The 60948-nt window shown below is 38.9% G+C and overlaps 1 protein-coding gene across 3 annotated transcripts; it reads right to left on the bottom strand.

Annotated features, from left to right (window-relative positions):
• Positions 1-3358: 3358 nt before the first annotated feature.
• Positions 3359-28620, bottom strand: NUDT4 (nudix hydrolase 4). Of its 3 annotated transcripts, XM_039358147.1 has the most exons (6): positions 28027-28618; positions 21330-21509; positions 15010-15120; positions 14366-14410; positions 9729-9816; positions 3359-6125 (listed from the first exon to the last, which is right to left on the bottom strand). In XM_039358147.1, exons 3-6 carry the CDS (start codon positions 15061-15063, stop codon positions 5920-5922), a joined length of 393 nt encoding a protein of 130 aa, XP_039214081.1. In that variant the 5' UTR covers positions 15064-15120; positions 21330-21509; positions 28027-28618; the 3' UTR covers positions 3359-5919. The 3 variants fall into 3 exon arrangements, with proteins under 3 accessions (XP_039214081.1, XP_039214080.1, XP_039214079.1); XM_039358146.1 differs by lacking the exon at positions 21330-21509 and having other exon boundaries at positions 9729-9813; positions 28027-28620; XM_039358145.1 differs by lacking the exon at positions 21330-21509 and having other exon boundaries at positions 28027-28619.
• Positions 28621-60948: the final 32328 nt, after the last annotated feature.

Genomic DNA, 60948 nt, shown 5'->3' with positions numbered 1-60948 from the left:
AAGTCTTATGATTTTAGTGTTGTTGATGTTGCAGGCTCTCAAGAGAATGGTGATATCTAGGCTTGTTTCTCTGTGTTAGCATGCTTATTGTGTAGTTAATAATGTGAAGCCAAATAATTCAGCTTTCTGGTTTTTAGAGTATACTTCAAGTATATTCTAAGTACCTTGTGCATTATTAGCTTGTGGTATATAAAAACTTCCAAGCTAACATGTTGAGGCCATGATCTCTGCAACAATCTCTTCTATAGATTGATGACATGATTTGTACTTTAGATTATTTTTGGAGATTATTTTTGGTAAGTTGGCAAGTTTCAGCCATTTGGCAAGTTTCAGCCATCAGCATAGCAGCTGCTTTACCTCCAGAATTTTCAGTCATATATGCATTGTTAGGTATGTACTTCTGGTATAGTAGTAGGAACTACTATAGCTGATGTGAATGAGGACAGACTCACGGCACTGTCTGCAGTTTTCACATTCAAGACATGAAGATGGCAGGCAAGACAAGATGCTGTGAATCTATTTTCATTTGCAACAATTACAGTATGTCCTATTGCCATTCTTCATGGTTTTTTTTTCATTCTTGTGACAAAGTTTTTATTTCTTTGTGCATCCAGACTACAGATATAGTTTAGGTCTCTGAAATCATCTTGTGAGGAAGAAGTCACAAAAAGAGTTTTTCTAATAGCATATGTTGTGTACTACCTATGTGTAGTAGTGATGGCCTACATAGCATTCCTTGGCATTTTTATTCCTAAATGATACACAGCTTTTTTTTTCTCTAGTACTCTAGGGCCGTTTGTCACCTGCATCCACCAATCGGTGATCTACTCTATAAAGTAGATCAAAATTGTTTTTTAAAGTTTACATTGTTAAGGCTAGAATTACAGGTTGTCTTGGGGTTGTTTGTTTGGAGCATCAGTGAAAGCTAATTTGTTAATTCCCTGGGGGAAACAAAGGTGCCAAAGGCTGGATAAGGATTTCTTCCTTGATCTGGATTTATATTTCTTTTGAACTCTGCAATGACTTGATTTCTACATTTGATCACTGTTAGTATCAAGGGATCACCAGCTTTCTTTACATTGTTTGCATACAAGGTTTTGTGAATTTGATCATATCCCAGTATTTGACCCATAACTTCCAACCTGTTTTTAACATCTTCAGCCATGTTGACTCTTGGCAACAAACTGGATGCTGGCTATGGATGAGGTTTAAGAATTTTGAGATGCTGACTAGCTTGTTTTAGTCCAGTGGTTCTCAACCTGTGGGTCGGGACCCCATTTGGGGTCGAACGATCATTTCACGGGGGTCGCCAAACAAGGCTGTCCGCCATTTTTTCCCCTTTTCTTTGGCCATGCCCCTGGCACCTGGTGATGTATAAGTGGTTGGGGGTCACCACAACATGGGGAACTGTATTATGGAGTCGCGGCATTAGAAAGGTTGAGAACCACTGTTTTAGTCCCTTTTCAAGTGTCTTGCTCCCAGTGGTACCTCTTGGAGTAAAGCTTAAGTCCAGAGCACTGAGATTTTGATATTTGAGTTTGCTGTTGTGCTTGCTCTGCTGCCTATTGGCCTGTTGGCTACCTGAATCTGAAGAAGACCACTTCCAGTACTTAGATGACACTGATCTAGGTTTGTCTATGATCAGCAGTTTTTTTTTTGTTTTTGCGCAAAGAGATTCAGCTTGCTGCGCAGAGCAAGTTCTTAGTTTTTCAGGATTCATCTACTCCTTAAGTCCAGATTAGTGAAGAATTTGGAAAAGGCTCCCGGTTCAGAAGCAAATACTTAAAGAGGTAGCATAGTAATAAGTGTGGCTGCCTTTTCAGCTTGAGGATATTGTTTCTTTGCCAGTGGTACTGATACAACATTAAAGAGACTTCTGTGAAAGGTTGGAGATGCTTCTAATCTACACCTCCATCTTCACTCAGATCCTATTAGTTTCTAGATGTCTCTTTCCAAAGAAAAGGTAAAAAAATCAAGGGAAATCCAAATTCACCAAAATAACTAGTTCTGGAATAACTTGGTTCTTTTCCTTAGAAGTCCAGAGGTTGAGGGAAACCAAATTAAGTTTGTTGCTGAGACTCTGCCCAATTCAGTTGTCATTGTAGAGATTGTTGCATGGTCTTTGCTGTTGCTTGAACTTACTGTCCTGTTCCCTTATTTTTGCATAGCAATTTTGACTTTATTTCCTCTTGCCATTTTGTGGTGGGGGTGAGGAGACAAGACTGTGGATGAATACTAGAAGTTCACAATGAGACAAATCAGCAACATGAGGCAGATAATCTGAATGGGTCTCGCCCTTTGTGCTGGTATAGGGCAAGTGTTTTTTTTTTAGGCTCCTGTGCACCCTTTTGTCTGAATGCAGATTGTCAAAAGGCCTCTTTTCAATCAAATTCTAAACATTACCTCATTGACCCTATAGATCAGGGGTGTCAAACTGCTGGCCCATGGGCCGGATGCGTCACGCAGAAGCCGCGTCCACCCCATTGCGGCAATGGCAAAACTGTCCCAAAATGTTGCGCAACATCATGTGATGTCGCGAATTTGACATGTCTGCTGTAGATTATTAATCAGCCTAGCTCTCCAGATCAATCTTCCTCTATCTGATCAAACTGCAAGTGCTGTATATGAAGCCTTGGACATTCTGTAAGCAATACAGAATATTAATGTGCGGTACATAACTAGAAGTATAGGATTTTTTTTTAGCTAAAATGGCAATAACAAAGTTTGGGTATCTAATCTGGTAGTAAATTTTCCAACTTTGAACAAGAAAATGGCATATTTTTAAGCAAGTGCAAACAACAGGGCATCGTTCCTAAAGGACAGAAAGCAAAGAATATTTTCTACATACTACACTACACAGGTTATTGTTATACGCCTTCTAAGGCAGTGGTTCTCAACCTGTGGGTCGGGACCCCATTTGGGGTCGAACGACCATTTCACGGGGGTCGCCAAACAAGGCTGTCTGCCATTTTTTTCCCTTTTCTTTGGCCACGCCCCTGGCACCCAGTGATGTATAAGTGGTTGGGGGTCACCACAACATGGGGAACTGTATTATGGGGTCGCGGCATTAGAAAGGTTGAGAACCAGTGTTCTAAGGGCACTTGGTGAGATGAACTGCAGCTCATGAAAATTTAAGCCTTTTAATAAAACATGCTAGTCATTGAAAAAGTGGTTACCAGGCGCCTGATACTTTGTATGCATAGACCAAACTTGGCTGTCCCTCTGCAAAGTTTACAATGAGAAGCACTTTCGGTAGATGAGAATTTGATTAGAACTTAGTATTTGTGGATTTTAGATCTAGTGAAGCACTGCTTAATCATGGCACTAAACTTTGTAAAAAGGAGCAGCAGTCTTTGGAAAGTGTTTTATTTTTTATTTGAGGTTTCTTTCAGATATAAAAAGTCAAAATTCTTACATCAGTCTTTAAAAGAAAGTCATGCTCAGCTCAAAAAGTTTACAACTTGTAGTGTTTTCTCTGTGTGTACGTACACTTTCAGGAGAACATTGAACAATTGTTTCAAACATTTTAATAGATTTGGTAGCTTGCAGTAAATACAAGATTTTAACTTTTTGATTCTTGTTGCTCTTACACTGCTTATAAGACCTGTTCCCAACTACTTGTTCTCTATAACAAACTTTTGTACATGAAAATCCAAATCAATTTCCATTCCTCTCTCTGGGAGACTAAATGCATGTCACTAAAGAACAAGTTTTGTTCCACATCTTAGATCTACAAGAATATTTCAATACTTTGACAATTTATAGAAAACACACTCTTTTTATTAGTTATAAAAGATTTTATCTTGGCAAGAGGTCTTTGCTATTATATCTGACATACCTATTGCCCTGCCTATACCTGCAAATTAGTACAGTTCAGTTAAGGGTTACTTTGGATTCAGTTTAGAAGAGGTGCTTTGGAACGTAAGCTGAACACTTGTCTGGCAACTATATATTTTTCATAAATCAATTTCAAAGCACTGCACAGCCTGCAAATTATAGATTTAAAGAATGTTAACTTTATTCAATGAACTTGTAAATTCAGGAAATTGAACAATGGAAATTTCTTATCCTGTGTATCATGTTACAAGAGAGATATCGGAAAACTGAGGAGGGTATAATTATTTTAAATTGCATAGGCTAAAGAGATCTGTACATCAGTGTAACTATGTGGCATGACAGCCTGAAGTATTTATAAGCAATCACCTTTGATTTAATTAGCATAAACTGTACATTTTTACATAGTATGTAACAACAGAAAGCAAAATAACCATGCATCACTAATGGGCGGTTTCTATTAGCTTAGATTATATTCCAAAAATGTTGAGATGAAGCTGTTAAGAATTACAGATTTGGCTTGCTATTCTGTTCATCATTATGATAATGTGAGACATTTTTTCACTTTTACAACCATATGGTCAATAAACTACTGGATAATAAATAAAAACGTGGGTCTGAACAGCCAGGTTAGGATTGTACATTACTTATAACTAATCACTTCCCCATTCCAGTTAACACAAGATTTTTATATTAAGTCTGCATTCTCATTTTGACTTTACATGGGGCTATTTGAAACTGATTGTGGCCTATTATTCCCATCATCACCTAAGTTACTAAAATTTCAAGGTTCTACCTATGGCAGAACTTCATATCAATCCTCTATTACTGCTATTTAGATTCTTCTTAAATGAAAACTCTCAACTGTTCTTATATTTTACAGATGTTCCTTATTTAAATTCATCCATATGGCACATTATTTTCATCTTACTAGATAAAGTTATATTTAAAAAAAAATTGCAATAGTAAGTGGTTATTTCATAGCAGCATTACATAGTGTGTAATCCCCACCTGTTGTTAGGCATAACTGTTATCCCTTTAACAGCTGTGTAATAAAATAACAGAAAAATCTGAAGATATATTAAAGAAATTGAGCTATTGAAATTCCTGCTTGCTATGTCACTATTAAGACATGAAAGTTACAGGTGGCAACCCAAATGGGTGAACAATAGTATTTACATTACATTTACTTTCCACTTTACACTTTACATCTGTTGAATTATTTACAGTTAATTTATGTTACATATAAAGAATGAGAAAAGAGAAATTTTTACAACGGAAGTAGTTGTTTACCTCAAACAAAACTCCAGAAAAATGGAAATTTAGTGTAGATGCTTTTAAAAAAAAATTATGAAATTACAACTTGTTACTGTTTAGAGTAAAAACATGCATGCTTTAGTGGCAGATATCAAAACATTTCAATGTTTTGATATGACCTGCTTGCCCCTTTAACCCTTCCAAATACTATGATTCATGTAATCTATAAAATGACTGAAAAAAGTTGGAATGGTCTCCGTAATTAATTAAACCTGCTGAAACTGCAAAGAAAGTTTGGCAATAAGTAGCAAAAGTGAAAAAAAAAAATGGCATTTTGTGATATCTGCCTATTTGACCAAAATCCTTAATGAGCAATATGAAGAACAGATAAAAGTTAAAACAGCATTAATATGCTGATTTTTCTATGAAACAATTTAAAGGAGGAAGCTTAACACTGAAGGCACTTTGTTGGTTTCATGCCTTAATTCCTCCAACTAATTTAATTTTGACCTTGAGAAACAATGATGAATGGGATAAAGCAATATAATTATTTGAGAAAATTTAAGAAACTGAATTAAGTCAAATGTCAAGTTTCAAATTCACTCTTTGAATAAGGTACTATGTTTAAAAATGAAAAAGGACCATTTAAGGCATCTTTAAAAATCCCTGTATGGCTTTGATTTGCCAAAATACATTGCTAAAAAGTAAAGAAAAAAGACTGAACATAAAGTATTCATGGACTCAAGATTTTGGTTACAATACACACAGCACAGGATCACTAATACATTTCCACTTGTGATGGAAGAACATGAAAAAGTAACTCAGAATTTATCTTATAGTAGTAGATGGTAGCCCAGAAGTTTGTGCTGAAGTAACATACAGAGAACTATTATCAGGGTGGGAAGAAACTACAGGATTTCCATTGGTGGATGGACACCCAAGTTTCAATTTTTCCAAATACTCTGCATGTACAGGCTTATGACACTGAAGGACCTTGATTGCATCCTCAACTTTAAACCATTCTCTCTTCCTTCCTGTGAGGATAGAAAGATAATATTTTAAGGTTCAACTTATTTGAAGCTTATCACTAGTATTATAACTTGAGTCATTTAGGTGAGATGAGTGGTGTAGAAATTCATTAAGTAAACAAACTTCTGAAGTTCCTTCATTTCATTATTTAACAAGTTGCATGTAAAAATATGAGTTAAAACACTCCAGAAATTTCAGATTTATTCTTAAAATACATTCTGGATAAGACCAAGATAACACAGTCTAATACAGGTAGTCCTCAGCTTGCAACAGTTCATTTAGTGATCAAAGTTATGACAACATTGAAAAAATGAGTGATGACTGTTTTTCACACTTAAGACTGTTGCAACATCCCCATGGTCACATGATCAAAATTCAGACACGGCAAATTGACTCATATTTATGGCCAATGCAGTGTCCCAGGCTCATGTGATTACCTTTTGCAACTCCTAATAAAAGTCAATGGGAAAACCAGATTCATTTAACAACTGTGTTACTAACTTAAGAATTGCAGTGATTCAATTAACTGAGAAAATCATAAATAGGGCAAAATTCACTTAAATGTCTTGTGTAGTAACAAAAATGTTGGGCTCAATTATGGTCGTAAGTTGAGGACTACCTGTATTCCACAGAACATGGCCCAAAAAAAAAAAAAGAAACTTTCAAAAAGTTATCAAACTTGCTTATGAGATACCTAGATCTTTCCGTATTCCTGAACAGGTTTATATTCTGTATGACTCTGGCTTCAAGATCCATAGCCATTGATCAGCCAATCCTATTTAGACTCTTTTAAAACTTGCTGATAGTCATGAAATGACTGGATATATACTTTAATAGTATGCTGTATAAATATGTGTTTATTATAATTAATTTTCCTACATTTAGGTTTAACAGATAATTAGTTCCAATATTGAGAAGAAAAACTTCAGTCCTTTTATTATTATTTTTATTTCTGTCTTTTGCCCTTTTATTCCCAAGTAATGTTCTAAATGGCTAATGTAATTTAATAAAGAAATGACCTAAGACAACAGTAAAAGGTAGAGCTGTTTGCCAAATGACTGGCCAGTATAGGTAGTCCTCAAGTTAGGACTATAATAGAGCCTGCCATCCTTCTCTCCCCAGTGCATTTGTTAAGTGTTAAACAAATGCACAGATCTTTAAGTGGAGTTCAGGGCTGGGGAAAATCCTGGGAGACCTAGACCTCAGACCTCCCCCATCCCGAGATACTCCATGCATATCTATGCTCCACTTCCCAACCCTTGGGCGTCTGACATCCTGGCCCACTGCATATCTGTCTTATGAAGGAGAAATGATAATGCTGGACATACTTGCATTTCCTAATTCTGCCCCTGCCATGCCAAGGTTCTCTTCCTTTCTGCGGCAAAAAAAGAACCAGCTCCCTAGCCTTTTGCAGCTTTCTGCCCCATCAGTTGACCACTGAAAAATTCAACTCCAAAAGTTTAGCTGACTACACAGACTTGTGCAACAAAATGGAGGATACTAGGCCTTTGCAAGTTTTAGCTGTTTGCCTGATTGCCTGCAGAGGCAGTCTATTGTCTAGCCCAGTGGTTCTCAACCTGTGGGTCGGGACCCCATTTGGGGTTGAAAGACCATTTCACGGGGGTCGCCAAACAACGCAGTCCGCCATTTTTTCCCCCTTTTCCTTAGCTGTGCTACTCCCTTTTATTCTATTGGCTTTCAATAGAATAGAGTCTAATTCTATTGGCTTTCAAAAGCCAATAGGAATTGTCCAGGCTGTCTCTGCCCTGCTGAGCCCGCCAAAAGTCCCATTCTGCAAATGGTGTTGCACCAGTTGAGTAGTCCTTGACTTACGACCAGTTGAGTAGTCCTCAACTTACAACCGGTTGGGGGTCGCGGCATTAAAAAGGTTGAGAACCACTGGTCTCGCCTTTACGAAGTCCTAGCTGAATTCTACAGGAGGACAAGCCTGCAAAGACCAGCATCCTCCGCTTTGTTGCACAAGTCTCTAGTTGTCTAAATTTTGGGGATTTTCCAGTTCCAGGGGAAAAGTTGCAGAAAGATTTTTTTCTTGCTTGCTTCTGTTCTCTATTCTTTACCATGGAGTTAAGATAAGGTTTTTTAAAAGGGATAGAGATTGGACAGCAGAGGCAGGGAGTTTAGTTTTGCAACTAATTTTGGGGAGGGGGGAAAGGAGAAGAAAGATCAACAACTGCTCCCTCCCAGTTTTTGTTTTCTTTATTGAAGAACTATGACTTTCTGGGGGAGGGAGGGGCTTAAACCAAGGGAAAGGTTTTGAGAAGCTCATCCAGAAGCTGCCTTTGTGCACACACAAGCTGGTTTCCTAAAACCTTGCAAAAGGCAGGAGAGGTATTGAATCTCCTACTGGCCAGCTGATGGGGCAGAAAGCTCTAAAGCAGCTGCCATTTGCACAAGGAATTGTTGGGGTGCTGAAAATGACAGCTGCTTCAAGGAGAGAGGCAGGGGAGCACTACAGCTTCCCCATGGTCTGTTATAAGGGCAAATGATGTGGAAGCACTGTAGCCCTTATCTTTGAAACAATGTTTTAAGTAGTTTTGGGGTGTTGGTCGTAATTCTGAATAGTCATTAAGTGGCTTGTCTTTCTCAAGGAATACCTATACAGTAAATAATAACCATATGGTTAGGATTTGCTATGTATTTACTATATATATTTATTATATTCTATTAAGAAACACCTAGCAATATATATATATATATATATATATATATATATATATATATATATATATATATATATATATATATATATACTGCTCACAGAAATAAAGGGAACACAAACGTATAGGATCCTATACGTTTGTGTTCCCTTTATTTTTTTGAGCAGTATATTTTATTTATACTTTACCCACCCACACACACACACACACACACAGCTCTTAAATGTATCATCATCAACAATAAGAAAAAGCCTGCAAAAATTATATAATCTACAAAATTCTAAGACAACCTGATCAGTTTGTTTTCAAGTTTTTTTTGACCGTGTCAAAACACACACTTTTCTCACTGAATTTTTCTAAACCTCTTTCAATGTTCTATTTTTTCCTTATGATTCTAGTGAATTTTTATGCCCATATTTTGTAAGTCAGCACACTTATCTATGTGAGACCCATTCACTACATTTGGAAAAATCCTTCAGAGTCCTACCGGTAACACAATGCCCCCTTTAAACGACTTAGTATCATCAGCAAATTTGGTCAATTTGTTTGCCTATAAACCTAGATAATTTGTAAGTAAGTTTTACAAAAAAGTAAACAAGAACTTTTTCACAGTATTTTGTTATACTTTTTAAATAGAAGTATTTTTTACTTTAAAATTTTAAATTTTAATATATTTAAGCTTAATTGTGAGAATCAAGGCTATTGCTTGCAAGCTGGCAAAATCTTCATCTCTGTATATGAAATGTTTGTGTATATCTTAGCATCTTAATGAATAAGGATTTATTTTATTTTATTTTATTTATTTATTTATATATAACATGGTATTGCAACTTGAGCGGACATTTCCTAAAAATAACATTTCTTAAATATAACATTCTAAAAACACTTTGTTTTAAAAGTTTAGCATATATAAGGCAAAAAAAGTCTTGCCTATATTTACTGAATCTTCCCAGTCTTCCAGGATTTCAGTCACTGTGAGAACATAAACATAAGTCCTATGCTTCCGGTCTTGATTCTGCTTTAGTATGAAAAAAGATAACAGACATACATTTAATTTACATTTGCAATATCAGAGATGTATTAACATTATTTACATCCCATTTTTTCATAGTAAACAGTATTCAGGGTGGTTGACATTCATGAATTAGCATAATTCCAAAAAAGCAACATTATTCTGAATTTGTATCAGGATACTGTATAATATGTAGCTTTTAGCTGGTAGGATGCAGTTTTGATATGATTAGGAATCCAAGCTTTCATAGAACAGTATGAGCATGCTTGGGATACAATTGGGGCTGAACTTGTTGCATATTACCAAATGTGCCAAAATTGTGTGATGTTTTTAATTTTAGTAATGAGTGCTGCATGTTGCACCAGTATGATTAAAGATAGGCCTAATAACTACAGCATTTATGAGCCCCTTTGGTGAAAGCCATAGAAGACTGTGACTGCAAGCATAAGAAATGTTAAACAGCATAAATTAACAAATGAAAAAAAAAATAGGTAGGCTGAATTTTTATGAGACTAAAAGAAATGGGAAGAATAAACCTGAATGATACTGACCCATCTCTGTATGGAACAGAGTTGATGAATATATGTTGGAAGGTGATGGCATAACTGTCATCATGAATGACAGGATTGTTAAGATGTTATATAGATTACCTGATGTATATACAGAAAAAGAAATCCACAGGTTGGTGATAATTACAAGTTAAGGCCCAGTGAGAAATCATAATGGAAGAGCAATGATAAGTTCTATGTAACATTCTGAGGAAATTATATAATGTTAGAACAGAACAGAGCTGGAAGGGACCTTGGAGGTAGAACAGAACAGAGCTGGAAGGGACCTTGGAGGTCTTCTAGTCCAGGGCTTTTCAACCTTTTCACCCATTGTACCACTCTTAGGATATGGCAACATCCGAGTATCACCAGCTGCCTAGCAAGGTGTCAAAAACTTGATGACCCCCCCCCCAAAAAAGGAAAAAAGTGATAAAGTACAGGTAGTCCTTGACTTACAACAGTTCGCTTAGTGACTGTTCGAAGTTACAATGGCACTGAAAAAAGTGCCCCCCAAGCCACAGCCAAGCAAGACACCTGCCTGCCCACCCATGGTGCTCTTCCTCTTGTCCAAGGTTTTCATTGTTGTGAGCATTTCTGTTGAGGATTGGCAGTGGGGGTGGGGTGGGGGGGTGTTTGGTTTTTATTCCCCCCCATTTGCTGGGTGGTTGCAGCAGGTTTTGGTCACTTCACATGACCCTAGGACACTGTGACCGTCATAAATATGAATCAGTTGCCAATCATCTGAATGTAAATCACAAGATCCTGGAGATGCTGCAACATTCCAGCTGATCAGCGCTTCTTCTGGGCTCAGCAGAAGTGCCAGGATCAGTGCTGCTTTCCAGCTGATTGGTGCTTCTTTAGGGCTCAGCAGAAACACCACGATCAGCGCCAAGCTCCAGCTGGAGCCTGGCACTGATCCTGGTGCTTCCACTGAGCCCTGACAGTGCTGCAGCTCCGCCATCTCTCGCTTAGGTTTGTGCTGTGCTGCCAACGGTTCAGCCCATTCCCCTCCTTTGCTACCACTTTTCTAGGATGGTCGTGTACCACCTGCCAGGTACCAATGTACCACAGGTGGTACCTGTACCACTGGTTGAAAAGCCCTGTTCTAGTCCAGCCCCCTGCTCAACAGGAGAACCTATACCATCTCAGACAAGTGACTGTCCAGTCTCTTCTTAAAAATCTCTAGTGATGGGGCACCATGATTTCTGAAGGCAAGCTGTTCCACTGGTTATTCACTGTTCTAAGTGAATATAATAGGGTGGTGGGCAGTTTAATTAGATGACTTAAGTGAGTGGATAAGAAGACAAAAGTATTAAAAACAGGCGATTTAGAGGCCTTACAAAAGAGAATGAGGATTTTTTTTTGGGGGGGTCAATATTTGCTTAGGGAAATGTGGCACAGGCATTTGAAAAAAAAAAACATAGGAAGAAATGAAAACAAAAAAAAAAAACTAAAGTGAAAGAATGACTATTGAAAGTATGTGTCCTGTATAAAGAAAACAAATTTTTATGTACAAAAAAATAAGAGATGAAATGTTAAGATAAAAAGGAACTGAGAAATATTGAAATGAATTATTTTATATATATAGGAAATGGTAGATATAATGGAATGGAAATAAATGCTATAAATGTTAATGTTCAGAAAAATAATTATGAAAAATATGTCAAACATATTGTAAGGTTGTAAATATAGTATAATATAAAAATGTTAAAATATGTAGTGGTTTTTGCTTATATAATAAGTGCGTTACTACTTTATTAGGTTGTGAAAAATATTCCTTGTCTGATAATTGTGTGATGAGAAAGAATGGCATTCTTTCAAAAAGAAAAGTAAAAAATCCGAATCCAAAAACTACATCAAAATTAGTTTGTCAAGTGTGCCTGACAGAATTCTGGCTGAAAGGGTAAAAGAAGGGAGACTAAACAAAATTGAACCAGTATACTGAAACTTTATATTGGGCATATGATGTGCATTCATTTATTTGTTCTTGAAAAGGTAACAAGAATTATATGAAAATGAGGATATAATAAAAAAAATAGGCATGGCAGGGAGTAAGACATGGATGTGTGATTAGAGCTTGACACTTTAATAAGTTAATAAAAATGCTTGTGAGGTTAGAAGTGCATCGGCTGAGTACATGAATACAGCATTTAACATAAATGTTGGTAGAAAGGTAGTGAATATTATGTGATTGGATGCAAGGAATGAATATTTATCAAAAGAAGCAGAAGTAGCAAAACTGGTATATATAAAACAGGATATTTTTGTCCACTTTGTTATCTGGAAGAGAAAACTGAGTGTAGCTAAAGAAACATAAAAGCTGAATACTGTGGAAATGAAGTACTTAAGCAGAATGTATAGTGAAACAAGGAAAACATAGGTCAAAAATGAGAGTGAAGTCAATACTCTAAATATAAAAGTGTGACCAGAATGAAAGAAGTATGTTGATATACAGGTAATCTTTGACTTACAACCACAATTGAGCCCAAATTGTGTTGTTAAGTGAGACATTTGTTAAGTGAATTTTGACCCTTTTTATGACCTTCCTTGCTACAATTAAGTTAATCACTGCAGTTGATAAATTAGTAACCCAGTTGTTAAGTAAATCTGGCTTCCCTATTGACTTTGCTTGTCAGAAGGTTGCAAAAGGGGATCATATGATCCCGGGATACTGCAACAGTCATAAATATAAACCAATAGCCAAACATCCAAATTTTGATCACATGATCATGGGGATGCTGCAAAGGTCGTAACTGAAAAATGGTCAATAGTCACATTTTTCAGTGCCATTGTAAATTTGAACAATCATTAAAGGAACTGTTGTAAGTCGAGGACTACCTGTAGTTTAATTACACAGAAGGAATTATTGAGAAGTGAAGGCCAAAGAAATCTATAATTGAGGGTGAAGGAATTGAGAAGAAAGGGACTGAGAAAGTCATGGTTACATGGAGTTTAATGAACAAAAAATAAATGTATGAAACATTGTAGGGATATGATAGAAACAAAGATAATTTGTAAAGATAAAAACATATGGAGAGGTGAATAATGTAAGTGCAATCTGGATTTAACTATATTTTGTGTTCTTTTATCTCAGATCTTCAATTTATTTTGCTATTTCTTCCTCCATTTTGCTCCTTTATGTAATACTGCTCACCCTAATCCCAAAGGAAATAATGTGATGAGAATGTACAAAATATTGTCAATATGACTGATGTTAATCGCTAACAGTCATTATAGAAACAAGGTAACAAACTAGAAAAAAGCAAAATTATAATATTATAAAAGAGTAGGATGAGTCTGCAATACTAAAAGTAATATTAGTTTTCCTTGTATACTTGGAAAGAGAAATATAAATGTTATAAATATGATTCTGCTTTATCTACTGGCTTTTATTGAATTTGCAAATAGTGGTCTACGGAATTTAACAGAACATGCTATGTCCAGGAATCACACAAAAGTTAATTATCTCTGTTGTTTTCACAGCAAAACTCTTCACAAATGCAAAAATCCCTTTCCCTGAGGTTTTAAAGCAACTTTATTCTGTTTTGAAAGCTGCCCTCTTTTGTGGGCGTGTATGTCTATATCAGACACTTCCACTGAGACTGCCAGCAAAGCAAAGCAGCCATGGATATATACAAGCATGGACAACCTTGGACTGCAAATCTTCTAATAGCGATGTCTACTTTACCCAAATGTTTATAGAAGTGCTTTCTCTAAATATTCTCATTGCTTTTCAGTGGAGGTAGTAATGATTTCAGCCTGAATGAATTTCAAAAATAACAACTTTGTAAACTGGAGAAAGCAGTATCCCATAAATACTAGATATCTTTTCATTTTTGTATTATGATATTGCTCCATTGCTAAATCTGATTTTTAAGAAGTCCAAATATTTAAATTATCAATTCTTCACTCAAGTAATGTTAGATGTGTTTCCTCCTGCCCCTAATAAATACAACTACGCACTAATTTTCTAGAATAAGTTCCCAAGAAAAATTTAAAAAGCTCACCTCAAATATTCCCAACAATCTGCCAAGTTTTCCTTTTACTCCAGCCTGCAAGAAGTAAGGCAATCAGACTTTTTCAAAAAATAAATAAATTATAGACAATCCTTGTATTCCTACAATATAACTTCTAGGAGCGATATAATTATGGGGAGGGAAACCACCTTCATTTCATAATTCTAGTAGTTAGGTTCAATTTAGATACAGAACTTTCCAACAAAGGTTCCTGTTTAATTATTTTCATAGGACTTGCATGCAGGAAAATGTACCGTAACTAATAAGGCAGATGAAAGTTTGGAGAAATTTAGCACACTTAAATAGCAATCAGTTTTGTTCTTCAAGAAAATACTTGATAAGAATCACATTATTGAGAAAAACATTTTGAGTTCTGTATCTTGCAAAATCCACTGGCACTATCATAAAGGAATATTATACATCTAGTAGTAATGTAGTATTTTCATTCAGATGAGTCTAGCATGTAACTATTTTACACTTATGGACTGGAAAAGAAATGTAAGAATGATTCTTTCTAGATGTATGTAAAACATGAGTTCTGTCTACCTTATATACCAGAAGAATGAATTAGTAATAAAGATCCTGAAAAAAACAGCCACAAATTATTTCAAATTGGGAATTCTGAATCATTTTACCTCTTCATAAACTTCTCTGACAGCAGCACCACCTGGTTCTTCTTCAGGTTCCATTCCTCCACCTGGAACAATCCACTGATCTGGGTACCGGCTACTGCTTACTAATAGCACCTATGAATAAAATCACTGTAATTAATGCATTTATGTCACATTTTTATTAAGAGACCATAGTAGTATGCAATAAATAATGCTATCAGAAAATAATAAAGTAAAGAAAGTAATTTAAAGGCCAAGTTAAAGAGACATGTTTTGATACTTCTTGGGAAAAAAACCTAGCAAAAACTAATTGTAACTCTGAATACATTCCAATTTTAGAAATAATGATGAAATTCCCCACTTGGCAATAAGTAGGTGTTGCAACGATAGCCACCTCAAACAGACTATAGTTTATCTTAATACTAAGATAGACAGTACCTATGGTAGCTAGGTATAATTTTCAACAACTGAAGACTTTAATGGCTGCAACCAACAACTTGAATTAGCCCAACGTCATTGACAAATTAAAGATTTCTGTTAGAAGATATTAGAAAATGAGACAACTAAACCTGTGAACTTCTGTTGCTTTGAGACTTAAATGCTAGAATGGAGCTTCGATAGTTTTTAATCTCTTGCAGCTCTTCCATTCAGATTTCTAATCCTAAAGCAATTCCATGAATGTGCTCCCGCAAAAAACTCCCCACACAGAGAGCTAGAAATTTGAAAGAACATTAGAGCTTAATTGTCCAGACCAAAAGCAATCACACTGGAAATTAGCCAAGTTATTTAAAATTACACCAGATTAATTTAATACATGATATCCTGAAGCAGTTTGCCTAGACTCCTTTACCGTACACTCTGACATCTTGTTAGACTCAGGTCTTCAATCTATGTGCTGGGCTTGATTATTTCTTGTGGATTGAATATCATGGTCATGGAACATTCTTGTCACTGACTACCTAAAAAAAATTCTTTGGTTTGTTCTGAAGCTATGGGACTAGACAGAAAATCAGTACAAATATTCAGTTAGGGATATGCTAAGTTTTGTAATTAAGCTTTAAAACATATTTCAACTTGGACATGGCTATATACAACTTAATGAAGACGTTTTTAAAAAAGAAAACCTGTATTTTTTTTCCTGGGCTTACATGGTAGAGCAGTGATTCTCAACCTTACTAATGCCGCGACCCTTTAATACAGTTCCTCATGTTGTGGTGATCCCCAACCCCCCATCCAGCTGGCCGGGGGGGGGGGGGATCAAAAACTTGACAAAAAAGAGGAAAAAATGGGAAAGTATAGGTAGTCCTTGACTTACAACAATTTGCTTAGTGACTGTTTGAAGTTACAACAGCACTGAAAAAACGAATTATGATCATTTTTCACACTTATGATTGTTGCAGCATCCCCAGAGTCATGTGATTTACATTCGGATGCTTGACAACTGATTCATACTTACGATGTTCAATGTCCCAGGGTCACGTGATCAATGGCCAGGGGCGTGGCCAGCTGATACACAGGTTGCAGTGTGCCTGTGGGGGGGAATCTGTGGGTCTCTGGGATGGGACTGGGGTGGGTGCCTGCCTTCCTTCCCTCCCTTCTCTCCCCTTGTCCCTTCCTTCCTTCTTTTCTTCCTTTCCTTCACCTCCCTCTTAGTCTCTTCCTCCTTCCCTCCCTCTCCCATTGTCTTCCTTCTTTCCTTCCTTTCCTTCACCTCCTTCTTAGTCTCTTCCTCCTTCCCTTCCTCTCCCATTGTCCTTCCCCTCTCCCTCCCTCCCTTCCTTCCCCACCCTCTTCCCTTGTCCCTTCCTTTCTTCTTTCCTTCCTTTCCCTCACCTCCTTTAGTCTCTTCCTTCCCTCCCTCTTTCCCATTGTCCCTTCCTTCTTTCCTTCCTTTCCTTCACCTCCTTCTTAGTCTCTTCCTCCTTCCCTCTCTCTCTCCCATTGTTCCTTCCTTCCTTCCTTCCTTCCTTCCTTCCTTCCTTCCTTCCTTCCTTCCTTCCTTCCTTCCTTCCTTCCTTCCTTCCTTTCTTTCCTCTTTGTCCCTTCCTCCCTTCCCTCCCTTCCATTGTTCCTCCCTTCTTTCCCTCTCTCATTGTTCCTTATTTCCCTCCCTCTTCGTCCCTTCCTTCCTCCCTCCCTCCGTGCCCAGGACGGGACAAGGGGAGGGGGATAGGCTGCCAGCGTGGCTGGGGGCTTTACTGCCGGCAAACCTGCCTGTGCACAGGCAGAGACAGAGGAGAGCTCGCCCAGTTCACTTGCTCAGCTTCGCCAAAAGGCATGCCGCTTGCTAAGTTAGCAGAAGCTCCAGGATCAGCGCCGGGCTACAGCTGATTCATGCTTCTGCTAAATTAGCAAGCGCATGTTTTCTAGCGAGCAAGTTTGCTGGGCAGGAGCCAAGGCAAGCAGCTACAGCTGCAGAAGTGCGGATCAGCTGTAGAGGCTCATCCCGATCCTGCACAAGAGGGAAGAAAGGAAAGACGGAAGGGACAAGGGGGAGAGGGAGGGAAGGAGAGACAAAGAGGGAGGTGAAGGAAAGGAAGGAAGGGACAAGGGGGAGAGGGAGGGAAGGAGGGACAAAGAGGGAGGTGAAGGGAAGGAAGGAAGGGACAATGGCAGAGGGAGGGAAGGAAGAGACCAAGAGGGAGGGAAGGAAAGGAAGTTCCAGCCAGGAGAGGCTTGCCAGCCCGGCTGCCGAGAAACAGAAGAGCGCAAAGCCAAGGAGAAGAAGGTGGCTGTTTCCTCCCAAAGGGGGCTCCTTTTCTCCACCCTTCCCTGGGTTTGTGGGGAATTTCTCGTCACCAACACTGGCAGATGCTGCTTCGAGCCCGCTGCGAGCTTTCTCGCCCCCTTTGCTTCTCCCCTCCCCCGCTTTCATGAGGATTGTGGCTCCCTTGGGAAGCCAATCGTGCTTTGAAGCTTAGGAGAGGAAGAAGAGTCCCTTCCTCCTTCCCTCCCTCTTGTGTCAGCTGGCGCAAGTTTGGGGGTCGCCAGCTGACGGGCGCAGGAGTTGGGTGCTGCAGCGGCCTCTCCTTCACTGCAGTGGCCTTCCCTTCACGAGAAGAAGTCAATCCGGTTGCTGCACAATGAGTCTCTGGGGAGGGCGGGGTCTTGCTCTGCGCCTACGCTCTTCAGGTGCCCCTGCAGGGCACATTTGGTAGAGTTCATGCAGATTGCCACCAAGCAGCATATTTTCCACAAACAAGTGAGGTGGAGCGGAGGGGGGAGGGAGAGAAGGCGGTTGACAAGCCCTGCCTAAGACCATCAGAAATATGTGTTTTCCGAAGGTCTTAGGCGACCCCTGTGAAAGGCTCATGTGACCCCCAAAAGGATCGCGACCCACAGGTTGAGAACCGCTGTGGTAGAGCATCCCCTCTCATCTAATCTGAGTAAAGGAAGTGCCAACAGGGTATGATGAAGTGCCTTGGAATAAGCGGAAGTACGTTGTTAAGACTCCTTAACTCATATTCATATTTTTATAAGTTAAAGTAGCTACACTGTGTGAGCCAAGAAAAAAAGTACTTTCTTTAACGAGATGATTGACAGGTATAATATGCACACTCATGCCTTTTTTGCTTTTAATACAAAGAAGCGCATACCCCTATTTTCACTACTAGATAAGATTTTGATACCAGTTAATGTTAGTCTAACAGTGAGATTATGCAATTATGTAAACTTTGGATGTCGTTTAAGAGTAGCACTTCATATAAGTGCACTGCAATAGGCACACTATAAGCTTGCATATTTGTTTCCAACTCTAATGCATTAAAATATAATTAAGCAGATAAATTTCATGGTATCATTTTCACCTAAAAAATTAGGGAACAGTATCAGATGTATTCCTAAACTATGAATTCAGTTTTTTTTAAAAAAAGTCAACTATATTTTCCAGTACGAAACAAAGTCCTATCTTCAAGCAAGAGTTAGAATGATATATACTAGTATATATCATATTTCTGCTTTGCAATATTTTCATTATTCACACTACTTTGTCTTATGTGAAAAGCAAAGAAATGATTAGTTCTTACAGAGAAAAATCTATGGAGCACTACTGACCACAGTGTTTGTTGTCCCCTAACTCCATTTTGTGAACATAAGTAAAACTATTGTTAATACAGCATTCCAAGCCTAAATTGGATAGTCTGCAAGGACATCAATGCTAGTGAATCAAAAGCTGATAGGGCTAAATAAACTAAGTCCCACTCATCCAATTCCCAAGAACTAAGGGAACCAAATCTGTGTTAATTTCAAGTATCAGAGGAAATCCTCTTGAGTAATTGGTTCTCCATCATATCCATCAAACAAAGGGCATATGTGTTGAAGATCCCTGCCTTGGGCAGAAAGCTGGATTAGAATGTTCCTTATAATTCCATGATTCTAATTTTGTATTTTACATGCAATTTAAGTTTCTTCTTCTCACATTAGTTATGATTCTTACATTATATTCTCTTACACCTTATAATTTTAACCACCTTAACAAATTATATCCATGGAAATCTTTTAACTATTGTTAGATAGATCTTGCATAAAACCAATGGGAAATAAAGGTAGCAAGTATCAACTAATGTAAATGAATTGAGCCATATTTCAATACTGTATATGATTTGCACTGGATCTTTAAAAAAATAATCAGTATATATTTATTTTCTATTTCTTCTCAAATAGCAGCACAAATTAAACATTTTTCTTAGTAGAGTGAAGTAGCTTTTAGATATATAGCTAAACATGGTTTTAGAATAAACTGGTTAATCTGTTGAAAAAACTTTGTTCATAGTATATTTTCTTCATGATTATAAATGTTAGTGCTTATGAAGGACACTCACCACATTTAGATACTGTGGTCACAGCCAGGTATACTTTATGGTTTTTAGACTTCTACTGCCTTATTTCTTCAATTTTAGATACATTATTTTAAGTTTATTTTTCTCCCATCCAACAGAATTTTTATAGTTATATCAGAAAACAAGGTTTTTTCATCAGATGACATTTTTCCCCTCCCCCCCACATGAAGGAAAGCATGTTTTTATATTCATCTGAGTAACCACCAACAATAATGAATCTGATTATTTTTCTGGATGAAATAATTCAGCTTAATGAAAACGTTTCATTCAGCATTTATATTGTTCAACTTGTGATCAGAGATCCCAATTACTAATACAAGGAAGGAGTCATTGTTTGGCTTGCCTGAAGCTTGAAAATACAACTTTGTACTATTATATAAGAGTCAAATCCATGAACTACCAATACATGGCACTGTTTTCAGTAATTGCCGCTAGCTTAATGGAAAAAAATGTAGGCAGTGAAAGAATTTACTTGTATTATGATTTTTATATAAAATTAATTTGCATTCCTATAGTCAAAATTAGTTTTCAAAACATAAGCAGCCTTAAAGAACAAAGCATTAATTTATCATGGAATTTTTATAAATTAAGAATTGAAAGGAACCTTTTAAACTACTGAAGCTTTTTTGCTCAGTGTAGAAACCCAATTTAAAGCATATACAATAAATGATTATCCAGCTTCTCTTGAACCTATCTAATACAGGAGAATTCCTTACTTTCTTTGAGAACTGGTCCTATTTCTGAACTGTTTTTATTGTGAATAAAAAGCATCAATATGGTGCCCTTTTACATGCCTTGGATTGTGTACACTTGAATACATACTGTTGAAGTTTTCTTTTCTCAAGAAAAAACATACTCCATTTTCTTAGTCTCTCCTCACAAAATTTAGTTACTAGACCTTTATTATTCATGTTGTTTTTCCTTGAACCTATTCCAGTTTTTAAAAATCTTTCTTAAAATGAATATTCAGAACACCTGAGGTAGGGTTTGCTAATGCAAACATGTTATAACTATAACTACCTGTAATTTGGAATATAATTGTCTTGTTATGCCAAATAAGACAGCAGGTTTTTTTGTTTAGACCACAGGTGTCAAACTTGCCACGTCATGTGACATGTCGCGACATATCGCAACTCTTTTTGCATTGCCGGCAATGGGGTGGGCGCAGCTTCGGTATGTTGAAACCAGCCTGTGGGCTGGCAGTTTGACACCCCTGGTTTACACTATACTTTTAATCAAAATAGTTTGAATAGTGAATTACATATCTTTCAAAAGATGCTTTGGCTATCTTAGAACTACATAAAACTGGATATGTCAAAACTACAAGCAAAAAAGGTGCCTAAATTGATTCCACATGTATGTAGGACTAATCCTATTTGAATGAATGTCTTGGAACACATTTAAGCAACTTGCTGGTTATTTATAATCTTTTGATATATATTCATGTTTAAATGTCTGGTGGTAACAAAGCACAGTGTGCATATGTAATATTAAAAAGTTACTCACAGTCCCACTGGAGTCAAGTCTAATGAAAACTTTTGTCAAAATTTTACTCCTCAGCAAACTAAAGTTTCTTCTAAGAGCGAATAATCACCACAACCCTGGATTCAAGTCACTCATTTGTTGCTCTTCCACAGCAAATTATTTGCACACTACTTTTCAAAGTTTGAGGGAGAAATCACAGCACTGTAAAACACAAAAGAAGCTATGTTCAGTCCATAGTTCTGGACATGCCTATTTTTGTGGGAAGGGGAAATGTCTAAGTATTCAATTTTTTTGTTCTCAAACATCTTTTTCATTTAAAATATTTTTTCTCAAGTTATTTTATAACAGAATAGACAAATGAAGCAAATATTACAGATTAGAACCACACAGTATGATAAGCCATAATGTGGTATCTTGTGATTTTGTGCAATGCATGAAGCCCTATGGTAACATACACTATCTTTAGATTCTGAAAAGAATTCAGTATTAAACATGCTTATTTCAATTAACTCTAGAAATCCAGAACAAAGTTTTAGCAGTCCACAGAATCTGATAAAAATGGTTCCTTTGGCTACTATGAGGTTTATACAGTACAACCTCCAAACATAATATTCTCATTTTATTTATAATTATTGATCATCTAAATAGTTTATAGGCATTCATACATATTGAAGTGAAAATGAAAAATTTTAATCTGGACATTTGCAGCCTAGGCAAAAATGTTTTTAAGCGCACAACTATTGCAACTATTTCCAGTTCCATGGATCAACTACTAAAGTATTTCATATTTCAATCCAAGCAAGAAAGGCACAAAAAACAAGGTGGCTTAGCATAGCATTATGTTATTACTTGGCAAAATCATATTCAAATATAACGATGCCCATATATTAGGAGAAAAATGACAACATTCCACATAGGTCAGACAATATTCAAAAGTGCATTAAATAATCTAGAGTTTTCACAAGATAAGAGGCAAGGCTTTTTCCCACTACTACAGAAATTCATAGCATTTCCTGAAAAGAATTATAATTTAATCTAAATGATGTTCAAAGAATCATAACAAGCTGTTTTGTCATAATATGGTTTCAGTCACAAGTTAAATTTAAAATGTTAAGAAGTGCATCTCTATACAAAGATATCCTACAATATGGACAAGGGCAATACAATAGGGATTTTCATATTGTGAGAAAGCACACTTGTCAACTAGAATACCCTTACTATATAAAATATATATTATTTTAATCCTGTTGGAGATTCAGAAATAATCTTCTACATTACTGGGAACAGTTAAGTTTTAGCACTTCTGAAGAAGTCAAATGAAAATCACAAGGAGTTTCTTACAACAAACAGGCACAATACTGTCATGCTATAACTGCTATATAGAAAGTCAAAATGTAACAGTTACTTAAAAAGGATTCAAATTTTTCTAATTTGTTTTATAATAAAACAGTTTGATTTATATTTTTCTTAGCACCTACACATTTTTTGCTTTCATTATGACTATTTAGACTTATTTTGCAGAACTGAAAAAGAACACAGGATTTGGCATACATTTAATAAACAGTCCCTAATGAAGTTTTTTGAGATAGAACATCCTTTTAAAGAGAAGTGAATTGCTTAAGAATTACTAGGCTTATTCTAATGTAACATTAGACATAAGATGTTTTTCCTACTTATCCCCAGATCTTTATCTTTACTAAATACTTAAGTCTCTTGTTTCTTTCTTTGAATTTTATGAAGTGGATCTGCCAAAATACTCAGAAAAGTAAAACTAGTTAGTTGTAAGGTATGCCTTATAGTTAGGGTGTTTTTTTTTCTTGAAAGTGAATTATTGAAACTTATACATGCTAAAACTTGCTGAGTAGTTCACTTTTAATACAACAGCTCCCTCTACAGATTTAAAATTGTCTGAGAAGTTTAATTGTGCAAGATCATATTGTCAAGATAATACAGGTATGCTAGTTTCTAACAGTATTTTTCTTCCTGTCTTCTTCAATGGCTTCACAGATGAACTCTATCACTCAATGTTTTGTGAATTTCATGGTTATACTTCCAAATTAAACACAAGTAGCTGCAGCCATTCTTAATTTTTAGGTTCTGGGAATAATTTTAGCTGCAGCCATTCTTAATTTTTCAGGGGGAGGAATAATTTTGAAGCAAGTTCCACTCGTTCAGGGGGAGGAGAGGAATGATGCTGGCATTTTGTTATGTAGCATATTCAGTTGAATAGGTAGGAGTGATGCATGGATCACTGACCCACGTACAGCCACACTGCAGACTAAACTACACAAGATTATTTTAATTAAGAACATACTGAGCTCCTTAGGCAACCTAATAAAATGTTTTTATGAGAAGGCTTGTATCTATTAGTGGAAACTAATCAAGGAGATAAGCAACCTAGAACTAAGGAGAAACTTCCTGACAGTTAGAACAATTAATCAGTGGAACAGCTTGCCTCCAGAAGCAGTAAATGCTCCAACACTGGAAGTTTTTAAGAAGAGACTGGACAGCCATTTGTCCGAAATGGTGTAGGGTTTCCTGCCCGAGCAGGGGGTTGGACTAGATGACCTCCAAGGTCCCTTCCAACTTTACTATTATTATTATTATTATTATTATTATTATTATTATTATTATTATTATTATTATTATTATTATTCTCTTTCGATGGCAAAGTTCTAAATATTCAAAATATAATATGAATAGGATTTCATGATCATCCTTAGTAGATTGTTTGGTAATAAATATAAAATATCTAATATATCCAGGTCCTTTTTAGATTCAAGACTCCTGCAATAATTATTATGTGAATATATCTCTAAGTGAGCCCCACAGTCATTTCTCTAACACTGTAACTGAATTTCTTCAATGTATTGTAAATGTTAATTTTTAAAAGCTACTTTTTAATAAACTCTATATTAATGTTAGGAAAGGTGTTCAAATGGTTCTGAACAGATACATTATAACTACCATTAATATTAACATGCTATAAGATTGGTGTGGAGAAAAGAGGAAAAACATACAAGAAAAGCTATAATAACCCTATAAACAGTTATATAACCAAGGCTTTTTTTCTCATAGAACGCCCAGAACGGAGTTCCGGCACCTTTTTTGGATGGAACCTTGTAGGGTGGGCAAGGCAGGTTGCATGACGTGTGTGAGTTCCGGCACCTTTTTTTTTTTTTTTAAAAAAAAGCACTGTATATAACTATAATCATACAACTTTAAATTCTTGCTATTTTATACAAGTAAAGTCTAGCAATATTAAGTTCTTCACCAGTAAGACATAACAGTACTGGAGGGCTACGCAAGTGCATTATGGAATTATAGTAAACTGATACAGTTAGGCCTGTTTTTGTAGATTTGCTTATAGTTTATATGACAAGAATACTATGTGACTGCTATATTATATAGTAGTAGTATATCTTTTCTTCCCTCATCAACTTCAAATAACACCTGCTACACATCAACTTCAAATAACACCTGCTACTCATCAAAGATGCAGAGAAAATATTTATTCATATGCTGTACTTTAGAAATAGCAGAGAGTCAAATATTTATAAGAAAATTATCTGAAATTGTTTCTTATACATAATGTAGATCAATGGCCCCCAACCTTTTCAGCACTAGGGATCGGTTCCATGGAGAGAGGTTTTTCTGAGGACTGGAAAGGGCTGCCTGCATCCCGTGGATAGGGCTTCACTTGTTTGGTCGGCCCAGTTTCTGGCATGCCGCAGACCAGTGCCGGTCCATGGACCGGTGGATGGAAAACCCTGGCTTAGATAAAATAAGGGACACACAATATACTACCTTGTATTTAAATGTATCCTCAGTAGACTTTTGTGTCACTTTGAATAAACCCGAGAAGTGACAGCTAAATGTTTTAATGGAATGGAGCTGAATTTTTAAAATATAATTAGCTTTAAAAAAACAAAGGTTAATTCAACAACAATTAATCAAGTATTGAGACTTTAATGATGTTTTAAAAGTTCCGTCAGGTATCAATACTAACAATACCTTTTTTTGTCAATGATGGTAGTTTTTGGAACTGCTAAAACCTTTCTAGTAGTTTGATACATTGTCAAGAATGATTACCATCTCTGGAATGCAAAAATCCTGACATCCAGTAGGTCAGGGCTTTTCAACCAGTGATATGTACCACTTGTGGTACATTAACAAGCAGCAGGTGGTACACAGCCCTGCCTAGCCAAGTATAGTGGGGGAGGGAAAGAGCCAGTGCAGGCAAGGACTTACTGTGAGAGAGTCCTCTGCAGCAGCAGAGTTGCTGGGGCGAGGCAAAGGCCCCATGGGAGAGGAGGAGGAGGAGGAGGGGGACGTAGGCAGGAGAGGCTATAAAAGGAGGCAGTTTGGGTGGGAGAGGGAGAGGAAAAAAAACAGCAGCCTTGGGAGGAGGTAGAGTCAGCTTTAGCTGCACTAAAGGGAAAGAAGGAGGAAGAGAAGGGTGGGAGGAGAGATCAAGCAGGCTGGCCATGAGCTGATCTACAACTGCTGTGGCAGCCACCTGTGCTGGCAGCAGCAAACAGGCAAGAAATGCAATGGGGGAGGGGTCACCCTCCAAGAGGAGTGAAAAAAGGCAGCAATGGCTGGAGGTGAGGCAGGGAGATGGAGAGCGGAAGGATTCTTATGTGCTTTTGTGACTTTGAAGTCCTGGGATTTATGCAATGTGGGCTTTCTGTTCTTAAGGAGTATTTGGCAATTTCTATTTGGCTGATGGCTCGTGTTAGCCTCTACTGCTCTGCTATTGTTAGCTGTAAGTTTTGCTGCAAGGGATTTTGAAGTATTTTTTTCCTGAATGGATTTTGCCTGTAGCATTCCTTTACTTAAGAATGGAGCCATAGCCGGCAGCCAGTACTTACATTTTTTTTTCTTCCTTAAGTGCTGGCAGCTTAACTTTCCTTTCTAGCCAGTAGCTAATTCTTAAAAGGGAATGTACCTTTTTAAGCTAGTTCACTTAGCAGCTTGTCTTTTCTGTCTCTGGAGGCTGATGAATATGTTTGATGAATATATGGAAGAGATAAAATATGGGTTGTTTTTTTTCAAATTCTTCCTTCAGAAGGAGATGGGAATGAGAAAGAGGGAGGGAAGTCCCGCCTTAGCACTTGGCCACCAGCAGCCCTGCCATTGACTTTGCTTGTCAAAAGGTTGCAAAAGGGGATCACATGACCCTGGAACACTGTGACCATCATAAATATGAATCAATTGCCAAGCATCCAAATATAAATCACATGACCCTGGGCATGCTGCAAAGGTCATAAGTGTGAAAAATGGTCATAAGTCATTTCAGTGCAATTGCAACTTTCAACAGGTTTTTTGTTTTTTTTGGTCAAGTTTTTGACACCTTGCTAGGTGGTACTCGAATATTGCCATATCCTAAAAGTGGTACAATTGGTGAAAAGATTGAAAAGCCCTGCAGTAGATGACATCAAAGTAATATGGAAAAGCCTGATTCTGCAGCCATCTAATGGTCATCCATATTTCTGCAACCAGTTACGGTATATCTAAACTAGACTAGTCAAAGCAATTTTGTGCATGCATTTGTGCTTTTCAAGCAAAATATAGCTTTTTTTCAAAATTTAGTAAAATTACACTGCATAATGTATTATTTAGTTTCAAATAGTACTTGGATGTATATGAAAACAAATCTATCCATAGATTTTAACCCAGATATTTTATTTAAGCACTTAATATATAATCATGCTTCAAGTCAGTTTCTTATCTTTGAACTACCTGGTTTAATAGGAAATAATGGAATCCTTGGTGCTCTTTGGGCTTGGCTGTTTGCTTGCAGATGTTTCATCACCCACTAGTACATTGATGTTACCTAATTGGCTAATGAAAATGTGCCAACAAACTATAAAATTCAGAGATCACCAAGGTCTCCACAGTTCAACCCTAAGTTACAGTTATTTTTTTCTATTGGTAATAGAAAATCGTTACTCAGGTAATACAGGCCATTCAGAACATATCGCAAAACGACAAAAATGGGGCAGGAAAATCGTCAGGAGCAAGTTTCATAGATTACAGTTACATAAATAGGAACTACTGCCGCCTACCTGTCTGCTTTAGAAGTCAGGGGAGGAGGGAAGGGGCTTTGCTATAAAAACGGTGACGGTCTCAAAAGCAACTTGATCGCCCGACTCTAAAGAGGTCGTTGAACTCGGCTCTTGCCGATGTCGGAGACAGCCAGATCAGTCCGGCTAGCAAGTGCTGAAAGCACATTGGTTCTAACCTCACCCACGGGCTGGTTGACCTGCAGCAATCTCTCACACACGTGGAGCCTTCCTAGCGCTCTCCCCTGTCCGGCCCTCGCTGCAGCCCCCGAGTCCTCTAGTTAACGCTGCCCGCGGAGAGCTTCTGCCGACGCCCACTGGCGACCCGCAGTCCCTGCATTCCAGAACCGCGAGTTGGGCTGGTCTCGGGAAAAGATTATTTTCCACGCAGCCAGATCTTGGCTCCCCGTCAGCCACGCCGGCGAAGGAGCTGGGCAGGGACCGACGGGGCTCGCAAGGGGGCGACAAGCCAAATCCTTCCGGCAGACACCGCACACAAAGGAGCCGAATGGATTGATGGCCGGCGGCGAAGGAGGAAAGGAAGGAAGGAGCGAGCGGGTCTGGGCGCGGCAGCCCCGACTCCGATAACCCCGATTGCTTTCGTTCTCCTCCAAGCCACACGCCGCAGCCTTCCAGAACCCGGCTCTCACCTCATCCTCCCTCTCGCTGCGGAAGCACAAGCATGCCGCCCGTTTCTTGAAACCCTCCCGGTCGTAGGTCCGCGTCTGGTTTGGCTTGAATTTCATCATAGAGGCAGGAACGCCGCCGCCGCCGCCTACTCCAGCCCACGGCACGCCCGCCCGTGTGGGAGGGAAGCGAACGACGAGGGAGGCCCCGGTAGGCTCCCCTTCTCTCTTCGGTCCAACCCGAAGACCCCGATGGGGTGAGCGAACCCTTTTTCCTCGTCAGGAGGCAAAGTGAGCGCTCCTCAGGGGAACAGAGCGCCGTGCACAGCTGTGACAGTGGAGCTGGCGACACCGCGGTCACTCAGGAACCCACGCCGCGCCATGGAGCCTCGCCGTCTGTTGTCTCTACTGGCCGCCTCGGTCTCCTCAGCACTGCAGCTGCGACCCGGCCCGAGCGCTCCCTCTGGCCGCAGCTCCTCCCGCTTCACTCAGTCCCTGTCCTTCATCCGGTCCCCAGAAAGCGCCGCTTCTGCGGCGCTGTATCCACTATTTAACTGTAACGCACATTCCTCCACCCGCCCGCAACCTCCCGGCCTCTCGGACTCAATGCGCAGGCGCCGAACCCGCCTCTGAGGGGCGACGCGAGGGAGGAAAGGGGCTGGATCGAGGTTGAATTAATTCAGGGAAGCTGAGGGAGGAGGGAGAGGGGGCCGGGGAAAGGGCGTGGCTAACAGCCATAGCCCACCCTCCCTTCCTCGGCCGGGCTCAGACCGCTATGTCGCTTGGCTCCGAAAGAGCGAGAATGATACGAGTGAATAGAGGGCGTGGCTTTGTGGAAGTGGGCCCGCTACCGCTCCTTTCTCTCTGATTCCGGCTTTTCCTAATGAAAAGATATCCACGATTTAAGATCCGTTATCCGCTTCTGCCAGGGTTGTTCTTTAGGGTGGAAAAGATCGACCGGGATAGTGCTACTGCGCCCCGAACTAGATTAACCAATATAAGACTATTTAGTAATCTTAATGCACGCTGTGGTTTCATCGCACCTAATTTTCTGCCGCGTAAAAAGGTGAATGAGCAGGAAGAAATTGCTCTCTGCCAAAGCTTTTTTGCTAGTAGCTGGGCTCATCTTTCGTTGGCTATATTTGCACAGCGTGCGAATCCCGGATTGTTTACTGAAATACCCCATTGCTTGGATTTGCACAACACACTGACCAATTATCTATGCCAATCTAACTGCTTATGCTCAATGCTGTAAATTACCCACAAGTTGTGAAACAATGTTTAAACATCCTTTTGAGATTATCAATTTTATATTTTGAATCTTGGCGCATGGGTTTTCAGCTTCTGGAATGTCAGATCTTTTGTGTTCCTGTAACTTTGATTCAAGCAGAATAGGTTGAAGAGAGGTGTAAGGTCCATGATTCAATTTAGGATGCAAGGTTAGAAAAGAATGACTCTGCATTTATTTCCTCTTTAGGAGAAATGATTCTAAATTAGAGAAATTTCAGACAGCATGGTTTTGTACTGTTAGTGGATACATTGAAGTAATTATTAAATAAGAATTATTACTTATAAAATTTATTATTACACATAATTACTTATTACTTGCTTATTACAAAATAAAATGAAATCAGATAATCTAATGAGGATAAACAAAATATTGTGTTGGGAATTTTAGGTGGCTTATATTTTTGATAACACGTCCCTTGATCAAGATCTATTTATAGTTATTACTGGTTCCACCATGACCTTTTCCCAACTTGGAACAATGAAAAGTTTTTGTATTCAAAATGCTGCAGTGAGGTCTGTATTTACTGTTGCTTTTGTTTTTGTTTTTTAATCTACTGCAAAGGATCTAACACAGCAGGTATTTGGAAAGGAAGTCAGTTCTAAGCAGAGCAGAATCATTAGTATGCACAGTCACACAAGCTGGCATATGCTTTTTTTGGGTTACAATATGGAGTCAGACATTGTTAATTTATAGTATAACTTGCATGCAAACCCAGCCAATGGTTTTCAGTAAACCTTTGATAAATCATAATATAGTATGTAGAAACCTGTCAGTGGCTAGATTCACTCATCAGAGTAGATAAAATTATAGTTGGCTATCTTGTAGAGCACTTTGTGCTATGAATTCAAATAGTGGGGTTAATTCATTAAGCCATCAGCTAGTACAGTGATGGCGAACCTTTTAGAGACCGAGTGCCCAAAAACTGCCCCCCACCCTATCCCTGCTCTGCCGTGCCCACTGGGCCACCCACCACCTCCACGGCCCATCACAGATCATCCAGGCAGCCCAGCAGCGCCATGGCAGCCATGCCCTCTGCCCCTGTCCCGCAGCATCATCTGCGTGCGACGGGGCACAAGGGCAGAGTCTTGTCCCTGCTGCCTGGCTACCATGTCCTTGGCTGTGCTGCTTCACGTGGGCCATGTCTGGAAGCGAGGGGTCCGTGGGAGGAGGCAGGGCTGGGGCAATGGTGCATGTGCCCACAGAGAGGGCTTTGAGTGCCGCCTCTGGCACATGTGCCATAGATTCGCCACCACTGAGCTAGTATGTGGTGTGAATATAGCAGTGTGAACTACTTCAAAAAACAAACCTTAACAAGGTATCTTGTTGTGGAATCATTTCTTATATATGTCATTTAGGTTAAGATTATGTGCAAAAACATACTTGGTTAAAAATATAGTGCAGAAAGCATCATGGACAGAATCCACCTGTATAATCAGCTACCTATATATGTGGTTTAGAAATTGCTTTTATCCTACCTTTTCTTAGAGCAGTAGATATCCCACATGCAGTTTCCCCTCATTTGTCTTACACAAAAAAGTTGCAGTGTAGGTTAGGCTGCTAAGTAGGATTTGAGGGACACATATTTCTAAGCAACAATACGGTGTTTACTTTTGTTTTGGTTACTGTGCGAACACAACTTAATTCCATATATGTTGGCTTTATGTTATGCGTGAACCAATTTGTTATCGCATACAGAGTCAACCACTGAGTCCAAGGTTCAGTAGGGACTTAAATCTGTATCTCTTCAGTCATAGTCCAAACTCTTAACTACTTCTTACTGAGTCACTTCATTCTCTGACAAAGAAATTAGTCTCTTACTAGAAGAATAATTGACAGCAAGATACCTAAGACTATCTTCATTGCTGCAATAAATGCCTTTCATATATGTGTAATAAAAATCTAACTACATTACATTCCTGTTAAGCTTGAGATATTTACATGATTATAGGAGGTGAATTATGAATCAAAATCTGAATGTATTTTAATGCATGATAGGCCACCCTATAGTGTTACAAAATCTTTAATAGGTCGTTTATTATTTAGCACGATTATCATTAAAAAGAGCAGTCAAAAATTGTATAGAGTAATCTATACAATGCAAATGCTTAGATATTACTAATTATTTGCATCATGATTCTGTACTTGGAATACTTAATCTGTAAAACTATTAGTGTATTTTATAAAATATTTCTACAATAGCTTTGGAAGATAAATATTCTCTTCAAATCTATGTTTATGCAGAGCAATATTTTAGAATCTCCTTGCTGGATCATCTGTTTGGTTCAATTTTCTATTGGTTCCTGGGCTAGTCCAATGTCCACATGTAGGATATGGATGTCATCACGTCTCTGTCTTGTTCTACCATAGTTTGAGGTAATTCATAGCTATCATGCCTAATGTATATTGCAACTGCATCTGGATAGCCATCTATGAATTGCCCTTTCTCAAACTGAAGCAACTACAGTATTTTTATGCCAATTAGTCTGTGTGTAAGCAACATGGGGTGCAGTCTTGTCTAGTAAAGCCTAGTGATGAATATTTATGATATTTCTGGAATGTCATCAGGCTGTTGTAGCTTGTAAAAAATCCCTGTACATCACCCATATGAATAATGTCAATGAATGTAATGTAATTTGAATGGTTATGGAAAGCATCCCAGACTTCCCACTGCTAAGCACCTGATATAAATAAATGAAAAAAGTCAGATGTCATGCCCTGTAAATATTCTTTTGGATTAGTGTACTGAATCCAAGTAGCCAAAATTTTTCCCTAAGTTGACAGCATGACATGACATGGCTGGAAACTGCATGATTGAACAGTAACTTGCAATTAGGATATAATTTGTACAAAAGGTTCACCCAAAGTTCATATGGAAAAGAGGAATACATGAACAAGAATGTTTACTTTGTAAATTCTAGTAACAATTCACAAAAAATACTGAGTGCAGGTCCAATATTTAAATGTAATAGAATCTAGTATAAAATAATGATATAATGAAGGTTCAAAAGCTTTCCTAGTCAGACAAAAGTTTAAAGCTTTCAAGCTTTAGTTAAGATTATAGATGAAGCAACATTTATTCAAAGTTTACTGAGGCTGTTGCCTCTGTCCTGTGTCTGAAAGTACATAGTTTAAATATTTATGGATGAATGTCTGTTTTTAAAAGGATTCATTACAGTAATGGAGTCATGTAAAGAAATCTAGCATTTGCCTTTTTTAAAAATTTAATTGCTGCATCACAGTTAACTGGGACATTAAATATCTGTACAATACATTTATTGTTCACTTCCTATGGCAGAGGTTATCTGTGCTTTAATACTTCCATGATCTGTTCTGGTTAAAAGTAGAACATAAAGCAGTTGAGATGAAATATTAGTTTGCTATAAGTTTTGTTTGTTTGCTATGATTTATTTGCTATTATTGATCATATTTGTTTGTATATTACCTCATCAAAAGCTGTGATCAACTTACATTTAATAAAAACAATAAAATATAATAAAATATGCAGTTTTTCATTAATTGTTCCAAATATTCCAAAATGCTCAATACATGTCTAAGATTATCCTTGAATTGCCTTTTAGATAAAAAAAACCACATTGATCTCATGAATACATTCTTGCAAAAATAATTTAAAATTAGCTGGAATTGTGAACAACTTGTAGTCATTGTAGTCTGGAGAGAGTGGGATTAGGTAGTACATCCATTGCTCTCCTTGATGGCTTTCAATATCATTAAGCATGGTATCCTTTTGGGCCAGCTGCAGGGCTGGGTGGAGTAGTATTGTGCTAGTTCAGCTCCTTTCTCCAAGGCTGGTGCCAATCTTCCTCCTTTTATAAATCTTTAAAACTCCCTCCCCCTTTGTATTTCATTAAGAATGATGGCTCACAAAGTTGATTTTTTTCATCCTGCTACTCAGAAAATTTCTTTTTAGCTGTCAATTAATTACATCTCAATGTGTTTAAGAAATGAGGCTCTTGCAAACAGTATCTCCACACAGTCTATATTGTAGCTTTATGCTTGATTGAAATTCCTTGACTCTTAAGCCGGTCAATTTATGAGCCAATCACAAAAACATCAGTGCCTGCAATTTAGTTAGAAGGAACAGCTGTCTTGGGGGCTGGTGTCATGGTTCTGATAGATGAAACCAGTAAAAGGAACTTCAAGGCAAGAATTCTTCCTTAAAGAACATTTTATTTAGGAAACAAAGTATCTGCACTTACATACTTGAACCCAAGAATGAGATTCCTTCCTCCCAGAAACAAAGTAACAAATTGCAATTCCCACCCCACAAGAGCTGTCATAAATCACATTCCCCAATTAGCACAAAATGCGGGCTTTCCTCTCCTGCCCCTTAGCCCGCCAAAACCTTATCAGAACACTCCTTGAGTTTCCACATTTCTACATTGTTATGGCTAGCTAAATCCTCAGGCATTTACCCCACCCCCCCTTCTATATCTGAACTCTAAAAGAATAGAAAGGCACATTAAAAGCGAAAGTTTGCTGGTTCTCGTCAGAGTGATGACATCCATTGTCACACCGTTGACAGCTGGTCAAAATTCATCATCTCACTACCAATCTCTGCTTACGGTCTCTCCTCCTTCAGGGGTATATAGTTCACCTGTAAGGACCCACCCCACTTTGCATCTTAAGAAGACAGAACTCTTGGAATAATTCTTCCAACAGAAATCCTTTATTAAGAGAAAATGGTTGCAGGCGTTCTAGACAGGACTTGGGGTCCAAGCTCTCCAATTCAAGGTTTTAAGGGTTTCCCCAGTAGCCCCACCCAATCAACCCCCTCTTTCAGCGACAGTCTCAGGCATTACACTTCCACCCCCTTTTCATTATTGCCCGGCTGGATGGAGACTTCAAAGAAACTACATGAAAGGAAAACGGCCCCATTCTTATGGTTAGTTCTTTTGCAATACACACATTCAGTTCCTTAGAAGTATACTGAAGGAAGTGAGGGCCATAAAGCCCCTTTGTTCTCCCCCTTCTCTCCCTCTTATGGCAGAATCCAGAGAAGGCAGAATTGGGGTTTTCTATATTTGATAACTAAAGATGAAATATAATTGGATTCTGACATCCGGCCCCCTCAAAAATAAGAGAGATCCACCTGGAAGAAACAAAACAGGTATAAAAGTTAGTCAGGCTTGTTAGGGTACTCTGTGTGAAACTTCTTCAATAGCTTCGGGGCTCTGACATGACGTTTATGGACCCACTCGTTTTGTGAGGCAGGGAGGTGTTTCCAGGCAACTAGGTACTGAGTTGCTCCATGATATCTCCTAGAATCAAGGATTTCCTTTATTTCGAAGTGTTGTTCGCCCTCTACCATGATTGGAGGTGGTGGTGGGGGGATTTTTGGCCGTAACGCTGACTGATGCTCTCTTTTCAGCAAGCTGCAATGAAAAATTGGGTGTATTTGCCTGAGATTTTTGGGTAATTCTAATTCTACTGTTACTGGGTTTATGATTCTTTAATTGGAAAAGGCCCTATATATTTTGGTCCAAGTTTTTTACAGGGCTGTAGGGACTTTAGGTATTTTGTAGATAGGTACACCATTTCACCTATAATGAATGGTGTAGGCTCAATCCTTTTTTTATCGGCTTGTGCTTTGTATGCCTGCCTAGCTTCATCTCGTGCTTTTCTAACTATTGGCCAGGTGTTTTGTAGTTTTTCCATCCATTCTTTCAGTGATGGGATCATTGGTTTGTTTGGGGTTAATTCTGGCATGGGGCTGAAACTTTGACTGTTGGCTATTTGAAAAGGAGTGTAGCCTGTGCTGGAGTGGACTGCATTATTGTAGGCAACTTCTGCAAAAGGGAGTAAGTCCGTCCAATCACTCTGTTGGAAATTTAAAAAACATCTCAAATATTGCTCAAGTACTGAATGACAACGTTCTGTTTGTCCATCTGTCTGAGGGTGATGGCTAGATGTCAGTCCCTGAGTGGTCCCTAAGCGGGATAAAAATTCCTTCCAAAATGCAGACGTAAATTGCACTCCCCTATCAGAGATGATGCGTTGGAGTGCCCCATGCAATCTGTAAATGTGCTGGATGAAAAGTTTTGCTAAGGCCTTTGCAGTGGGAATCTTTTGGCAAGGGATAAAGTGCACCTGTTTGGAAAACAAGTCCGTGACTGTCCAGATAACAGTATTCCCATTTTTTCAACCATTCCATCCCTAGAATCATTGGGCATTCCATGCCTGGGGTCACCACAAACGTTATGTCCTCTTCATGTTTGCCCAGGGAGAGGTGTATTGGTAGAGTGGCTAGGGTAGCTGGCACCCCCCCCGCTATGGATCCATCTAACTGGCCAAATGAGATTGGTTGTTCCAGTCTCCTCGATGGGATGCCCAGATTCTCGACTAGTGTTGGGCTAATGAGGCAGCGGGTGCAGCCAGAGTCTATTAAGGCTTTCACCTTCACAGCTTCGGGCATGGAGGGGATTAATATAGTCACTGTCTTGAGGACGGGTGTGATGTGTCCACTTACCAGGGGTTCGCCCTCCGTGCTATCATCTGAGGCATCCACCGGCCCTGTGGTGTAGGCTGGAGTTCTTTCCCCTTGGTGAACAGAAGTGGGGGGTTCCACAATTTCCATCATTCTCATGGCAGTTTCTTTTGGCTTAGCTGAAGACTTTCCGGATTTGTTGATTGGGGATCTGTCTGGGTTGTGCTGGGGGGCTTTGGAGTGGCATTCTACAGCTCGATGCCTTTCTCTTCCGCACTTGAAACACCCCATTTGCTTCTTGGCTGTAGCCTATGATTTCACCGGTTCGTGTGTCAGCTCAGGCGGGGGGCGGCTCCATTGTTTTCCTCGGTGGTGTCTTTTCACTATGTTGATCTCTGCTTCCTCTGCCAAGATGTACCATTCCTCAAGTTGGTGTGGGTCCCCTCGGGGCAGGCAAGTGTCATATAGATCATAATTTAGTCCATCTTTGAAATGGCTAAGGAGGATGTCTTCTGGCCAATTCAGTTTGCTGGCAATGGCCCGGAATTCTTGTGTATAGTCAGCCACCGGGCGTTTGCCTTGCCTCATCATTTTTATCCTTTCACAGGCTTTGCGATCAGCCAGGGGGTCTTCAAATCGTCTTCTCAGAGAGGACATGAAACGGTTGAAGTTACTGAGTTCTGGGGCATTGGAGTCATGCAAGTTCACCACCCAATCTGCAGCCGGTACATCCAGGGCAGATTGCACGATCCGGATGCAGGCTTTGTCGCTGGGAATGTCCTGCCCGTATTCCTCCATGTAGCTGAGGACTTGGGTTAGGAAAAACCCCAAGCGTGTTGGCTCCCCTTTGAATTTCACCTTTAACGGTGGATGTCTTGGAATAGATCGGTGCCTCCGTTGTTGGTGGTAGTGTCTTCCATCCAGATTGCCATCTGTGGTCCGGTAGGGGGTGGGGACTACTGGATCAGCAGATGTCCCCGGGGTTGCAGGTTCCACATCCCCCTCAGTGTCTCTCCCTTTGCGGCTCCAGGAACTGGGGTGGCCGTAGGGCTCAGGATTCTCCTCTCCTAGGGAGCTGAGAGTTCTCTTCATCAGGTCAATAGCTTTCTCTAGGATCCAGTCTGAGTACGGTGCCCAGCTTCCTCCCTCTTCACTTGCGTGCAGGGATTTCTCCATCTCCTGCTTCCATTATGGTTGCTTGGTCCCCCGTCTCAGGGTCACCTTTCTTGATTCCTTTCCCCACTCACTTTTCTTTCCAACGCCCATCGACCAGCGAGGCTTGTGGTCCTGTGTCTCCACCACTTCTTCTCCTGAGGAATCTGGCCTCTCGGATCCCAACATATGGCAAGGTTCCAGCTGGGTCAGCGGCTCTCTTTCCAGGGAGTTTTCCCCCTCTCTTGCTCCATTGTCTGACATGGTAAATTTTTGCAAAATCCCCCGGCAAGGGTCTACCTTCCAGGTGGATTAATTTTGCAAGTCCTGTCTAATGTAAGGACCCACCCCAATTTGCATCTTAAGAAGACAGAACTCTTGGAATAGTTCTTCCAACAGGAATCCTTTATTAAGAGAAAATGGTTGCAGGCATTCTAGACAGGACTTGGGGTCCAAGCTCTCCAATTCAAGGTTTTAAGGGGTTCCCCAGTAGCCCACCCAATCAACCCCCTCTTTCAGTGACAGTCTCAGGCATTACACTTCCACCCCCTTTTCATTACTGCCCGGCTGGATGGAGACTTCAAAGAAACTACATGAAAGGAAAACGGCCCCATTCTTATGGTTAGTTCTTTTGCAATACACACATTCAGTTCCTTAGAGGTATACTGAAGGAAGTGAGGGCAATAAAGCCCCTTTGTTCTCCCCCTTCTCTCCCCCTTATGGCAGAATCCAGATGAATGGTTCCTGAAAAACAAAAATGTGTGCACAATGAGAGACGGGTTGCCTTGGGTAGGGGAAAAGTTATATATACCAACAACTCAAAGAGTCACTTTCATGCACCTTTGCCATGACACAAAATCAGCAGGGCATTTTGGATTTGTAAAAACTTTACATTTAATTAAACGGCAATTTTGGTGGCCATCCATGAAAAAGGACATAGAAAGTTATATTGCCAGTTGCCCAACATGTGCATCTGCAAAGAGGTTGCAAGGGAAATCGCCAGGACTATTACAACCAGTGGCAAATCCCTCAGCCCCCTGGAGGGAAATAGCCATGGATTTTATAGTGGAATTGTCAGAAAGCAATGGGAATACTGTTATCTGGACAGTCACGGACTTGTTTTCCAAACAAGTGCACTTTATCCCTTGCCAAAAGATTCCCACTGCAAAGGCCTTAGCAAAACTTTTCATCCAGCACATTTACAGATTGCACGGGGCACCCCAACGCATCATCTCTGATCGTGGAGTGCAATTTACGTCTGCATTTGGGAAGGAAGTGAGGGCCATAAAGCCCCTTTGTTCTCCCCCTTCTCTCCCTCTTATGGCAGAATCCAGAGAAGGCAGAATTGGGGTTTTCTATATTTGATAACTAAAGATGAAATATAATTGGATTCTGACATCCGGCCCCCTCAAAAATAAGAGAGATCCACCTGGAAGAAACAAAACAGGTATAAAAGTTAGTCAGGCTTGTTAGGATACTCTGTGTGAAACTTCTTCAATAGCTTCGGGGCTCTGACATGACGTTTATGGACCCACTCGTTTTGTGAGGCAGGGAGGTGTTTCCAGGCAGCTAGATACTGAGTTGCTCCATGATATCTCCTAGAATCAAGGATTTCCTTTATTTCGAAATGTTGTTCGCCCTCTACCATGATTGGAGGTGGTGGTGGTGGGATTTTTGGCTGTAACGCTGACTGATGCTCTCTTGCCAGCAAACTGAATTGGCCAGAAGACATCCTCCTTAGCCATTTCAAAGACGGACTAAATTATGATCTATGTGACACTTGCCTGCCCCGAGGGGACCCACACCAACTTGAGGAATGGTACGTCTTGGCAGAGGAAGCAGAGATCGACATATTGAAGAGACACCACCGAGGAAAACAATGGAGCCGCCCCCCGCCTGAGCTGACACATGAACCGGTGAAATCATCGGCTACAGCCAAGAAGCAAATGGGGTGTTTCAAGTGCGGAAGAGAAGGGCATCGAGCTGTAGAATGCCGCTCAAAGGCCCCCCAGCACAACCCAAACAGATCCCCAATCAACAAATCCGGAAAGTCTTCAGCTAAGCCAAAAGAAACTGCCATGAGAATGATGGAAATTGCGGAACCCCCCACTTCTGTTCACCAAGGGGAAAGAACTCCAGCCTACACCACAGGGCCGGTGGATGCCTCAGATGATAGCTCGGAGGGCGAACCCCTGGTAAGTGGACACATCACACCCATCCTCAAGACAGTGACTATATTAATCCCCTCCATGCCCGAAGCTGTGAAGGTAAAAGCCTTAATAGACTCTGGCTGCACCTGCTGCCTCATTAGCCCAACACTAGTGGGTAATCTGGGCATCCCATCGAGGAGACTGGAACAACCAATCTCATTTGGCCAGTTAGATGGATCCACAGCAGGGGGGGTGCCAGCTACCCTAGCCCTCTACCAATACACCTCTCCCTGGGCAAACATGAAGAGGACATAACATTTGTGGTGACCCCAGGCATGGAATGCCCAATGATTCTAGGGATGGAATGGTTGAAAAAATGGAACCCCTGGGTAAATTGGAGGACGACAGAAATCAAATTCCCGAAGGGGGACCCTATGGACTTAAAACCCCAAGGGAGGCTACCAGAATCAAGAATAGAAAAAGCATCCATAGGAGAGGAAAAAAGATTAACAGAAATACCAGAGGAATATAGAGACCTTGCTGAAGTTTTCAGTGAGGAGAGGGCGAATGAGCTCTCCCCCCACCAGCCCACAGACTGTACCATTGAATTCAAACCTGGGGCAAAACTCCCGAAGCCCAGATTATACTCCATGAGCCCAAAGGAGAAGGAGGAAATGGAAAGATTCATTAAAAAAAAACTAGGAGAGGTTTCATTGAGCCAGCCAAGCCTAAAGTGGCTGCCCCGGTCCTTTTTAGAGAGAAGAAGGATGGCTCTTTACGTTTATGCGTGGATTATAGGGCCCTGAATACAATCAGTGAAAGCAACCTATACCCTCTGCCTCTCATGAAAGACATGCTGTCACACCTATCGAAAGGGAAAATTTTTTCTAAACTAGACCTAAGGGAAGCTTACTATCGCGTGAGAATTAAGGAAGGGGACGAATGGAAGACTGCATTTAACTGCCCCATGGGGTGCTATCAATTCAAAGTCTTGCCATTTGGATTACAAGGGGGCCCTGCAGTCTTTATGCAATTAATCAATGACGTTCTAAGGGAGCACCTGTTTAAGGGGGTCCTTGTTTACTGGGACGACATTCTTATCTTCACTGAAACAAAAGAGGAACATGTCAACCTTGTCAGAGCGGTTTTAAAGAAGCTGCGAGCTGCCCACCTATATGCCAAATTCTCAAAATGCGAATTCCACCAGGAAAGGATAGACTACCTAGGTTATCGCATATCCCCCCCAGGGCATTGAAATGGACCCAGAGAAGGTCAAAGCAGTATTAGATTGGGCAGCACCCCGCACAAGAAAGCAACTACAAAGTTTCCTGGGCTTTGCAAACTTTTACCGCCAATTCATCCTCTCATTTGCCCAGATAGCCTTGCCCCTCACTAACTTACTAAAAACAAAGGGAGCATCCTCAGTAAAACCTAGCCATCACCCTCAGACAGATGGACAAACGGAACGTTGTCATTCAGTACTTGAGCAATATTTGAGATGTTTTTTAAATTTCCAACAGAGTGATTGGACGGACTTACTCCCTTTTGCAGAAGTTGCCTACAATAATGCAGTCAACTCCAGCACAGGCTACACTCCTTTTCAAATAGCCAACGGTCAAAGTTTCAGCCCCATGCCAGAATTAACCCCAAACGAACCAATGATCCCATCACTGAAAGAATGGATGGAAAAACTACAAAACACCTGGCCAATAGTTAGAAAAGCACTAGATGAAGCTAGGCAGGCATACAAAGCACAAGCCGATAACCTTCCTCCCAGAAACAAAGTAACAAATTGCAATTCCCACCCCACAAGAGCTGTCATAAATCACATTCCCCAATTAGCACAAAATGCGGGCTTTCCTCTCCTGCCCCTTAGCCCGCCAAAACCTTATCAGAACACTCCTTGAGTTTCCACACTTCTACATTGTTATGGCTAGCTAAATCCTCAGGCATTCACCACATCCCCCCTTCTATATCTGAACTCTAAAAGAATAGAAAGGCACATTACAAGTGAAAGTTTGCTGGTTCTCGTCAGAGCGATGACATCCATTGTCACACCGTTGACAGCTGGTCAAAATTCATCATCTGACCACCAATCTCTGCTTACGGTCTCTCCTCCTTCAGGGGTATATAGTTCACCATGAAATTTAACAGGAAGCCAAGATTTCTGTAAGGCTTCCATTTTAATTGTAAGTATCCACTAAAGCAGTGGTTCTCAACCTGTGGGTCGGGACCCCATTTCGGGTCGAACGACCATTTCACGGGGGTCGCCAAACAATGCAGTCCGCCATTTTTCCCCCCCTTTTCCTTAGCTGTGCTACTCCCTTTTATTCTATTGGCTTTTGAAAGCCAATAGAATAGACTCTCTTGAATAGAGTCTAATTCTATTGGCTTTCAAAAGCCAATAGGAATTGTCCAGGCTGTCTCTGCCTGCTGAGCCCGCCAAAAGTCCCATTCTGCAAATGGTGCTGCACCAGTTGAGTAGTCCTCAACTTACGACCGGTTGAGTAGTCCTCGACTTACGACCGGTTGGGGGTCACGGCATTAAAAAGGTTGAGAACCACTGCACTAAAGGCATTATACCTGGACATGTAGCCAAGGCAGTGTTGAAGGAAAAGTCTTCATCGTGGTTCAGTCCAAGCCAGGAATAAACAAGATGGCGACTGCTTTAGAAAGAAGGTTGCAGTTTATTGAAGAGAGCCAGACAGAAAGATGGCTCTGGAAGAAAAGAGAGAGAGAGTGGGTTTTTATACCCTCTGGGGCTCTTGAGGTTGTTTCCTGTTCCTGTTGGAGGCTTTGTATTTCCTGTGTCATGTATTTTGACCTGAGTCTGAATGTGCCCATTTGGCATCTGTGGGTTAATCCTATTATGTCCTGTCTTAGAGTTTGGGTGGGGTATGTAGATTTTTGGTGTCTTTGTCTTCCTAAGCTTCTAGCTTCAACCTTCCTGAATGGATTTTTAATCTGCATTTCTACAGAACTGGTTTCTGCTTGGGGGAGGGAGACTTGGGGCTATTAAGAAAAACTGGGCATCTTTTTAAGATCCTTTGAAGAAATATATTTTTCTGCCCTTTTAATATTTCCTTCTCTGGGGGGCTGCATTGGTTATTCCAGCTGATTACTTTTGTTAGGACCCGAATGAAGTTATTGTATTTCTCCTTTTGAATCTTTTTCATAGTTTCCAGTAGTATCAATAGTTTAACATTCTGAACCACTGCAGGAATTAGAAGTTAGTGTCTGTGTTCCTCAGTGGGTGGTTTTGTCATTGGAAAAGTCAGCTTTGTGGCATGTCCTGTATGATGTACTAAAGGGATTGGTCCTCCCCCACTTCTTCTTTAGCTTTTGCACAAAGTCATGGGAGAGATCATCTTCTATGGCAGGCATGTCAAACTGCTGGCCTGTGTGCTGGGTGCGTCACGCTGAAACAGCACCCACCCCATTGCTGGCAATGGGGAAAAAGTCACGATACATCACCCGACATCATGTGACATCGTGAGTTTGACATGCCTGTTTTAGGGCAACATTTGGCAACATCAGCAAACATTTAAGTTTGTCATTTAACATTTGAAAAATTTAAGATGTGTTGACTTCAACTGGACAAGCTATACGATCTATTAATCCGAAATGGCTTTTCTCCTCTAGAGTTTAGTGATGTTGATAGCATTTATGGTGAGCAGAAATGTATTTATTTATTACATCTATTTAGCCATCTATTTCATAATCTCTAACTGTAATCTGACTGACAAAGGACCGAAGGTGATGTTCTCCATTTTCATATTCACTCTACTCCAAAGTGAATGGAGATCAAGAACATGACCCACGATGACTTGGAACAGTGACATTTAAGATTATGACCTATAAAGTGCCATGCAAGAGTGGAAACTGATGTTCCCCTTCAAGATCAGCGAACTCCCATCTGTGTTGATTGCTTCATTATGTCATACTTTGTGATACACTTATGGTACAACATTCTTATAGTGTTTTTGTTATATTTTACTGATGATGTTACCTAGCTTGAGTAATGAAATATCTGCCAGAAAACAACCAAGCTCAGAGAGCATAACGATCCCCCGATTTGAATATTGTGGATAAATATTAGCATCTATTTTCTATTAAACTGTTATTTTACATCAGTGTTTCTCTGAGGAAAATTTGTCCTTGAGCCAAGATTTACCCTACATAATTAAGTTTGCTATCAGTGGAGAATAAGAATGAACCACTCTTTTGGTGTCTTAGCCAAGCCATTAAATGTGTACAATTCTATACAAGAGATAAAAGACAATATAAGAAATTTCATTACTGTATCTATTAAAAGTTTTAGCTTGCACAGTTTTTCAGAGTTAGTGTAAGAAAAATAGTATGACTTTATTTTAAAGCTCTGTGGGCCTTTTTTTGAGGATGACAATGTATTGACAAAAATGTTTTCTTTATATTTTTAGCAGAATAATCAGTGAACATAGCAAGTAATGAAGTAACACAGGCAGCAACTATTTTCAAGTATTCTGGATTGAGGCATTGGTATCTTTCATAATATTGAAAAACTGCAATAATCTAGCACTATTCAAACATCTGTTGATGCAATGATATTTTCATGATCCTATAGACAAAAGATTCTAGATCACGGGTATCAAACTCATCACGTTACGTGATGTGTTGTAATGTATCTTGGCTTTTTTTGCCTTGCCGGAGCTGGGGTGGGTGAAGCCTCTGGATGATGCTGGCAGTTTGACACCCCTGTTCTAGATGATTGTATTTCATCAATCAATAATTCAGAAAAAAGTCCCCAGAAATTGCAAAATTAGCTAAAAACATCCTGATAAGCCCTTCATGAAGATCCTACTCCCAAAACTGCAGTAAAATGTGGAAAAGAAAGTTCTTAATTCTCTGGTTATGAACTCAAGAGAAAGAGATCTTCTTTAGCTGATATCTATCAAAAGAACAGATGGTTTTAATCCACAGAATTCCAGAGCAAAGAGAGTTGAAATACTTTTAAAATATACAACTATGGAACACTACCCAGGAAGTGTTCAATCATTCTTAGTTGTATTTTATTTATTTAGTATTTAAATTTATTTCCCACCTCACTTCTATACATAGCACTTCCTCTTCCAGTTTTTTCCTATAACAAGTATTTTTTCAGATTTCCTAAGAATAATAGAATAGAATAGAATAGAATAGAATAGAATAGAATGGAATGGAATGGAACTGGAAGGGACCTTGGAAGTCTTCTAGTCCAGCCCCCTGCTCAAGCAGGAGAACCTATGCCATTTCAGATTAGTGTCTGTCCAGTATCTTCTTTAAAATCTCCAGTGATGGAGCACCCATGATTTCTGAAGGTAAGCTGTTCCACTGGTTAATTGTCCTCACTGTTAGGAAGTTTTTCCTTAATTCCAGGTTGCTTCTCTCTTTGATTAGTTTCCAACCATTGTTTCTTGTCTTGCCCTCTGGTGCTTTGGAGAATAGTTTGACCCCATCTTCTTTGTGGCAGTCCCTCAAATATTGGAATACTGTTATCATGTCACCCCTATTTCTTCTTTTCTTTAGACTAGCCAAACTAGCCAAAGAGATAGTGACTGGTCCTAGGCCACCCAGAAAAAACTTGATGGGTGAAAATGGACTTAGACCTGGGTGTCTATAATTCTAGTCAAACACTTTATAGTGCAAAAAGGCATACTGTATTGGCTCTTCCAGGCTTCTTTTCATTTGTCTACTATCACTTAATTTGGTTCCCAATTTTGACTTATGGTCAGATCAAAAAATTGTAGTTCATATTTATAAATGAAACAAAATACTATCAAACAAACATTTACTAGTGTTGATTCTGTGTATGATTCTGTATGATTGTCTGCCTTATGTTTTCTTGAGTCTCTATGGCAAGTCCTGAGGTTTTAAATGCTGCATCTAAGACTGCAAAGAATTCTGATTCTATGTCTTATAGCTGATGCCTTTCTGGAATATATTGTATCATGTGGTGGACAGTAGGTGATTGAACATGTTGACTACCCATTTGGATGCAGATACCTCTTTGTTTCTGGGGTTTAGCTTGAGCAGTTTGCTTTGGAGTTTTATTTTTCTTTTTAGCTTGTCTTAGAGATGTATGGTGATGGTCAGCATTTTTGTGTATTCTGGGGTCATCATTTGTTCCAGTTGCTACCTGAGGTTATCTATAGTGTGCTGGTATTTGCTGAGCTGAGGTGAGCATCCATGATCATTAACCATATCATTTTTCAGCCACTTGTTGAGTATTTTCTATCCAGCTAGGTGGTTTGAAATGTATGCTTTACAAATATATTTGAAACATTTATTCAAGACAAATATGTGCAACAAAATTAATTGACAATACAAGGGAAATTTCAATAAGCTAATAAAATATTTTTTTTCATTTAGCTCTTTATTTCATCAATATGTTCTAAAAAGAACCCTTTCTTACATATGCATGATGAAGGGTAAACCATCATCATGATACTGTAAGTTAAAAGGAAAAGGAATTTTAATGCCATTTTGTTTCTTGTTGATTCTCTTTTTCTTTTCTTTTTCTTTATTTGTTGGGTTCCGGGTTTTATTACTTTGGGCAAACAAAATTTGCTGCAAATGAATTTTTAGTTGAGTAGTCTTTTTCAAGTAATAAATTTTGCATCTGTTTGCATAATCTGTTTCAGATGATGCCTGAATCTATTCCAGCAGGCATCATCTTGAAAAGGGTCTCTCTTTGGCAGTGCCGGTCTACCTGCAGGGTTCAGAGAGGTCTTGTACTGGAGTCCTACTGTGAGTCTGGCAAGATAGAAGAGTTTTCTCCCTTACCCTTCTTCCTATCAGAAAGAAAAATTCCTTTGGCCAGATATTTGTTTTGTTATGAATAATCAATTGTGTGCTAGTAAACTGATAAGTATTTTAGTGCTTTGTTCCATTATATAGTCTGTTTAAGACTAGCTGTACTTAATTTATAGTATATCTATGAATTGTAAGATTGCACTTTATTCTGCTCTTTTTCCAAGCTTGACAAAAAAAATCTATTTTTCAATAAAATTTTACATATTTAAATTAAGATAGTTTATGGGTTATATCATAGAAATATTTATTTTCAGGCTCTTAGCAGTATTCTCTAATTGATGAAAGTAGTTTTTTTTTAAATTATCAGCAATTACTATTTGAACGAGTTTAACCTATTTACAATTATTTCTAGAAGTTATCTAATAAGAAATAAATCATGAGTCATACCCTGGGAGCAAAACTCTAAATGCTAGAAAATAAATGCTCTAAGAACATCATGCATAAGATTTATTACAAAATTTGTATATTCATCTGAGACTAGACAGTTTATAACAAATGAAATCATAATCCAACTATCAGTTAAAATGCTATAATAAAACAGTCATCAATTAAACTAAGCTAAATACTGAACTGACATTAATAACCAAAACAAATAAACTTTGATAGCAGGCCAGCGAATTAACATTTTTGGTCCCAAATTTCTGGCAATTGAGTAATTTCTTCTGTGACCTTCTCAAAGTTTATCCAAGTAGGAGCCATCCTAATCTTGTTCTCTTAATCCAGGGCTGCCCTCAGGAAGAATTGTTTTCAAGCTCTTAATCCATTTCACATCCTGAATGGGTGGGATCTGAACTGTCCCCTCTTGGACTGAATACATACACCTGGCAGGTTCACTTCAGAGAACAGAGCTCTACCAATAACAAGAACATGAATCATGTGGGCTTTATACAGGTAGTCCTTAACCATTGATCATTTAGTAACCACTCCAAGTTACAATGGATCTACCCGAGAAGTACAAGTAATCCCCAAGTTACAAGCATTCACTTAATGCTCGTTCGAAGTTAGGCGATGTGCTTCCTAGTGCTTAAGAGCAAGTCCCGAAATTACGAATATTGCAGCACCACGGCAGTTGTTCACCCTTACGAGTGACTGCAGTGGCACTGCAACATTCACCCTGGTTATTCCCTCTCCCCACCCCTGCCCTGGGTCTCCCTAGGCACCAGGCCTTCTATACTCACCCTGCGAAGATCGAGATCCTTTGCTTTCTTGGCTACTCCAGGCCTTCGGTGCATTTGATGCCTTCACAGAGAATGGAGGCCTAAAGTAACACAAGATCATGCGAGATCAGTGGGGCGAGATCTCACACTACTGATCTCATATGATCTCATGGTACTTAAGACCTCTGTTCTCTGCAACAGAGAATGGAACTGAGGCTGGGGGATGCTTCCGTGGCCTCTGGTGACCCAATCTGGTGCCCCAATTGGGCTGCCAGAGGGCCGCAGAAGCATCCCCTGGCCTCAGTTCCATTCTCTGTTGCTGGGGAATGCTTCCACAGCCCTCCGGTGGCCAGATGGCCGCGGACGTGTCCCCTGGCCTCAGATCCGGGTGGCAGCAGCCTGAAAAAGGTGCCTGGTGCCCTGATTGGGCTGCCAGAGGGCTGCAGAAGCATCCCCTGGCTTTGGTTCCATTCTCTGCTGCCGGGGAATGCTTCCACAGCCTTCCGGCGGCCCAATCCAGGCACCCGGATTGGGCTGCCAGATGGCTGCGGAAGTGTCCCTTGGCCTCAGATCTGGGCGGCAGCAACCTGGAAAAGGTTTTCTGGCACCCAGATCAGGCTGCCAGAAGGCTACAGAAGCATCCCCGGCCTCAGATCCGGACCGCAGTGGCCTGGAGAAGGCATCCAGTGCCCGGATCAGGCCGCTGGAGGGCCATAGAAGCACCCTTGGTCTCAGATCCATGCAGCAGCAGGAACTGAGGCAGAGAGGAGATGGAACTTTTCAAGGTGAGTCTGGCATAGCCGAAAGGAGGAGGAAACATCTTAGTGGGTTGGGAATGCCTTGGGCATCTGTTCCATCACTAGCCCTCCATGGCATTCCCTACCCTGAGATACCTCATGTTCACTTAACAAGCTGTGTGTGTCTTAATGAGCAAGGGAGTGATCTTGTTTGAGGCGTGAGATTCACTCCCACAAGTTTTCGAGTTTTGAGTGGAATGGGCAGGCTCCATTCCACTTGTAAGTCGAGGACTTCTTGTACTTATGACCCAGATTCAAAGTTCTGAAGATTGGATTCCCTCATGATCACATGGCTGCACTTCGTGTGCTTGTCAGCCATTTCGCATTTATGGTTGTATGTAGCATACTGTGGTCATAAGAGCACATTTTTCTATAATTTTGCCAAAGATCAGCATTTACTTTTGTTTTTGGCAAAACCATGCTCACAGCGAACTATTGGTTCCCTTGATGACCATGGCAGTTGGATTTACTTAATTATTATAGTGATTTATTTAATAATCACCACAAATTGGGTTATAAAATCAGGTCAGCCACATGACCAATCTGTTTTATGATCAACATGAGTTGCAACTATGATGGGCAGGATCCATTATGATCTTAACTTGATGTCTATCTATAGATCACACCTAGAATGTTGAACTGCCCTTGGAAATTCATTGGCAACCACTTTAGTGCAATTTCACTGCAAATGTTGCAACCTTAATAAATAATTACTATAAATGGTGGGAAGACCTAGAGCAGGCATGTCAACTTGTGATGTCACATGACATTGCGCGACATATCGCAACTTTCCCCCCATTGCCGGCAATGGGGTAGGTGCGGTTTTGGCGTGATGCATCCAGCTTGCGGGTTGTCAGTTTGTCATGCCTGACCTAGAGCTTTTATAGACAGAATGATAGTGTTTTCTAGGCTATTTCCTTTGGGGAAAGTAACTTTCCCTAACCTGCATTCTTCATTTTCTTTGGATTACAACTGTCATCTTCCCCAACCACTATCTAATAGGTAGCAGAAAGATAGTAGATTATAGTCCAAAACGTCTGGAGGGGCTTGAATTGGGAAGGAATCTTATGGAAAGTTTGAAAGTTTAAGTAAATTGAAAGAGATACACACAGCTCTTTTTGTCTAATTCTTCATTACATTACATTCTACCATTTTTAATGAGCTAAGACCAAGGTCTGTTATGGCAATGTTGGCATTATGTAGTATCTTGAGAGCTAGCCATAACTAGATTTAACAAAAAAAGCAGATATACCACTTTTCCCTGTTTTGTCAGACAATGTGACTGGGGGTTTTCTACTCCCCGTCCATTTTGTCATCCAAAATATTGCCAGATATGTTCTTAAAAAGCTATTTGTAAGCTCCAGAGTTTTCTGTCAAAGCAAGATTACCATGTTACCTATTTTTCTGAACAAATATTTTTCAAGGATAAACTTGGTAGGAATACATTCCACAGACAATATGCTTTTAAAAGCAAGACTCAGCTTGCGACGAATGTGTTCAGTTTACCCTGAGGTTGATTTCCATTACTTTAAATCATTCTAATTTTAGAGTATGTGACAGTGTTCTAAAAAAGGTGGATCATCATCTACCCCTTTTTTCTACAGATCATTTAAACCAAATCTACTGTCATCATAAGAGCTGTGCAGTAGAACAGCTTCAATTCATTCCAGAACGCTCTAGTTGCAGAGCTGTTCCATTGGAATGGCTGAACAGGACAGATATATTGCTTGGACTAAGTTAAAAGATAGGAGTTTTTTTTTTATAAGCAATTTTTATTAGTTTTCCATTTTACACCAACAAAAGCTTAAGAGCCAGCGTGGAGATATAGTGGTCAATTACAAAAGAAGCAATAAGATTATAAATATACAATTCAGACAATATTTCTTAAAATTTCCCTCTCTATCTATGTAGAATATTATAATCAAATATTCAAATAAATTCATTCATTAATATATCTAAATATAGGTTTCCTTAATCAATAGAAACTTTCAGCCGCTCAATAACAATATAATAATCAAATTAATACAATCCTATAACCAATTCATCCATTCATATACTATATGTAAATTAAATGCTTAAATCAAAACTAACATTCTCTATCTGTTTAAATTATTATAGTCTCATTAATACATTTCTGACAGATTTTCATTAAATATATCGCTAAATATGAATTTCATTAATCAATAAACATTTGCAAAAACTCCTTATCTATCCCAAAAATCCTGTTTTAAACTTCATTAATTTTTCAGATATTTAAATTTAAACTACCCTATTTATTTTACTATTCAGGAACCCCAAATTCCTCTTATTTAAACACATTAGCTCTGAAACTAAGTTTTTACATTTCTCAGCTATGTTTCTATTCTTTTTCAATAATTCTCCAATTATTAATTCCATCTCATTCCAAAAGGAAAATACAAAAAGAAGAAACAAACATACACAAATAAAGGAAAAAAACACATATTCTTACTATACTTCAATATTAAGTTCTAAATCATTTCATAATAGTTTCCCATAGCTATAAAACCTTTCACTATAAAACCTTTACCATCCATAATTATCATCTCAGATTTAATCTTTATATCTCATTCTGGGTTTCTTTCTATTCCAAATAGGTTTCCATAGTTGAGTCTCTAGATCTGCAGATAGCTCTCCCATTGTCTCCTGCCACACTGTACACAGCAACAGGAGTTCTCCCATTATACATTTTATTGGGATAATATAAAAGTTATAGTCATTCTGAAAAGCTCGTGCCACAACGTCCTTTCCCATCTTTTTTAAAGTTGCATAAACTTAGTTGAAATCATTTTTTTAATATAGTCCTCTTTAATCAAATTTTGCTCTTCTTCCAATAGTTTTTCCTTTATCAGGGAGTCAAATGGTATCTGCAAATCAGCTTGTCCTTTTGAGGTGAAACTCCTCCATTTCCTTATTATAAATCATCTGTCCATTTATATCAGGGCTTTTCCCCGGTATCAATTAATAATCTGACTATACATTTGCTTCTTCCATCTCAGTGGACTGAAAGCAAGCCTCTTGAATATAAACTACAGTTTCACTTAAACCTTATGCTTGGCTTTGTTGATGTAAAGAAATCTTCTTTTTGCAGGCAATTATCATCTCCGTATTTTCTAAAATTTTGTCCAAAATATATTTATAAATCGAATCTGGACAGGTTTCTTCCATTTTTATCATATTTGAAGGCCTTTACTTTTTTTGGAGGGGGGGGGAGACTATATTTAAAGGCAATCAATCAATATCCATCTCCTCCCAAGTTTCTTAGTCTTTTTCCTTTGTACAAATTCCAAGAGAAAAAAAATAGCAAGAACAATATCTAGTTTCACCAGAAAATATCCCCCGACGAATAATCAAAGTTAATCAAATAATTAGTCTTTTCGGATGCCATAAAAAATAAAAGAAAACAATACTCAAATACATAGGATCTTAAATCTCTCTAAAGAATTTTCTGGGGCTCCCAAGTATCCAAAGAAAAAATCAGCCATTAAAACAAAAATAAATTTCATCTTTTTCTTAAGCTTCTCTTCCTCCATTTAAAATGCCGCTTCAACAAAAAGGGAAGTAGTTCCAAAAAGAAAAAAAAAGCTTTTCACAGGAAAACAAAGAAAATAGAGGTTAAAAAAAAAGTCTCACTGAATCTACCACGGTGGGTTTGCTTGCTTAGATGATCTTATGGCTTACGGTTGGCGCAGCTAAATGATCGGCCATTTTACTGGCCGATCTTTACCCTGTCGGCCCAAAGGAGATACTCGGTGCACAGAGGAAGCCGCTGCTCCTCTGCAACTGTTCGAGAAGCCTCCTCAATGGTAGACGCTCCTCCAGAGTGTCTTTTCAACCCCCTAAGGGGTCTACCGGTAGGGTAAACTCGATCGGCAAAGGGACAACTCCCTTCCCTCGACCACACCGCTGTGAACCGGAACCAGAAGCCAAAGGATAGAAGTTTTTTTTGTTGCTCTGAAAAGGGGCTACCAGATGACTCCTGAGTTTTGTCTACCTTTAAAAAGGACATTTTGAACAATAAAGGGACACTATTTTCAAATTGTTTAATTTTACTCACAAGAGAACTTGCAGCATTTTGCAAATCTTCACAGAACCTCAATAGAGATGGTGCTTCAGGCACAAACAACACAAGAGCTTATTTTCTTTCAATACAGAACACATCATATAAGTAAGCAAGGAAAGGTGGAATATACAGGTAGTCATCGACTTACAATCAGCACTGGGACCATAATGTCTATGACTAAGCATTGTGGTTGTTAAGTCTGTTGCACCTAATTTTGTGACTTTTTTGTGGAAGTTGTTAAATAAATCACTATGGACATTAAGCAAATCTGGCTTGCCCTATTGAGTTTGTTTGTCAGAAGTCCCCTGGGAAGGTTGTAAGTGGCAATCACATTACATGGGGACATTGCAAGGATAACTCGTTCACATTCTTCAGTGCCATCATAACTTTAAATTATCATTGAATCATTTGGTCGTAAATGGTCGTAAGTTGAGTACTTGTATACTGTAAAATAATCTATTGATTTCCAAATGTTATGAACTATAGCTTTCAGGACCACAATCAATATATAACACCCACGGCTGTTTCCTTTGCCACTCTTTGCTATGTAAACACTGCCTTGCCCAAACTGTATTGTTGTAACCAGCCACCTTTTGTAGATGGTAAGAGCATTTAGAACAACCAGATAATATTGTGATGCTATCATAAAATAAATGTTCTGTGTGATATGGCCATTCAACAAATATTCATTTTGCTGAAGGCAAAATGGTAAAGCTTAAATTTTATCCATACTTCTCTATATTTTGCAAGGATGGGATCTCTTATTCAAAATTCAGACCTATTACTTTGAGTGTATAGTTCTGCCTCAATATCATTTCTGAGTTCTGCGAAATTTTCACTGCCTCGATTTCCATTTTGCCTGCACTGAGTGAATAAGGTGCATAAGAAAACTGCATGGGATAGCCATGTAAAAATGTATCTGCATAATGTGGACATCATAACTCTCCAGATTTCATTCTGTGAAAAAAAACCTTTAGATCTTCAATACTGGACTGTAATAAAAAGAGAAATTTCCATTGGCCTTGGGAAAAAATATGGAAAATTGGAGATAAAAAAAAATCAGCTATAGCAAAGCTATTTTTTTGGAGTAGGTATTAGCTCACTGCTATGATATCAGAAAATCTAATATAAAAGTTACAGAGCAGACAACAGCTACATTTCCTCTTAAACGGTTTTCCATTACCATTCTGCTATTGCTGAGTTGAGTAAGTAGTGGCTTGGTGGAATAAGGCCTTATCTTCCAGGGACAAATTTGTATTCCACACACCCTGCCCTTTGAGCCATTCCTGTTACAATGACAACTATGTTCAAACTTGTGATGGTACAATAAATATTATTTGGGCCAATTTTCCCTCTAAATGACATGCTATTGTAGCAAACTCATGTAGGAAATTAATGGGGCATTTGAAACAGAAATTTGTCTGCAAATGGCTGGCTAGCTGTTGCACATTTTAGTTCATTGCTTTTGGGATCAATTTTTGTGTTGATTGACATTTGCTGAAGAACTAGAAAGCTAATCATCTTCTCTGAATAGAAAAAAAAAACAAATGTTCTTAATGGAAGGGCAAGTATCAAGATATAGCATTTTTTAGATCCAGGTTGAAAATGTGAAATCATATTAATAATATATGAATGGTTGTTGGGAGGAGGATCTGTGAGTTGTCTGAGACTGCAAAAGAATTGTGAAGGAATATCTCCAATATTTACACTATAAGAAGACTTCAAGAATTTTGGACGTTCACTCAAGGCCAAAGATTGAAGGTAAATTGATATCTGACGAATAACAGTAGATTATGCTGCTTGATATTTATCAACTTTTCATTGGAACATTTTTGGATAGAGGAGGAAGGAAGATACTTTCCAGCAATTTGGTCAAAATGTCTGTTCTTTTGTTTAGGATATAACTTTTCAGGTTTTATTTAAATATATTGTAGTGAGGAGGGAGAATATTGTCCTGGGATTAATATCTGAATCAATCATTCGGGGTACTGGACAGAGCAGTATCCAGCAGAGCACAGGAAAGACAAATTCTAAGTTGCTTGCTCGTTTACTCTAAGAGCAAGAAGTCCCCCCCTTCTCCTTCCTCTATTTCTCAGAGACTCCCTTTTCTTCCAATGGCAGAACATTTCTTCCCATGGGTTTCTGCCAGCTAAAGACCAGCCATCCTAAATGGGAATAAAGATTGAATGAGGATCAGAAGAAAGAACAATCTTGGAAGCCAGATGCAAATTAGGACTTTTTTTTTTTTAAAGAGATTCATCCAAGCTGTTTAGTTTTCCATATTCTTATTCATAGGTTGTTTTAGCTATATGGTGTGTTTGTATGCATATTTCTGCCTGGAAAATAATTCTTGCGTTAAAGTCTACAGGATACATCAAATTTTCCTTTTCTTTGTCCCAATTGTATTCAATTCTTAATTAGCCCTTTAATCTACATAATAAAGAGCATGTGTCTTCTGAAGTTCTTAGCCCCTCCTTCTCACAGAAATGTAGCCTACATGCTTCCCAACAACTTGATTAGCTACAGAAGCCAAGAGCAGGCAGGAAGTCTTCCTTGTTGGCTTCCAGTAAAGCTTTCTAGAGAACCTTTTGAATCTACTAGAGAAACAACAACAGCAACAACCAAGCAGGTACTCTCCATCAGCTAATTGTGGGAGATTGCAACACTACAGACTGTTTGGGAAAACAACAACAATAATAATAATTTATTAAAATTGTATGTCGAAATCTGTATGCCACTTGATTTCCAACAACTCCAGGCAGCTCACATCAAAGAAATTTCAAAAAATGATAAAATATTAAGATTAAAGATGGCAAGAATGACAGAGCAGATGGGAAAGAGGGGTTTCAATCTCCCTCGTTAAAGGCCTGGCTGAAGAGGAAGTTCTTCAAACCTTTTGAAGACTTTACAGAAATGATCAGGAAGCCTTGACATCTTCCACATGACAAAAGGCTAGAAAATTCAGAGTTGAAGACTTTAGCTTGTTTTTCAAGATAATGTATAAGCTAATAGACATTGGAAAGTCCTTAAATCACTGGAAGTAAAAATATATATTTTCAAATTTATATAACTGCCCATGTCACTGAAGTGACTCTGTAGAGCATACAATAATCAAATAAAACAAGAATATAAATATGAACATATAAGCAGGCTGTTGTATTTTATTGATGGTGGAGTCCTTGGTGCTCTCTGAGTTTGGTTGTTTGCTTGCAGATATTTCATTACCCAGCTAACATTATCAATGCAAGTAAGTCTGGAGTTTGCTCCCTGTACAGTAGTTTGCCCTGCCAGCTTATTTTTTTTCGTAGTTCCTTTATTAGGGTATTGTTTTTTTTGCTTGTCTGGTATTGCTATCTACATTGGCTATTGGAGAGGGATGTGTTATGTTCCCTTTGTTTCCTTCTTAACTTTTTATTGTCTCTTTTGAATGATGCGTAAATATGGTTTGTCTCTTACGATTATATTTCAGCTGGAGATATTTTGATAGAGGATAAATTTAAAAGACTTTAGTGAGTTGAGACAATGTGAGGTGATGATGGGAGACTATATGTTGTAATGGTTAAGTTCTGGAAGTTCATCCTCACCCATGGAGGCTCACTGGGTGATTTCAGGTGAGGTACTCTCTTTCCAGTCACACATTGGGTGGTTGCAGGTCAGGCACTCAACAACACAACATTATTGTCATGAAGAAAAATGAAAGAAGGAATATGATGTACAATGCTGTGAATTCCTGGGGAAAAGACAGGATGCAACTCTAACTAATACTATGCTACTGTATAACATCAAGAATGTAATTTAAAGCAATTGCTAAACAAACAAACAAACAAATAAAATAGAGCAGTCACTTGCAAAGCTTCTCCATCAAACTAGTCTTGAGAAGAAAGTGTTGCCTTGTACCCAAAGCTCCCTCACTTTCCCAAACTGCCCCTTAAGGCAAATAAATCAGATGTATTTCCTCCTATAGGAAAGAGATTTGAAAGGGTAGCTTTTCATCAGGTGCAGGATTATGGGCCCATCTAATAGTATGAAAACACACACACACACAAAATAATTTCCAGGAAATTATTTAACCTGTGGCTTGAAAAATATGTTTCTCTCTTAATAAGTGGGTAGAAAGAATAATGAACAATAGAATTCAGTGGCAGTTCAGTGTGAGAATTTTGGTAACTTTGCAAAAGGTAGGTAGAATATAATGTCTGTATTTTGTTGATTTTGGACTTCCAACTGCAAAGTCTATTACTATATCTTTTATGACATACAATATTTTTGGAATATAAGAACATTAAATAGATACTTAATTTCCTGTTTTTAAAGGAAATACCATCCTGTTAATAATGTGATAAACAGATAGATATATTTCATTTCCATATCTTTATGTCTTGCAATGGAAAGATTTTTTTTATATAGTTGAATACATGCACATTAAAACAAAGCAAAATCCCCCATTCTATCTTTCAACAGGAATTATGCAAATCAAACTTTTATAATATTTCTATTTGTTATTTATTAAGATGCCATAACATAAGGTTAACACAACTGCCTCTCTGGAAACTGTCTGCTCAGACTGAAGGAGTATTCAGTAGTTTCTCATGGACAAAATATATTCTGTAATTAAAGATGCTGGGGGTGGGAGGTGAATGTGTTCACAATTAATTTGCATCACAAATTACATTCATCTTGGTATTAACCATTTTTCTCTTTTCATCCCTTCTTAGCTCAGGAATACTTGATAGCAATCTGTTTTAGGGTTGGCTTGCTGGAGGGCATTTTGACATATAACTTGTACTATTGAAGTACATTTATTATTGGATTCAGTTTACTGGAAGGAAGACATCATGTCCCAGGCTCTTATACGGCACTGTTGCACCATAGAGCAAAAGGAAACAAACTAGATGATTATGATGATGATGTTGTTATTGATGATGATGATTGTTTTATATTTATCTGCATTTATACCTCATTTGGTAATGAAATGTCTGCAAGAAAACAACCAAATTCAGAGAGCACCAAGGACCCACATCCAAATAGGTCATAGAAACTGTTTTTAAGAGCTACTTCATGGGTTGCTTAATGCTATGCCAAGTATTAGAGAAGTAAAATATGGTGCATTGTGTTGTCATTGCTCTATTGCCAGGACATTTGTCTTCAAGAGAATCCTATAACACTCTTTAAAGAGTAACTCCAAACCTTACTGAAATATTGATGTGGGCTTTTGAAATCATATCTTTTACAAATGTACAAATAATTATAACATAGTAGAACCATACACTATTTTTTTTTTCAAATTAACCTTTGTGGGAATATGTAATTTATGTATTGTATACGCAATTGCTGATATTTCCAGTGATCTCAGATAGGAAAAGTGCAAAAGGCTGGTACAATCATAATCGATCTAGTTGTAAATTATATATAGACACCATTCTGATTTTATTTGAGACTCTTTCCTACAGTTAGCTAAAATTAAATTATGAAAATAAGCAGATTTAAGACATGTGCACAATGAATTCAGATCCCAGATTTTCTTACCCAAAACACTGAACAGAACATATGCAGCTTCTCAGCTAAGCAGATCTAAATAGGTCAGTGGAAAAGCCACACAAACTGATGTTTGATAATCTGATTTCAGCACAATGTCCTATGCCAAAAATGCTCCCAATAATATTTTTAATATTTAGTGATAAATTAATATTTGAAAACTGCAGCCTGCATCATTTGATATCAATTGCATAAATGGTTTAAGAGCCATAGTCATAGATGTGAAATGTACTATATATGCCCAGAGAAATGCTGCCAGCTCTTCGAATATCAAGTTTATTATCAAAGAAAACTCATTACTTTATTTGAAAAGTGGGGCATATGGTAAACATGTGATTATGCAGGGAGATTTTGACAGTCAGACTTAAATTTAATTCTGTGCAATCAGTTTCAAGTGCTAAAATGTGGTGTGAGATGAACAGGTGTTAACAATTCTGTTTTTCCTTGGCAAGACATAAAAAGTACAAAAGAACATAGCAGGTCTTACTAAAATTATCAAGCTTCTTCACTAATGGACCAGAGTTCCAAACTTTGCCAATTTTCTATACTATGTTGGCTTATTCATTTAATATGATTTTATGGGATAATCCTATAAACCAGGGGCATCAAACTGCTGGCCTGTAGGCCGGATGCATCATAGCAAAACTGCGCCCACCCCATTGCTGGCAATGGGAAAAAAGTTGTGATATATCGTGACACATTATGTGATGTTGTGAGTTTGACACCCCTGCTATAAAGATTAGGTGTGGGAAATTCATATCGAGCCTCTTAAAGCCAGAAAAGCAATTTTTTTTCTCATGTTCTGTGTAATAATATAGTCCCCATATTTAACATTTAAACATCACAGCTTAAAATAAGATGCTGAGAAAATGTGTTAATAGTGAGAGATTAGTGAGAGATGGGGAAAAGAAGAAAGCCATGGGGGAATTAAGTTGAACGTGCAACTTGCTATATAAATGCATGGGGAACACTACACATACAGATACAGAAATTTCCTAGTTCATAATTTTGGACTGCAAGTGTTCCATGGCACTTATGAATAAAAGCTTTTAAATTATATGGACTTCTTAATGATCCAAGCTGAAAAAAAGTTTTCTAAGCAACCTAGAAAATAGTAATGTATTGCTTATCTATGGTAAAATTTTTTAGATAACTTGGGGCCTCAAAATGCCACATTTTTAATATCCTATCACCCTACTTATGATTAACAGTATAATTGCCAACTTTTTTAATGGCATGTTCTTGCAGTTAATAAATGTTGATGTTATCTTCAGGCAGTACATTACATTACATTACGTTACATTACATTATACATTGTAAAGTACATTGATTTCAAAAGCAATTAGTATGCAATAATGCAGTTATCCCTCTTCAAACAATTGTTTCTTTTGTGGTGCAACAAAAAGGAGGGATCATCTAGAGTCCTGCTTTCCATTAACCAACAACCACAATTGGGACCACAGCTTCTGTTTCTAAGGGATGCACCCAATTTTATGACATTTTTTGCTGCAATCATTAAGCAGAATCTCACAGTTGTTAAATGAATCTGGCTTCCCCCATTGATTTTGCTTGTCGGAAGCTGGCTGCTGGGTATGTTGCAATACTGACCACGTGATCCTGAGATGCTGCAACCGTTGTAAATATATGCCAGTTGTGAAGCATCTGAATCATGATCATGTGACTGCAGGGACACTGCAACAGTTGTATGTGCGAGGACTGGTCATAAGTCACTTTTTTCAGCACTGTGGTAACTTTATATGTTCGCTAAATGAATGGTCATAAGTTGAGGACTACCTGTATTCTGCATCCGTTTTGTACATAAAAGGGTTTGGGGTCTGTCCATATTAGTTATCCACAGTATTGCTTCCAATGACTTTGGGAAGCTCTGCCCCTGTTAATATATGGTACCAGCACACCTATAATGTTGATATTAATTCCTCCATCTTTTTATCTCTTGCTTCTTGTTCATATAAATCTTTCCTTGCCTTTGCTTGTTTTTGTCTTCTTTTACCTTTTAACTTTTTAAAAATATGCAATAAATATTGAATAAATATCAAACTATATTTTTGCAAGCTGAACTATGTGGCATATATACTTGCTCAGATCTAGCTATAGGAATTGACTGTGAACCTGCTGGGTATGAGTAAAACTGGAAATAACAGCAATTTTCCAACAGTTCAGTAGCAGGATCCCTACAAACACCTACTGTAATAGCATCTTCTAGGACTTTCCCCAATAATAATGATGATGATGATGATGATGATAATGATGTTGAAAAGGACCTTGGAGGTCATCTAGTCCAGACATGACAAACTCACGACATCCCCCCATTGCCAGCAATGGGATAGGTGCGGTTTTGGCGTGACGCATCCGGCCCGCAGGCCGGCAATTTGACATGCCTGATCTAGTGCAACCCCCTGCTCAGGCAGGAAACCCTATACCATTTCAGACAAATGGCTGTCGAGTCTCTTCTTAAAAACTTCCAGTGTTGGAGCATTCACCACTTCTGGAGGCAGGTTGTTCCACTGGTTAATTGTTCTAACTGTCAGGAAATTTCTCCTTAGATCCAGGTTGCTTCTGTCTTTGGTTAGTTTCCATCCACTGCTTCTTGTCCTGCCTTCAGGTCGTTTGGAGACTAGCTTGACTCTCTCTTCTTTGTGGCAGCCCCTGAGATATTGGAACACTGCTATCATGTCACTCCTTGTCCTTCTCTTCATTAAACTAGACATACCTAATTCCAGCAACCATTCCTTATATGTTTTAGCCTCCAGTCCCCTGATCATCTTTGTTACTCTTCTCTGTACTCTTTCTAGAGTCTCAACATCTGTTTTACATCGTGGTGACCAAAACTGGATGCAGTATTCCAAGTGTGGCCTTACCAAGGCATTATAAAGTGGTATTAACATTTCACGTGATCTTGATTCTATCCCTCTGCTAATGCAGCCTAGCAGTGTGTTGGCTTTTTTGGCAGTTGCTGCACACTGCTGGCTCACTGCTGAGTTATGATATATAGTATTTACTCATCCTTAAGTTAGCAGAAATTATACTGCATGAAATTTGTATTTCTGAGAGCCAAACTCTCGATTGTCTTTGTTTGCAAACATTGTCATTCTCCAGCATGGAAAGAATGTAGAATCCACGAATGGGTTAAATTAGTCCTCTAGCCCAATTAGACCAAATCAGTCAAGTTGCTACACCCGTGCTGGACTAGGTCACGCCCCAGTTTTTGATTTGGTCTCAGCCCAGACGGATGTGATAACTTGGCTCCCAGAAAATCTTTAGGAGGACAGGTTGTAATCTCTTCAACTTTATTCGTGGATTCTTCATTTTTTCCTTGCCAGCTGGTCAGCGCTGGAATCAGCGCTGTCCTAGTTTGGTAAGAAATCCATTTTTTTGGACTCACTCACTGCCTTCGGCAGCCTCCCAGCCTTTGGCCAGTTGATCATCGCGATCGCCGCCTTTAGCGCAGGGCGACGATCGGGTTTTCCTTCACACAGCAATCTACTT

Source organism: Crotalus tigris, unplaced genomic scaffold (genome assembly GCF_016545835.1).
Source record: "Crotalus tigris isolate CLP2741 ecotype Arizona unplaced genomic scaffold, ASM1654583v1 scf7180000019004.2909048, whole genome shotgun sequence".
In the NCBI taxonomy this organism is placed as follows: Eukaryota; Metazoa; Chordata; class Lepidosauria; order Squamata; family Viperidae; genus Crotalus; species Crotalus tigris.
The sequence above is the reverse complement of the archived record's forward strand: the minus strand, read 5'-3'. Positions and strand labels throughout refer to the sequence as shown.

Bases quoted from the DNA above. Each gene is read 5' to 3' on its own strand.
- NUDT4 (XM_039358145.1), bottom strand. From the start codon at position 28,125: ATGATGAAATTCAAGCCAAACCAGACGCGGACCTACGACCGGGAGGGT. The intron at 14,411-15,009 runs GTAAAATGATTC...TACTTCTTGCAG, and splicing joins TCAGAGAAGTTTATGAAGAG to GCTGGAGTAAAAGGAAAACT. The intron at 9,817-14,365 runs GTGAGCTTTTTA...TTCATACTAAAG, and splicing joins GATTGTTGGGAATATTTGAG to CAGAATCAAGACCGGAAGCA.